Source organism: Stenella coeruleoalba, assembly GCF_951394435.1.
Source record: "Stenella coeruleoalba genome assembly, chromosome: 12".
NCBI classification, from domain to species: domain Eukaryota; kingdom Metazoa; phylum Chordata; class Mammalia; order Artiodactyla; family Delphinidae; genus Stenella; species Stenella coeruleoalba.
The window spans coordinates 62,142,870-62,214,958 of NC_137158.1; the positions used below are offsets into that span (position 1 = coordinate 62,142,870).

Consider the following 72,089-nt stretch of genomic DNA (forward strand, 5'->3'; position numbering starts at 1 on the left):
TCTGTAGTTACTCCCACTCCCTACAACATGGACATTTTTCTAAGTCAATACCTCAAACTTCTTCAGTTTTTAAATACTGAATAACATTGGATTGAATGAATACACCATTGTTTAACCATTTAAAATATTTTGTTTCCAATTTTTCCTATTGCAAACAACGCTGCAATGAGCCAACTCATTTTTTACGATGAATATACTTAGCTTAGGGGTACCCATATTCTTCGACTTTTCCTGTCCTAGATGGCAAATGTGAGTTTTTCAAGATCCCAGAGTTACTGTATTGATGCAAAGTGCTGGAAACCACTCTTTGAACTGCCACTGATGCAGTCAGGTCACAAATCAAACCAGGCTATCATTAGAAATCATACCTTCAGCTACTTCTATCTCCCCTACATGAACACAGGAAGTCTATATTCTGTGTGTTAAGCTTGTCCCTCTCAAAATTGTTATCACTTGTTTCCACTGTATGATAAAATATTTTCTCTTGCAAGGGAAATCAAAACAAAAGCTTTAAATCAAATAAAAGAATTGCTACATTCATTCCCTCATTAGATCTGTATTCAGGGTGTGGTGTAAGATCAGGAAATTAAGAACCCACCCAGCTAAGGTTACTGAATGATGGATTGGTTGGAAATTTCCAACAATGTAATGAATTTAGTCTAACAGTTTGAATGGTCCGCTTACAGACTGTAGTCAGGAAACATATATACAATGTAAACTGCCCAGCTCCTTAGAGAGAAATTAACATTGTTGGTAAAGACAAGTACTGTTAAAATCACAGCACTTCTTCATTCCACCATTTCTGGTTTACAAAGGGAACAGTAGATCCCTAAAAGTTAAGGGGTTGGGAGAAACTTGATAAAAATATTTTTCATTTCTAATTCTATAGTCCATAAGTTTATTCCTAAGCAAGTACCACATAACTTTTACAAGCAGAGAAACCGAGAGTGTGGTCTAATGGAATGAATCATTAGATGGGTCCATCAGCCCATCTCAGGTTCCCAGGTCTGTGCTCAATACCCAGTCATTGCCACTTCTCCTGCCATGAACAACATCACCAGGATAACGCATCCTTTCACAGCCATCACCCAAATCCAGTGCTGTCCCTTGCAGTCCTCAGAATGTGTTATTTTCCATATAGCAGGCTGGCTTTTATCTTGCTAAATGAGAGATATCCTATATACCCTCTAGCATTTTTTTTTCTACATCTTTTCTGCTGCGAAATTGAAAGATTTTCCTGAAATGATATCCCGCTGATACAACCTTGACTGCTCCTTCCCCTGGAGAGGAAACAACAACTCAGAGAATCAAGCCATAGTTTTCTTTTGTTTGTTTTTGTTTTTTGTTTTTGCGGTACGCGGGCCTCTCACCATTGTGGCCTCTCCTGTTGCGGAGCACAGGCTCTGGACACGCAGGCTCAGCAGCCATGGCTCACGGGCCCAGCCGCTCCACGGCATGTGGGATCTTCCCGGACTGGAGCACGAACCCGTGTCCCCGGCATCGGCAGGCGGACTCTCAACCACTGCAGTGAAATTAATCCAGCACTCTATATATCCTGTGTGGATTTTTGCAGGAAATATCTAATCCTAACTGACCCCATATTGTATCTGACCCAATCAATGCTTGCTTTTCAGAGAGGGGATAGCATTCTTTTGTCTGGGTGACTGGGTATTTAGGGGTGTGGCCTATGATAATATCCTGGGATATAACTGGTGGAGGGTAGGGATTGTGCTCTATGTACATTTTTAGTGATTAACTCATGAACGTTAAGACCATTAAACGAGGAGGAAGAACATTTTGCCATTCCTTGCTTATTGCGTTAAGTGTACTTACAGGCACCTTGGCCATCTGGACGATGCGAGGAGTTGATGAGACACTTAGGAAAGGGAAGGGCTCGGTATCTTCTCTCCGACCATCTCCCTCCTCTCTGACCTTCAGTGCCTGCTTTTATTCAGACACTAGCTTTCTCTCGTTCGGACAACTGCAGCTGCTCCCCGAACTTCCCATCACGGTCCCCCCAGTGCCATCCTGCTGCCAGAATGATCTACCGGAATGATTTCTCCAGAACGAAACCCTGACCACGTGACTCCCTTGCTGAATTCCTTTTCTGTGGTCCCTCTGCACACTGGGAAACCTGGTGCTTCTTAAGGGGACACTCAGGCCCTTTCTCACCTGGCCCTGACACCCCTCCAGCCTCGTTATGCTAAGTGCTTGCAGTTCTGTCGCCACACCAAGCTGTTCTTCCTGCCTCCAGACCAACCCCCTGGGCCACCACCATCATCACCTTGTCACACCCTACACCCGATCACCCAAGCCACCTGATGGACTCGAGGATAATGCTTTGCCTTCCTGTCACACAGCTCCCGCCCCAGGTGGAATGACACTCCCAACTTTGCGTCCCCTGCGTACTCCCGTCGTGCACCTGTAACGTCCGTCTGTCCTGCTCAAAGGCACAGACTGAGTCTTGTTCACTCAGTGTGCACAGTCCCCAGCCCTGTGCCGGGAGCGTGGCGTGCACTGCTGGCGTGATTCCATGCTTCAGTGCCTGGCGGAGCTAGGATAGGAGCGCGGTCTCTTCCTTTTCTGGCATTCTCCCAGCCCAGCGTGGCTCCTCTGTCTTTGCCTCTGTTGCTGTTGGGGTGTCTGTGGTGGTGCTACAGATGCCCCAGCACTGCTGTCTGCACTGCCCCACTCGGCTGTACCAACGCGCTTGAGCTTGTGCTGTTCTTCTTAATCCTCTGGCATAGAGCTTCTCAACCTTGGACCCCTTAGCTCTGTTAGAATCACCTGCATTGCTTTTCCAAAATACAGATGTCCAGGCCCCACCCCAGACCAGTTCATCAGAACTCTTGGGGGTAGAACTCAGGCATCAGCGTGCAGGGTTTTAAGCTCCCCACGGGATGCTAGTGCAGCCTGGATTGACTGCACTGTGGGCTTGCCCTGCTTTACTTAATGGCTCCAGGGAGCTATCATTTGGGGGGAGGGGGCGAAGAATCAGGATGACCGTAGCACTACCCATGTGAGGAAGTGAACCACCAAAGCACTCCACAGTGAGTTCTGAGCAGACTCCAGAGAAAGTTTGGCTCAGAAGGTTTCCCGCCTCTGGGCTCCACTCAAAAGGGATGACCGGTGCGATCTCCAGATGGGGTTTGCTTGTGTCACAGCTTACAGCACATACTCTTGATGCCTGGCTACGGTGTGCAGATTTGAAAATATCCCCACACTTCAAATCACTGTTGACCCTCTTCTAAAGAGAGTAGTTGAATTCCCCAGACATTACTTCTTAAAGACCCTTCAGCATATGAGATGTGTTTGTTTGTTTACCATATAGCATTGCATCCAGCCATTTCACAAACTAGAATTTATGGAACAATTCCCAGCAGCCCCGCTCGACACAACAATGAAAGAGTTAGTATTAGGAACACTAACACCTTGGCTGCCCTCCTCCTTACCTGTTTCTACCTCTCCACTCCCACCTCCACCTCCATCCACAGCCTCGGCCTGTGCAATCCATTCTGGGGCCGTGGCCATTGCGGGGTCCACCTGCTGACGGCGGCATCTGGTGTGCCTGTGAGATGAGCGTCACCATGGGTTTAGAAGAGAAATCAAATGCCTCTCTGATGTGTTCTCAGAGAGTGAAAGGACCGCAGCAACAATGTTGTTTCGTTTACATTGTGAACACAAAAATGTCTCAAAACACAAAAAGTTTCCCACCGTGGCTCTGATCTCAGTTTCCTGAGTGCAGCCCTTCATAGAGAAACAAAATGAAATGGTCTTACCGAGCAGCTGGTAGTCCATAGTAGTCCATAGTAGTCCGCAGTAGTCCATACTAGTCCACAGGTGCAGAGGGGGAAACACAAAATCTGGTCCCTGCTTCCCAAGGAATCACTGTTCAGTGAGCTGGAAAGAAAGACACACACACAACACTATTTCAAATCCGACTAAGATAGTAAGTATAACAGAGGTCTAACAAAGTACAATAAACAACAGGGAAGAATGATTCATTCTGACTGGAAGAAAAATAGATTGATGTATTCTACTTATATCCAAATATAGTTTCAGAACAAATAAAGATATTTTAAGATAAGTTGTTTCTCTTGTCTTTATATATTCCTTTCCTTTCCTAACACGCTCACAAATACACACGGCGTCACAATCATGGATTTCTTGTGAAACAGCACCATTAAGAACTTGCTATATATGGGGATGATGGGAGGTTGGGGATTTGAAGCAGTTTAAAAATAATTACAAAAGGAACTTCAGCCTTGGGCATCTACAGATACCAGCACAGCAATCTGTTCTGAGAGGGAACATTTACCTGCATTTTCTGCCACCCCTGAAACATGTCTTCCTAAGGTACAAATCAGGATGTGTACTATCCTGCATGTGAAATAAAGTCAACATAAAGCTCGCTGAGAAATCACCTCTTGCAAAGTCAGCTATCTACACATATATTGTTTATAAAGCATTGGAAGTTGAAAATATTGTTCAGTTTTGTACAATGAGACCACATCCTTAAATGTCCACGTGTAACCAACTCTCTTTTAGACAATACTTTGGAGTAGATGAAATGATTGTCACAGAGATGGGTGCCAAGAGGCAACCTCCTGCTGTCTTGCGTATTCAAATGACCAGCATAGCACAGCATCAAAGTACAGAGGACACAGGGTCCACTGACATATTTGTCTCAATTTGTTGAAACCTTTAAAAATATTGAGTTATTTAATAACCAAGGAAATATAAGGATCCGTTCTTCTATAACAGGACAAGGATGCAAACAAAGAATGCAAGCCAGAGATAAGATATGCTGCCTGGGATGTGGACAGAGTGGGTAACCAAAGTGCTGAATGCTGTTCATCATAATATCTTAATCAGAAAAGCTGAGTAAGCCGGGTGGCTCTTTTGCTCTAGCTAGACTGGATTTTTGAAAAGCCACTTTGCATCCATGCTAACCCTCCAAAGAATATGAGCCTATATATATGACTCTATATATACGGTCAAGGATTTAACAAAAAAACACTCTTGCCAAATGGAAGTGAGTGCTAGGGCTCACTGCTCAGTTTGTAGAGAATCCACTAGTGACCCTTCTTCCTCTGTCTTCCCCCATATGGTTATCATTCTTTTGTATTTCTCTGCTTATTAGTATTTATATTGTCAAGTTTACATCATTGTCTAAAAAGAAATTGAAAGGTAGCTATTGATTTTTCCCATGGGCAGAGATAATTAAAAGCTGCTTTGTTATTTTGCAACCTCAATAAAATTATAAATGGCTCTTAAGGCTTTAGAAGATAATTAATTTTGTTAATCATTATATGTTTTGTGTATTTGACATATTTCATTTTAAAAGACTAAATCATCAAGGCCTAATGGGCAGAAACTGCATCTCTTAGAAAACACTGCTGCTCCTTATAACAAAATCACACCCTAAATACAGGTTAATACATCAGGATTTCTGAAATCTTGTCCTTATAAAGTGTATTCTCCCATTGAATCTTCCAAGGACTAGATGACCAGAGCAGGTCTCCAGCTCTAGCTCCAACTCAGCTATAGTGATGACAAGATGGCAACAAGAAAACGAAGGATTATGCCTTTAGAGGCAGGACATGTTTCTCAGCTGTTCTTTTGACTTTGCTCAAAATAGAGCTACTACGTTTGAATTTTCAGTATTTTTATTCACTCATTCATTGATTCACCCTGAGAGTGGGGACTAAAGGCTATTTGAAAAGTCCAGTTTTAAGGTCAGGGGAATGCTTTGGGATGTTTTTGAGGACCAGAGTGAACATGGATGGAGGGGAAGAAGATATTAATTCACCGGCCTCTGAAAAACTTTTAAAATGTATTTGGAACAACCAAGTCTTTAAAAAAAAAAAAACTTGTGAATTTAATAATTAACCCGCCTTGTTTGAGCCAGCACATTTGCTTTACACTGATTTATGGTGAAGTAAAACCATACCCGTGGTGTGTCTCATGTTCTCTCTCCAGCAGATCAGAGCCTTTTGTACCATCAGAATGAATGGTTTCCTAGCAAACACTTAATAGAGCCTCCAAAGTCATTTCGATATATTAAGTGATGATAGAAGTTTAAAACTGTTACATTTTCAGTTTTAGTAAAGCCTAGTAGAAATAGGCACAATATGATTACAAAGTTTTTTAAAGAAAAGTAATCTCTGATTATAATATGTTCCCAGCGGCAAATATGGCCGACTCTATGACATGGGATCCAGAAATGCCTTGTTATTAGAATTCCTAATTTTCTAATACACTTAGAAAATTCAGGGGTTTTGTCAAGGTATGTGAATCATGACCCCAGACTCTCTATGCACATTGATCAATGAGTCTCATCTTCGTCCATTTCTTGGTGGTGGCCACTACTTATCACTTTGGCTTGCCAATTATTAAAAAGGAGTGCCTTGTATCGCTCTGTACTATCTCATTTAAAACACACCCACAGCAATTTATTTATTGTTTGTCTATGTTTCACATGGAGATTTGAGAGTTACACGTTGAGTTATATACTAATAGGTGAGTCTTTAGACCGAGGCACCCTATCTTTGCTTTGGTCCACACTCAAATATTCGGTCATCTGACCATGTCCTGGGTGTGACTGGGAATAGTGAAGGAATCCATAGTAATCATGATGCCCAATATGGAGGAGACAGAGTGATGCTCTATGAAAACTGTCCCCTCTTCACCTTATCCAATCTCCCTCATCCCTTTGTTTACCCTTCACTCTGTTCGGAGAGTATCCCTCCCTCTGCCTAGGAGAGAGCTAAACGGTGAGGCTGTGACTTTGTCTGAAATGTGGTACCTGATCACTCCCGTAGTTCTCTCCCACTCCAAGTTTCATAGAAAGAGGACTTGGAGTTTCTCCTTTCCCTTCCTCAACCTCAGGGCCTTCTCAACCAAGAATGAATACAAAATGGGCTCATTTAAAGCCTACCACAGTTTATTATGTTGATATACCGAGAAAGACTGAATAAAAGTTGGGGCTGGAAGTTAATGCATTACAGTGCATTTTCTAGTATCTCAAACATTTCCTCCCAGTCCATAACCTTTCCCCAAAACCACCTACCATAGCTCTAGTATTTGTGGTTTCAATGTATATATCTATCCTTATCTCTTGCAGGCATTTTTGGTCAGGAATTTAAATCTCAAGTAAAGTTTTCTATCTTTGGAGGAGCAACTTGTCACGTAATAAAGGGTCTCTCCAAGTTTTCAACCCATAATCCTGGAAGGAATTTCAGTAAACATTTATGTAACTAGAGAAATATACCAAATATGAGGTATATCTCCTTAAGTGGAAGAAATCTGACTTGCCTTTCAGAGCCTTCGGATAAGCACAGTTTACTTAAGTGGAAAGAATTTGTATGTTTGGCCCAATTGATAAAGAAACCCTGGAATGTTCCTAAATCCCTAAGTGACTTGGCTCCATTGAGTTGTCTGATTGGATCTATTCAGTCTATAAACTGAGAACTACCTGGTGCTGATTCTCTCTACTTTCTTTTGTTGTTGCCATCGCTTGTCCTCTCTCTCTCTCTCTCTCTCTCTCTCTCTCTCCCTCTCCTCTCTGTCTCAGATGCTTCCTCAAGTTTTCTTTTTTATTTTTTTAATAAAAAACAGAAATTTATTTCTCACAGTTCTACAGGCTGGAAGTCCAAGATCAAGATGCCAGAAGATTAGGTGTCTGGTGAGAGAGAGCCTGCTTCCTGGTTCATAGATGGCTGTCTTTTTGCAGTTTCCTGAATGATGGAAGGGGCAAGGGAACTTGCTGGGGTCTCTTTTATAAGAGCATTAATCCCATTCATGAGGACTCCACCCTCATGACCTAATCATCTCCCAAAGGCCCCCATCCCCATCTCCAAACACTGTCACATTGGGGGTTAGGTTTCAACATAAAAATTTAGCAGAGATATAAACTTTCAGTTTTATTTTTCCTAAAAATTCAATCAGTGCTGGAACCCAGAGTTTAAGACATGTAATATAGCACCTTTGCCATACAGAGCTCTATGTAACGTCCAAGTTGAGGAGGTAACCATGGTGATGTCTTGGATTAACAAAACAATCACACGCGAAGAGGTTCAAGCAGCAGAGTTATGTAACTGCATCTAGAGGCAGACTTCTATTACTGAAGCTCTACTTAGATCAAGGGATGAGGTTCAAGGTTCCCGTTACTTAACTATATGTCCCTTAGGTACAAAATACTAGTGACTCACTTCACTTCCATGGTGATATTGTATATGCTTGGCAGAAACTGGCATAGAACATGGCTAATTCTAAGAGTGTAACCAATCAACAGTGGAGAATGCTGTGCCTAAAAAAACACCACTACCTTCTCCTGCTTCTCTGATATACGATACACCCTGACTTCGGAGAAACATATCATCTCAAAGTGCCCCCAACTTTGACTTTGCTCCACTGATGCAGCAAGTGCCAAGGACCCGTTTATCCCAGGTCAACCCTGCTGGGCAGGTCTGGTCTCCCTGATCTTTAGCCAACAGCAAGGAGCTCAGCCTGTTTGTTGAGAATGATCGTAACTCATGTAAAATCAGAACAGTATTCCTCGAAGCAAACCCACCATTGCCCTGCCTCCACACGTTAAGAAGGCCACTTCTTAACATGTAGAGAAATGAAATGTAAATGATCAAAAATAACTCTACGTGAAAGCCCCTTTCTTCATCCGTGTGCATCTTCAGACTCTGCCCTCTGTGATTTTTTTCTTCTCCTTCAAGGCTGCTTTTGCTGTATATGTCGTCCCATTTCACTAGGATATGGGTGTTCCACATAAGTTTGCCTCAAAGCCCTTCCCCACACATCCCCAGCATAAGCCCACAATAAGACTAAGAGTCAAGTAGCTAATAGAGGGAGGAGTAAATTTGGGGTATGGTTAACTCTGGGTGTCTTTGTCTGGTTTTTATTCGTATAAATTTATTTATTTTATTTATTTATTTTCGGCTGTGTTGGGTCTTCATTGCTGTGTGTGGGCTCTCTCTAGTTGCAGGGAGTGGGGGCTACTCTTTGTTGAGGTGCACGGGCTTCTCATTGCAGTGGCTTCTCTTGTTGCGGAGCTCAGGCTCTAGGAGCACAGGCTTCAGTAGTTGTGGCACACGGGCTTAGTTGCTCTGCGGCATGTGGGATCTTCCCGGACCAGGGCTCGAACCTGTGTTCCCTGCATTGGCAGGGGGATTCTTAACCACTGCACCACTAGGGAAGCCCTGCCTGTTTTGTTTTGTTTTTATTTTTTAATTGCTATCTCATCAACTATACTCTAGTCTCCCTGAGAATAAATAAAATAAGGACATAACCAAGGAATATCAAATTCTTCTCTAGTAGACAATTCATTACATGTGGATAATTTTGTTCAGGAAGGGCAAATTGTCATCCTTTAGCTTAATACAGTATATAAACCTATATAGGGTCAGGAAATGTGTATATGATATTTTTGCAAAATAAGCCCAAGCCCCAGTCAAAGGGGTAGTAAAGGGTAGTCACCTCTGAATGATAGTCTTATTGTGACAGAGGATAAACACAAGACCTTGCAGCCACACGACATACATATATAGACACATATATTTTCCTGCTTTTCTAGTAGGAAAGTAAATATTAACTTATCTACCTATCCTCTGTTGCCCACTTGCTACTTTGAGCATACTTGGCAAAGACGGTTGCAGTTTTCAGTAAAGTTTAGAGCCATAAATTGACTGTAAGGTGATGTGCTTGCTTTGAAATCAAACCTTTAAAAGCTAACTAGACCTCACCAAGGTCAAACCCAAGACTTTACAGTATGATGTCCCAAACCTCAACTGTTTAACACTCCAGGCCTAAGAAGGGGATTCAGGAAGTGACCCTAGTAAATTGCTCAAAAGGGAGAAAGAAAAATTGAGCATGCCCCAGATTCTTACATTAGTCTTACACTTCTCTCTTTAGTTCTGGAGTTCTCTGTGAAGGAACAGACAATCATACTGGTGATCTCCGTTTTCCTCTTTCTTAAGAGAAAGTGCATTTTCCCAGAATCCTAGAATCTCAGCATGAAAAGAGACCTTAAATGTCATCTAGCCCCACACCTTATCCAATGCACAAATTGTCTCATCATCGCACCCAGGAAGCAAGCGGTGCCTGCTCTCAGCCTTAGCCACCCTAGCAGCAGACAACACTGTCTGTTCCATTTTCGGACACATCAACTTGATGGAAAGTTCTAGATCTTGCATGACCTTGGTTAAGACTTTGGAAACGGGCTTCCCTGGTGGCGCGAGAGTCCGCCTGCCGATGCAGGGGACACGGGTTCGTGCCCCGGTCCGGGAAGATCCCACATGCCGCGGAGCGGCTGGGCCCGTGAGCCATGGCTGCTGAGCCTGCGCGTCCGGAGCCTGTGCTCCGCAACGGGAGAGGCCACAACAGTGAGAGGCCTGCGTACCGAAAAAAAAAAAAAAAAAAAAAAAAGACTTTAGAAACGCTAAGCATTAAAAAGATTATGGTGTTCCCTGCCTTTCAAGCAATATGTAATTCAAAATTTTAAAATACTGAATTATAAAGTAAGGGAATAAAATTTTGTTCTAAATGTCCTTATAATGAAAACTTTGTTGTTTTATTTTTTAAAAATATTTCATCGAAATATAGTTGATTTACAATGTTGTGTTAATTTCTGCTGTAGAGCAAAGTAATTCAGTTATACATATATATTCTTTTTCATATTGTTTTTCATTATGGTTTATCACAGGAAATTGAATATAGTTCCCTGTGCTATACAGTAGGACCTTGTTGTTTATTCATCCTATATACACTGATTTGCATCTGCTAATCCCAAATTCCCAGTCCTTCCCTCCCCCACCCTCCTGATGTGTTGTTTTAAATCTCAAATGTAAAATTCATTAAAAAATTTTTTTTAATATCTTTCAGGCTTTGATGCCCTGCTTTGTGGTGTCCTATGCTCATGTGTAATTTGCTAGGAATCTATCATGGCCCTTCTAAACCTTCCCTTCTTCAGACTAAACATTCTCCTTTTCACTATTGCTCAGAAATCACAGTTTCCAGAGTTTTCACCTTTCTCTTCTAGTTGTGCTCCAATTCACCACTGTCCTTCTTTCCACTATCAATATATCCAACTCAGCTTGGACACTGACCACCCCGGTTCTGGACATGACACGTCAAGGAATAACCTCCCCAGTTCATGGTGATCACACTATAGTAGTCATTCTCTGAGTTCATAGTTAATCAAAACCCCTAACTTGTATTCTTCCAAGCATTCATCCTTCTGCTTTACGGTGCCTTTTTGCAAATAAGGAAGAGGTGCTCTGTCTGGATGGACACAGTCCCTACTCACACACAATCCTCAGCTAGGCACCTGTGTGCAGGATACAATCTGCTTAAACCTTGGACTTGGCCTTGCAATCTGTCCACTCCTCCTGTTTTGTGTTGCTCATTTTCTGGAACTAAGGGCAGCCTTTATATCTCTCCCTTTTACTTCATATCTTGTTAAATTTGGCCCATTGTTCCATCCTGTCAAGCTATTTTGGGTTCCAACATGCTTGCCCTCCCACCCAGCTATAGAGTCACCAAAAGACCATGAGTTGCTTAGTCTGCCAGCTCCATGGCCCAACCAAACAGAAGTGAGGTCTCTAAGAGGAGTCCTTATTCAGCTCACTCTGACTTAAATGAGTGCCTCTCCCCTTTCTAGGAGCTCAGAATGACAATCCTTTCCAAAGTTTTTTCAGTAGCAATATCAAATGTTCCATTTTGTGGTCTGAAGAGTCTAAACTTCTTCCCCTTTCAGAAAACTGGGACATCTTCCCTTTCCCATCCAGCCTCAGGGGACATTTTTTATGCACAATTCCTCAACCAGCACTGACAGTGATTTTCAATTGAAATTGCAGAGAGCCAAGGGCAAAGGTCATCTGAAATTTCTTTTGAAGTAGCTTAACTGGATTTTTACAAATAAATGGAAAATTGCTATGATACAGGGCTTATTTTTTTTTACTACAGTTTATAAGTTCCTTTATTCACCTTTTTCAGGAAGGGCAAACTGTTACCCTTTAGCTTAATGCACAATTTTTTGTGTGTGCAACAAAAAATTTCCAGTAACTACAAAAACAGTGATTTTATATATATATATATATATATATATACAAAATTTTTATTCCTTTTCATATTTGTCACATGTTTCTTTTTCCTCATTTGGGAATCTCAAAGTATTACAAAGGGTAATAATATCCCATTTTGTACATGGGTTAGAATTCAGTACAGAAGTCTTATTTATAATTTTATATAATCATATTGCTATAACTATATAACTCAGTGAATTGTTTTTTAATCTATATTTTAACTATTATCAGAAAAAAAACAGAATATACTGAGCCCTTTAGATCAAAGCTATATCACTAGAGGAAAAATCCAGTCTCTACTTAGCATTGCTTCTGATTGGCATAGAGAAAAATGTGATAGATATATTTTTTTCCATATATGAGCCGTTTCAAAAATTTTTAAAGTATACCTACAGAAGAGAATCATTTCAGCCAGCAAACTTTTATTTTCCACACTTACATTGCCAAAACCATATTATCCTTCACATCTCCTCATTTCTCTGATTGCCCAAGTTGCCTAAATAAGAAGTTGTGGGCATCTGCCAGCACCTTATGTAGTCAAAGATTTCTCAGCTAATTCCATTCATATGCAGCTGACTGAATGGTAGCAAGAAGCCAAAGGAAGAAATCTGCCCTTCAAATAGGGAAGAATCGTTCTTCTCCAAAGTTGATATGGGGTGAGCCCTCAAGCCTAACCTAGGATGGAAAAATGAAAATGGGGTACAGTGATTAGAATAGCTGGGAAAGACTTATGCATTAGAACAGAACTAAATAAAGAAGAAGTTGTATTTTTAGCCTAATCAGTCCAAGTAATATGAAACTACTATAACTAGTATTAATAATATTATCAGCCAATCATTTTTTTTTTTTTTTTTTTTTTTTTTGCGGTATGCAGGTCTCTCACTGCTGTGGCCTCTCCTGTTGCGGAGCACAGGCTCCGGACGCACAGGCTTAGCGGCCATGGCTCACGGGCACAGCCGCTCCGCGGCATGTGGGATATTCCCGGACCAGGGCACGAACCCGTGTCCCCTGCATCGGCAGGCGGACTCTCAACCACTGCACCACCAGGGAAGGCCCAAGCCAATCATTTTTTAAAATTTATTTATTTATTTGTTTTTGGCTGTGTTGTCTTTGTTGCTGCATGCGGGCTCTCTCTAGCTGCGGAGAGTGGGGAGCTACTCTTCGTTGCAGAGCGCAGCCTTCTCATTGCAGTGGCTTTTCCTATTGCGGAGCACGGGCTCTAGGCACGTGGGCTTCAGTAGTTGTGGTACACAGGCTCAGTAGTTCTGGCTCGCAGGCTCTACAGCACAGGTTCAGTGGTTGTGGTGCATGGGCTTAGTTGCTCCGCGGCATGTGGGATCTTCCCAGACCAGGGATTGAACCTGTATCCCCTGCATTAGCAGGCGGATTCTTAACCACTGTGCCACCAGGGAAGTCCCCAGCCAATCATTTTTGAATATTTAACCTGTCTCAGCCACTAAGCGAAATTCATTACATTTTACAAGTGTGATCCTAATATATTTTCATTCATTATGACACTATCAGGAAAGCACAAATATAATCCCCATTTTACAGATGAAAAACCTGAAACATGAAGAGGTTAGGTAACTTGCTCAATATCATACAGCTAGTAAAGGACAGTGTCTGAATTCAAACATGTCATGACCCTGTGCCTTCTATTCTTTACACAATTCTTGTATAATTTACCACAGAAGTAAAAAGGTTTTCATTTTGGACAACAGACCTCAGGTGGACAGAAAGGAATCAACCACAATCACACTTATTAGTAATAATGCATAGCCTGCTTTTATTATTTTTTCAGTTAGTTATTCCTAATAAATGCAATAAATACCCACAAATGTATTTCCCAAAACAAAAAGCCAGAACCTTGACTCCAACCTCCATCTAACTCAGGTGTTCAGCATCCCAATACCCAAACTCAACTGATCTGAGGTGAATCTCATCCTAAATCCTATTATCATAAATCCCTCAATTTCTTTTAAAGCAGTATGATTGCATCTATATGCATTCCTTACAAAGTATGTAGTTTTTCGTTTGGTTGTTTTTAACGTTGATTCATCTATGTTACTTCACACCTCTGTAGTTCACTATCTTTAACTGAGGTACAACATCCGTGACGGGAATACTCATTATTACACAATCTTGGCGATGGGCATTTGGGCTCTGTCCTGTTTTTGGTTTTGTTTTTGACTTTTCTTTTTCAGTATGATGAACAATGCAGTTATACATTTTTACATGTGTCTCCTGTTATTGGTATCAAGTTTCTCTTGGGTATATATCCAGGAGCAGAACTGCTGGGGTAAAGGATACACGATGTTCAAGTCTAGGAGATAATGTCAAACTACTTTCCAGAGAGACGGCACCAGGGTACACTCCCACCAGCCACACTGAGATCCTGGTAATCTTCGTCATTTCCAATACCTGACGATATCAGACTTTAAAATTTTCCCCAATCAACTAAGTGTAAAACTGTACTTGTTGTGGTGTGGTGCTTCTCCCTGAGCACTAACAACGTTGAACATCTCTTCATTTGTGTACTGGCTGAATATTTTCTTCTTCTGCGAAATACCTGACTCATGGGGCAAATCTTTGCTGGAGAAATTGCCTTTATTTTAGCCTTAGTTTTGGTAACTTTAGAGTTAATTCTAGATCTAATAGAAATAGAATAGTAACCCCATTTGATCACAGCACCTAATAACTGCTTAGGGATTGAGTTAACTGCCTTGAAGTTTTTTCTGTTGTCTTTTCGCTAAAAATCGTTTGATTATATTTTATAACCACATTCAGAGGATCTTTTTGCATAATTAGATGATACGCAAAGAATCCGTAGTTTTTAGGACCGAATTTCTCCAAAGCACATGAATTTCTAGTGGCCAGAAACAACGACTGCTAAATATTTCACAGATCAAAGGCATGGTGCCTGATTCAAAGGTTTGCTTGCAAAGGCTGACAAGTGGGGAAAGACATTTGCCTTTATAAGGATGTCATAAGCAGCCTTTCACTTGACAGGAAATTATCAGTGCACACAAATGCTGGCTTAAAGCCTGGGGATATTCAATTGTACCCTACTCATTATTCTTTATAATTCCAGGTGCTAGCGTCCACAGCTATTGTCCAAAGTATTACAGAAACAAATCCAGTAGCAGGAAGCTCAGGCACCTGTTACAACTTGAACCACAAGCAGTACTTGTAAGACAATGCATATGGATGCCGACAAGACAGCAGCAAGTGTAGCCACTGGCCATGCCTCACTAACACAGAAGGGAATTACAACTCCATGGGAAGAGTAGACACTGTGGAGCTGGAATGAAAGACCTATCTGATTAATAATTCACACACACTCAGGACACTAGCCAAGCTCGCTGTGCGGTGCAGCAATTCCTGTTGGATGAGCTCTCCATCAGGAGATTTCTGTCCCTAACTATCATGGAAATGGACCCACCCGTCTACAGGCTCAGAAGGTATGAAAGCCAGAGTATACCTCGCTCACCTCATGACCCTGCACTGTGAAGGGCATAGGAGCCAGACAGAGTAACAGAGGACCAGGTCTACAAAACAAAAGACCCATAGACCCATCGTGGACGAGTCATTCTATGTCACCGACCATGTTTCATTTTTCATGTGGTTCATTTTTAACCAAACCTTTTATTTACCTTATAAACTGCCAAGTTAAATGTATTGTTTAGTAGAGTCACTTGAACAGAAAGAGCCCCACCAACTTTACAGTCACTCTCCTGGTGTCCTGACTGGGCAGGACAGATAAGTCCTGTTCAGCATAGGATAGCAATACGCTGCTCTGGGGAAGCTTATCACCCACAGCACCCAAAAATGTGTTTCCATGTGCTCTTAACAAAAACAAACCAAAAAAATGTAGTATTTTTGTAAGATTCTTTTCCACCTATAAAAATAGCAGTTGAAAATATTCAGAAATGTATAAAGTTAAAATATTAAAAATATCTATTGTCCCCCAAAACAGAAAAAAGAAAAAAACTACAGATAACTGCTGATTTCTTTCCCTCCTGTTGTTATTTCTGTTTTCCATAATTTATATACAGACACTTTCTTTTTCTTGTTTTCCTGCCTCCTTCACCTCCCCCAATATTCAGATCACATGGTTTTGCATTCTGATTTTTCTTTAAGAATATATTATTAGGGTTTCCCTGGTGATGCAGTGGTTGAGAGTCTGCCTGCCAGTGCAGGGGACACAGGTTCGAGCCCTGGTCTGGGAGGATCCCACATGCCGCGAAGCAACTGGGCCTGTGAGCCACAACTACTGAGCCTGCGCGTCTGGAGCTTGTGCTCTGCAACAAGAGAGGCTCTGCGACAGTGAGAGGCCCGCGCACCGTGATGAAGAGTGGCCCCTGCTCGCCGCAACTAGAGAAAGCCCTCGCACAGAAACGAAGACCCAACACAGCCAAAATTAAATAAATAAAAATTAAAAAAACTATATGTATATAGTATTAGTGTTTCATTTTGTCATTATTCTTAGAAACACAACTTCTAAAGATTGCATAATAGGCCATGATACGGATCTCTCACATTTTATTTAATTATTTCCCTGTTGTTGAACATTTGTTGTTTTACCAATATTGTATCATAAGATACGATGCCACATGAACATACTTGCACAAAAATCGCTGTGTACATCTCTTCTTCCCTTCGGGAAAATTCTTAAAAGTAGAATTTTGTATCAAGGGGAAAATTTTTAAGGCTTTTAAAATATATATTCCAAATTGTTCTCCAGAAAGTTGCATCTGTTTATATCTCTATCAGCAGTGAATAGAGTGCCTCTCAACACAGAACATTATCATTTTTAAATTTCGGATAATTTGATGGGAGAAAAATAATATCACATCGATTTTATTTGCATTTCTTTGATTATTAGAGACTGAACTCGTGATATTTATTAGCTATTTGCACATTTTCATTTGTCAATTAACTTCGATATCTTTATTCAATACTTTGGCATCTTCCTATTTTTGTTGTTGATTCATAAGAGCCTTTTATATAATGACGGTAATAGTCTGTTGTATATGCTGCAATATTATTCAATAACGTTTTGCTACTAAGAATAAATTTAAATTTTTTATAGACATACAACATTTCTAAAGTTTCTTTATGTTGTCAGATATAACAATCTTCCTTTTAAGGTTTCTTTGTTTTTTTGCCTTAGAAAGTTTATTTCCATAATAAGATGTTTTTAAAACCTGTGTTTTCTTTCAGTTGCTTCATTTTAGTGTATAACTATTTTATCCACTTTGATCTATTTTGGTGTGTGGTACTAAATGAGAACCTAGTAAGATTTTTATTCAAATAATTAAGCAATTGTCCTGACATCCTTTATTGAATGTTCTCTCTTCAAACTAATTTGTGATGTTATTGTTATATATACTAGGTGATCTTTTATGATTTATTTCTAGACTACCTTGATTCACTGGGCAGTCTATACCTCTATCAGCACCACACGGTTTAAAATATTATAGCTCTAGAATACAATTCAATATGTAGAAAGTCCCCCCTCAGCTCTTACAACTATTTTATTTTTTTCAAAAGGTTTTATTCCATTTTTTCCCATTTATTCTTCTAGATGATATCTGTTCTCTACTTTAAATTGGTCCTCTGGTGGATAGGAGATGCAAATAAGAGACTCAAAAAGCATATTAAGACAGGATAAGTTTATATTCACACCATATTTACAAGCTGAGCTAATGATTTTAAGGCTTTATGCTCCTTTATTGGGATATACACTAAATTAATTATTAATTATTGATATATACTAGAATTAGTTATTTATTACCCACAATAATACAGTTGAATAGTATGCCTTAATAAAAATATTACCAAAATTTCATTTTAGTTAATATCTTTGACTGCTTTCCACTTAAACTCTCTACCAGTGCTGTTAGAAAAAAGCCAAAGGGAAAGCTTCAGATTTTGTTTCATTTTTGTTGTTGTTTTTTGACCTTCTTTGGCAGATGTGACAACAAATCCCAAAACTGGCTGATGATACATCCAGAGACCCCTCAGGCCTGCATAATCCTCCTACTGGAAGGCAATGCCCGAGAAATCAGGAGCAGAAATTTTAAAGCCATCTGTCAAGTATTTATTTTACATTATTTTCTTTAGGATTAAAGAAATACAAAACATGAGAATAAGCTATAGAGCTTCGATTGCAAAATCACTGCTGTAATAAAATAAGAAAATATAAAATGAATAGAATCAGCTACTAGAGTCAACTAATCACACCCTCCACTAGGGAAGGAATCGCTCTATAACACCCCATGGCCAACGGATGATTTTGTTTTGCACGAACTTACTCTCAGCGACAGCTCTCTGACCAACCCCAGGACGTTGAAATAAAAACCTAAAAATAGAAATTAGAAACTACTCAAAGAAATAAATCCAAATTTGTTTAAAGGCAATTAACTTGGGATGCTCTGTGATCCCAAATAACAACTCCCAAAATAATTGCTAACATGTTTAGTGTTGCAATATTTGTTGTTCCACAGTAGAAGCTTGTGGATGAGAAGAAACTCGGCCATCACCATCAATACTAGCAAACAGATGGCAAGTAAGGCTCTGGACAATTCTCGGAATTCAAAGCCCAAGACAGAAGCCTCCTCTTGAGAAGTTGACAATCTAATTGAGTGGTCAGGGCACACACAAGCCTCACACAGCAACACGAGGTCACACGGAATCAACACCAAACAAGTATTCGAAGAAATAAATCATTCACTCTCTATGTTTTGTGAACAAATTCATTTGTGGTTCCAATTTACTTCCTACCCTTAATTCCCTTTTGCCTGAATGTTCTGACCTTTGTGTTTAATTAGCTTTGCTGAATTATATGCCTCTGATTCAGCCACTTTACTTCTTTTAGGGCAAGGTAAAGACACTGCTGAAGGAATCAATCGTAACGATGGAAGAACAGTTACAAACTGGGATACAAATAGCTCATCCACCGGGTTCCTATAAAATCCCCACACTGGCTCAGGGTCAAATCTTAAAGTCCAGCCTACTGCTAGGCTATCTTCCCAAAGTCATCCCTCACCAACATCAGACCCCTTAGCAGCATCATATTCGCTTGGCAAATATTAATCCCAACGCTCAAAATTCAGCTTCAAAAAGCTGCATTAAGACTGAAGCAGAGCTCTTTACACAAAAAATAAACCAGGCATCTCAAAACATTTAAAATCAAACAGATGAAAATGTTGCAATATGATTTTTTTTGGACCTCTACTGGGTCTAATTTGCTTTGGATTCACGATTTTTACGTTTTCTAAAGGATTTATATTTCTATGATGTATATGATATCCACACTGTTCCCAAATCGATATCAAATGAAAGGCTTCCCTTGCTACCTCGTCCCCAGCCTACCAAAATAGTGCTGTCTAATCAGGCATCTCTCTGCAGGAAACAGGCCTTCCTACGCAGGAAGCACAGGAAAGGGGACTGGAGACAGCCATCCCAGTGGCTTTTCTGCCAGAAAGGACAAAATGGCTCTCCTGGCAATTCCTGACTCAGGAAATCGCTGAATTAAGTAGTCAATCCACAAAGTAATTTAGCATGTCATCTGCTTCCTGGCAACAGATATTTGGAAGCATTTGTATTTTAATTCAACTCTGTCATCATCGGGGCTAGAACGCCTTCTCTCCGAGGACCTCAAGGTCAGAGATTTTCCTGCAGTTTCTACAGAGAAACTTCTTTTAGTTTCCTCCTCCTTTTTTCCAGGCCCTGGCAGTCTGGCCTCCCCTTTGATTTCTGTTGAGGTCAAGCGAACCCTTGTCTTCAGAGCTAAATATAAGTTGTGTGGGAGTGGGTGGAGACCCCCGCAGCTGTGGTGTGGAAAATACACTTGTGAGGTTGCAAAAGAGGGAAGGTATGAGGGCATGCCCAGGAGTCAAAGGAGCGTTGTTCCCTCTGGGGGACAGGGAATTGGACAAGAGGTCGGTAACATCCGTTCCGCTTGGTCATGGACTCTCTGTGTAATGCTGTACACATAATTTTGCTCCCTGTTCCTCCACTTCTCTGTTTTGGCAGTGAACTTAACCAAGTGCCAGTCATCTTCTTCCTTTGCAGCTGTTAGAGACAAGTAATGTCATAAAGCCATGGATACCCTGCATGTCACAAACCGATAGCCGAAACATGTGCATAGGGGACCTCAGGAGACATATGCTGTGGGTGACAAGAATCCTGCACATGGATAGAGCAGTTTCTTACAGCTGGTGAACACGTGTACCCACAAAGTAGCTAAAAGTGAAGCATAGAAAATATAAGCAGCAGGACCGTGTAATTCTTACTGTACACACACATCTGTAGATCTTTACCACTTGGGGAGAACGACGGCTAAATCCAGATGTGGATAACAAGGCGTCAGGAAGGTGATGATTTTTATCTGGGGCAGAGGTCGCTTTGCTCCTCTCTCGTCAGGGGCTCCCTATGGCTTCAGCAACCGGGCCCAGGAAAGTGTGTCCCAATGTCATAAATGGCAGAAAAGAGATTTCAACCAAATACCCAAGAAGCACTGGGTTTTGAGTCTCCTAGAGTTATGACCCATATCTTCCAGAAAAAGCTAAGCTGAGTCAGGTGAGACCTTCCACATACCTTATTGCCTTTGGCTCTCGCAGCAATTCAGTGAGGTCAGTAGAATTATCCCATTTTACAGATGATGAAAATAAGACTTAAAGAGCCTAAACTGTATATTCATAGTTCATCAATGCACTAAGGGGTGAAGGTGGGATTCTGAATCTGTCTGATCTCAAAGTCTGTTCTCTTTCCACTGTTTCATGCTGTCTTCCATACACTATTTCTATTATTCTCTATACACTTAAGCTCTTGAATTTGTAAAATGGGGATAATAGTATCTAACTTTGTGAAACTGCTACAAAGATCAAAAGAAATTACATATGTGAGAGCATTACACAGAAATGTAGAGCATTATTCCAATAGCAATTCCATGCAACAATGTTTATATCTCTTCTATACCTCCAGCTTTGTTATTACAAACACATGGGAAAAGTGTATACTGGGCCAGGAACATGGATCTTATTTGGCACATAACTGAAATATCATTTTGCATTTCATTGACTTTAATGAATTTACATATTTTAACCCAGTTCAACTAGATTTTGAAGTGTTGTATCTCAGAAGTTCTAACAGATATCCAATTCTACATGAATAATTCATTTACTTTTAGTTTATTGCTTCAAAGGTCTCATTTAAAAATCCACCTGTACTTAAACACTGTCACATTCTTTAAGGACAAACTTGCATAGAAATCATATTATGGCTAATTAAGTATGACTGCAAATTCATGGGCAACTATCAAAAACAGGAGCCTAATGAAATAGAGGGACTTCTCCTAGCCCTGATTTTCTTTCAATTTGCTGCAGTCATCACCTCCCTGTTAGGCAAGGAGCAGAAATACACATCACCAGACTTGCACCAACCTTCAGGAAACAGGAATAAAACATAAATTAAGATGGCTTATATATTATTATAAACAATTTGTTATTCAAATTCACAAAAGGGGATATCCATCAGGCAAACTATCCTAAAAAGCTTCCTATTAAGAAACAAATTCCAAAGTTTAACATTTGAAAACTACATAATTTGAATACATTTTTGAACCATCTAATGGAATATCAGATTGATTCCACATGTGCAGAGCTTGTAAATAGCTCAGTAATTCCTCCACTGTTTCCAGACACAAACTAATGGCCTCCTTTTCTTTCCCTGATAGAAAATTAGGCTTTTTTTTTTTCAGGGTCGGGGGAGATTGTGGGGAAGCAAGGACTATAATGGAAAAATGTAATTCATTCAGGACTTCAGGGCAGTATTAGAGATTATGTAAATCTTTTCTTCACAGAGTATGTGCCTGTGAAGAGAAAAGCCCCCCACAATTTCAGGGATCAGCACACAGCCATGTAACAAGCTAAATTTTTGTCTTGTTTTTTAAAATCTTTGAATTATATTGTGTGCATTTATAACTGATAGAAAAGAGTTGTTTCAGTGAGGGGCACTAAATAAATAGAAGAACAGGATTAGCCTTACATAAAAATACTTCCATATTCAGGAGTCATTCATTTCTCTCATTTTGAAACTCTTTAGTTGGAGAAATGCCAGATCATGAGACACGGGGGTCAGAACACCTGGATTTTTTTTTTAATAAATTTATTTTATTATTTTTGGCTGCGTTGGGTCTTCATTGCTGCACACGGGCTTTCTCTAGTTGCAGCGAGCGGGGGCTACTCTTTGCTGCGGTGCACGGACTTCTCATTGTGTGCAGAGCACGGGCTCTAGGCACGTGGGCTTCAGTAGTTGTGGCTCACAGGCTCTAGAGCACAGGCTTAGTAGTTGTGGCACACGGGCTTAGTTGCTCTGCAGCATGTGGGATCTTCCTGGAATAGGGCTCAAACCTGTGTCCCCTGCATTGGCAGGTGGATTCTTAACCACTGCGCCACCAGGGATCAAAACACCTGGATTTCAAAAAAAACAAAAAAAACAAACAAAAAAAAAACACCTGGATTTGATCCAGATTTTGTGATCTCGAAATCATCTTATGCCTTGGAGTCAATCCCAGAACACCTGGATTTGATCCAGATTTTGTGATCTCGAAATCATCTTATGCCTTGTAGTCAATCCCAGCATCACTTGCTCTGCCACGTGATTTCTAATGTACAATATCCTCCCATCCACACTCTGGGACCCCGAGATGATAGTGATTTTTACAGGGCTGTTGTGAAGATTAAGCAAGTAATGGCTAATATATTCTGTGTAGAACCATGCCAAGATGTGATACATGCAAAGGAAATACTCATTTTTGTTCTTGCTGTCGTTATTATTTAGATAATGGTTGCTAAATAATGGGACCTTCAGTTTCAACGCCAGTGCCATGTTACTTAAAATTTCATCAAAATAAAGCTAATTCTCCTGCCTACTCAAAAAGAACACACAAATATCTTTGAAATCTTTTCCATTTACTCTCTAGCATCTGAGCTCCTGTGTTATCATAAATCAGCTTAATTTCCTTTATTAAGAAAGGACAGGGATTTCCCTGGCGGGCCAGTGGTTAAGACTCCATGATTCCACTGCAGGGGACATAGGTTCGATCCCTGGTGAGGGAAATAAGATGCAGCATGCCTCAGGGCATGGCAAAAAAAAAGAAAGAAAGAAATGACAGAACACCTCCCCAGTGTGGAAACACCCCACCGTTTTCCGGGGCCTATGGATGGTGTCTTGGTACTGATTTCCTGTTCCATTTAAGAGGGAGCTTAGTAACTGTGAACCAGAGAGCATTCAGCCAGGCAGCAGGCACTCACAGCGTCCCTGAAGAGTTCCTAGTAGGGCCTGCTTTCCAGAGAGATCTGTGAGGGAGCCTTGCCTCAGCACTTTGAGTAGAAAGTTTAAGAAGTCAACCCTATAAAGCCCCTGAAGATGAAAGGAAGTGTTGACAAAGGACTACAGACATCCTCTCTGTCCTTCAGTGTCCTCTGGGCTTATGAAAGCACTTTCTACAACAGATACTTAAATATTATTCACACTATAAACAAAAATCTTTTGAAATTATTTTAACTAGATTTGGGTTTTTTTTTCCATCTTGGGATGGAAACAGAGAGATTCTGTTCAAAGAAATTATTGTTCCCCTTCAGAAGTCATAGGAAGTACAAGGTAACCTGACAGCCCTAGTCCCAGGAGTTTTCTAAGCTGCATTCCTTAGACCAGGTGCTTAGCATTAAGTTTTTCTGACACTGAACCAGGTGTTATTTCAGAAAAATAATTTTCAGTAGACAGAGACTGTTTCAGCAAGTTTCCTTGCTCAATCAAAATCCATTTCACACTACTCAACAATCTGAGAGACCAAAAATCTAAGCACCTGGTGTTTATAATAAAGATCTTACCCTGTGCCAGGCACTGTTCCAGGTGTTTTATTACATTAAATAATTTAATTCTCTGGGATCAGTCCTATGAGTGTTATTATTGTCCCATTTTACAGATGAGGATGAAATTCAGAGACATTAAATTACTTGCCCAGGATCACACATAGTACATAATGGAGCAAGTATTTAAACCCAAGAAGTCTGGCCCCAGAGTCCTCCATCTTAAGCACTCAATTATATTACCTTTTATTTTTCCCCAAATAAAAGCTAATGTCTTTAAATTTTAGGATATCACATAGCATACTTCCACTATAATAAAATTCTCAATACCTCACTTTAGAATGTAATTAAAGGTAATAATGTATCCCAGGAAATCAACTTACCAGTTTAATGAGCTGTGGTTCCAATATATTTCTGTGTATACATCACTTCAGTCAATCCGCAAGTGTTTATTTTCAGCAAATATGTCATCTATACCTATATAGATATATTCATACATATACAGCCTATATGACAGAGGACATTGCTCAGTCTATGCTTTTCTTTGTAATAAATACTTTTCTCTAGAGTAATCATTGGCATCAGTTACACAGGAGCATGTTCAAGGCCCTTTGTGCTGGCCTTCACAGAGGAGACAAAGTTATATGAGTTAACATTTATACCTCAGTCACCTTCGTCTTTAGAGTTTTCAGTGTTGTAAGTCAGTTTGAAACACAGTGCTGTCTATATACCAGGAAGTTATGTGGCTTAGTCTATAATGATTTTGCAGAAACCCAAAGTACCACAGACATCTGAATGAGTGTTGAACCAATGATTAATTTCCAACACATATTGGAAGATATTTATTGATGAACAGTTATAATCAAATGTTGGAAATAACCTGACTAGCTATTTATAGGCACCAAAGTCCCTCAGTCACTTCTGAGGTTAGGGCTTCCCTTTCAGTTGCTATAAACACAACTTCCTCCCAAGACTCTGTTTATACGTCTGCTTGTCAAGCCAGCGCCAGTCACTGGCGCTCCCGTTTTTACTGCCACTGCCCCCTCATCCTGTTTATAGAGCAGAGAGGGTGACCACGGATGCAGAATTATTTTAACTCATCAAAACCCTGGAGAAACTATAGCCAGTTTTGTTTTGTTTTAAGACGATTCATTCGTCAGTTGGAGCTTTAGCTTAATATTGCTTTTCCAAGAGTCAGTCACATAAAGTTCATCGGCCTGAGCAAACAAAGGTGAATAATTTAAGGCAAATCATACCAAAACTAAATACCTATAGTTACAATTTTCCTTGACTTCCTCAAGGGAAAATTTACACTACCAACTCAGGGCAAAGGATCTCTTTATTTTTAAGAATGAGTCTTGTTAGAATTGCCTTGGGAATTTTTTAAAAATAGGTAGATAGATAGATAGATAAGTAGTTAGATAGATATAGATAGATAGATAAGTAGTTAGATAGATATAGGTTGATAGATAAGTAGTTAGATAGATATAGATAGATAACTAGCTAGATACATATAGGTAGATAGATACAGATAGATAGATAAGTAGTTAGATATAGATAGATAGATAGATAACTAGTTAGATACATATAGATAGATATAGGTAGATAGACAGATAAGTAGATAGATATAGGTAGATAGATAACTAGTTAGATAGAGATGATAAGTAGATAGATAAGTAGTTAGACAGATATAGGTAGGTAGGTAGTCAGATAAGTAGTTAGTTAGATAGGTATAGGTAGATAGACAAGTAGATAGATAGATAAGTAGTTAGATAGATATAGGTAGGTAGATAGATAGACAGATAAGTAGTTAGATAGATATAGGTAGATAGATAGACAAGTGGATAGATAGATAAGTAGTTAGATAGATATAGGTAGATAGATAGATAGAGATAGATAAGTAGATAGATAGATATTTGAGCCCCACACCAATCAATTAAACCAGTTTCTTTTTTTAAAAGCTCCCCTTTGATTTTGTTGTGCAGCCAAGATTATGAACCACTGCTCAAAAGTCAGTATCCATGACAAACAAATGACCAAAGAAATGTTTTACATAGGATTGGATCAAAGAGATTCCTGCTAATTTTCACCCAAACCGTCCAAAGAGATTGGCATGAAATGGCCATACTGGTTGGGTACAGAAAGCAGTCCTCCGGAACAGAAGACCACACTGTGTCCTCGGATTCATTGTCCTCCTTTGACAGAGCCTCACTGTAACTTGGTCCCTTTAAGAATGGGACAAGCACACTAAGGGTTAGCGTCCAGAACCTTGTGAGCATAAAGAAGAAATTAGGTTTTGATCCTTACCGTGAGGTTCCAGTGAAAGGAGAGAACTGGGAGACTCCCTTGAAGTTCAGTGCAACTTCCTCCATAGATCAAAAGACAGCCTTGAAGAGAAGTTATATAATGCCTTCACTGTAAGAAAGAAAGGGGAGATCAGAGATTAAAGCTCAGAGGTCCTATCTCTTGGGATGCCTTCACCCACCCAGGGATCTTTGATAAAGATGTGATGCTGCTGAAAATCAATTCAATTTCACGTTGAGAAAGAGCAGAGCAGTCCCCGACAGCAGGAGCTGGCCTGGTGCTGACAGATAGGCTCTGGTGTTCCCCTATTGGATGGAAAGGATTTCAAAGAACATCTACACTAGGCAAGGCCACTCTGTAGCCATGATGGATGAGGACAGACACGAGACCACGATGTTTCAACACAACACCTTGAACGTTGTCCAAACAACAAAAATGAACCAAATCCACATGTCCTGACTAATATGAGTTCCGGCTGTGGATTTACTGATTACAGCTATAGGCGCAGTCTAGTCTCCCTTGCTTCTAGATTAGATCTATGATGATACCAATCACAGACAGTGTCCAATTCAGAGCAAAGCCCCACTTCCTCAAACCTTCACCCAAATCACCTAACACAAGCCCCAATTCTATCATTACTCATTTCTGCCACCATCCACAGTTCCCCATGAGGTGTGTTCTCTTTCACGACAACAAGCCATAAACAGATCTTGTTTACCTACAGGTGGATTCTTGGTGGTCTCTGCCAGGAAAGCATTGGCAATGTTTTCTTTAAGCATGTAGTACATGCCACTTCAAGAATAAAAGAAATGCAAGATAGGTCTTAGTATTCAAAGTGTTCAAGTGGGATAGGAAGACCTCTAGGGAATGGAACAGAACCACATGATCAAGGCTATGTGTGCACACTGGCAGAGAGGTGCCAGACCACTCTTGAAAATTGTCAGGAAGGTGAGAAATAAGCTTTGCTTTGAGAGAAGGACAGAATTAGAAGATGTAGAAGTCAGGCACACGGGCAATGGGATAACATTCCATACTGTTTCATGACTTAGGGACCCAAAAGTTTCATTCTTCTCTTGGTTCAACAATTTCATCTGTTAGCATTTTACCCCATACTTTCTTGAAGGTCAATAATTTGGAAGAAGAAAGGCACCTAATACATTTTAACTTTTCACATTTTCCTTCCGTGTTTTGAAGAAAGAAACAATGTCCAGTCCATTGTTGAGCCAAGTCCTAGAAGCACACGACAGGAGTAAAATAATGCCTGTGTTCTAAGATTGTACTAAATTCATGACACATAGAATTAAAAAAAAACAAAAAACAGCAACATGAAAATGTCTCTGTTGACATCAGCTGGGGAGATGCATACGGTGTGTTTGAAGATTATTCAGCTGAAAAGGAGAGTCTTTCAGTGAATCAGGCCAATATAATAACCCCACAACTAACTGCAGTTGTATGACAGTTTTGTTCCTTTTTCTCCCTCTGTGTTCCATTTCAGAGATTAATTGGTTTAGACGATCAGTCAAACAATACAACCCTGTGTTTCTCAAACAAATCACATCTGCATAGGATTTTATATATTCAGTCACCTCTTTATCCTTTCTGTAGTTCAGTGAGGTTTTTAAAAAAATTTTTAAGCTTTTTTTTTTCTTTCAAATGAAACTTCATGTGAGCTGTGATGCAAAAGAGAATAAAGGAAGAGTGCTATTGTTGAAGTGGGGTGGACCTGGGGAGACCCATAGTCACACTCTCCACCCCACCTCTGTGCCCTTGAAGGTCTCTGAGAAATTTCTAGAACTTCAAAGAACATGATTCTAAACAACTGCTCTGCTAAATCACCTCCACAGCTCTTGGCTGCTGCCTGTCAGTGATTGAAACTTGTGAACTGGCAGAAATTGAGACAGGAGAGAGGTGAACTGAGATCATTGGCATGTGAAGAGAACATACATGGCAGAGGCTCATTACCGGCTAGGGCACAGCTCAGCTGCCTTCAAAACTTCCTCCTACGGTGGAGCCACTAGAGAAAACAGTACGGAGGCTCCTTAAAAAACTAAACATAGAGCTACCATATAACCCAGCAATCCCACTCCTGGGCATACATCTGGAGAAAACTCTAATTCAAAAAGACACTTGCACCTCAATATTCACGGCAGCACTATTTACAAGACATGGAAGCAATGCAAGTGCCCATCAACAAATGAATGGATGAAGAAGATGTGGTATATTTATACAATGGAATATTATTCAGCCATAAAAAAGAATACAATAATGCCATTTGCAGCAACATGGATGGATCTAGATTATCATATTAAGTGAAGTAAGTCAGACAGAGAAAGACAAATGTCATATGATATCACTTTTATGTGGAATCTGAAAAAATGATACAAATGAACTTATTTACAAAACAGAAACAGACATAGAAACAAAAAGTTATGCTTACCAAGGGTTCTGGCAAGGAGAGGGAGTAAAAGGATGTGTGCTCACTCCCTCTTGTGAGAGCACTGGAATCACAACAAATTAATAACTAAGATCGCTGAAGAAATCAAAGAGGAAATCAAAAAATACCTAGAGACAAATGACAATGAAAACATGACAATCCAAAACCTATGGGATGCAGCAAAAGCAGTTCTAAGAGGGAAGTTTATAGCTACACAAGCCTACCTCAAGAAACAAGAAAAATCTCAAATAAACAGTCTAACTTTACACCTAAAGGAACTAGAGAAAGAAGAACAAACAAAACCCAAAGCTAGTAGAAGGAAAGAAATCATAAAGATCAGAGGAGAAATAAATTAAATAGAAAAAAAGAAAACAATAGCAAAGATCAATAAAACTAAAATCTGGTTCTTTGAGAAGATAAACAAAATTGAGAAACCTTTACCCAGACTCATCAAGAAAAAGAGAGAGAGGACTCAAATCAATAAAATTAGAAATGAAAAAGGAGAAGTTACAACAGATACCGCAGAAATACAAAGCATCATAAGAGACTATTACAAGCAACTCTATGCCAATAAAATGGACAACCTGGAAGAAATGGACAAATTCTTAGAAAGGTATAACCTTCCAAGACTGAACCAGGAAAAAACAGAAAATATGAACAGACCAACCACAAGTAATGAAATTGAAACTGTGATTAAAAATCTTCTAACAAGGCTTCCCTGGTGGCGCAGTGGTTGAGAGTCCGCCTGCCGATGCAGGGGACATGGGTTCGTGCCCCAGTCCGGGAAGATCCCACATGCCGCGGAGCAGCTAGGCCCGTGAGCCATGGCCGCTGAGCCTGCGCATCCAGAGCCTGTGCTCCACCACGGGACAGGCCACAACAGTGAGAGGCCCGCGTACTGCAAAAAAAAAAAAAAAAAAAAAAATCTTCTAACAAACAAATGTCCAGGACCAGATATCTTCACAGGTGAATTCTCTCAAATATTGAGAGAAGAGCTAAGATCCATCCTTCTCAAACTCTTCCCAAAAATTGCAGAGGAAGGAACACTACCAAACTCATTCTACAAGGCCACCATCACCCTGATTCCAAAACCAGACAAACACACTACAAAAAAAGAAAATTACAGACCAATATCACTGAGGACTATAGAGGCAAAAATCCTCAACAAAACACTAGCAAACAGAATCCAACAACACATTAAAAGGATCATACACCATGATCAAGTGGGATTTATACCAGGGATGCAAGGATTCTTCAGTATATGCAAATCAATCAATGTGATAAACCATATTAACAAACTGAAGAATTAAAACCATATGATCATCTCAATAGATGCAGAAAAAGCTTTTGACAAAATTCAACACCCAATTATGATACAAACTCTCCAGAAAGTGGGCAGAGAGGGAACCTACCTCAACATAATAAAGGCCATATATGACAAACCCACAGCAAACATCATTCTCAATGGTGAAAAAATGAAAGCATTTCCTCTAAGATCAGGAACAAGACAAGGATCTCCACTATCACCACTATTATTCAACATAGTTTTGGAAGTCCTAGCCATGGCAAACAGAGAAGAAAAAGAGATAAAAGGAATACAAATTGGAAAAGAAGTAAAACTGTCATCGTTTGCAGATGACATGATACTATACATAGAGAATCCTAAAGATGTCGCCAGAAAACTACTAGAGCAAATCAATGAATTTGGTAAAGTTGCAGGATACAAAATTAATGCACAGAAATCTCTTGCATTCCTATACACTAACAATGAAAGATCAGAAAGAGAAATTAAGGAAACAATCCCATTCACCACTGCAACAAAAAGACTAAAATACCAAGGAATAAACCTACCTAAGGAGGTAAAAGACATATGCTCAGAAAACTATAAGACACTGACGAAAGAAATCAAAGATGACACCAAACAGATGGAGAAATATATCATGTTCTTGGATTGGAAGAATCAATATTGTGAAAATGACTATACTACCCAAAGCAATCTACAGATTCAATGTAATCCTTATCAAATTACCAATGGCATTTTTTACAGAACTAGAACAAAAAAATCTTAAAACTTGTATGGAGAAACAAAAGACCCCGAACAGCCAAAGCAATCTTGAGGGAAAAAAACGGAGCTGGAGGAATCAGACTCCCTGACCTCACACTATACTACAAAACTACAGTAATCAAGACAATATGGTACTGGCACAAAAACAGAAATATAGATCAATGGAACAGGATAGAAAGCCCAGAGATAAACCCACACACCTATGGTCAACTAATCTATGACAAACGAGGCAAGGATATACAATGGAGAAAAGACAGTCTCTTCAATAAGTGGTGCTGGGAAAACTGGGCAGCTACATGTAAAAGAAGGAAATTAGAACACTCCCTAACACCATATACAAAAATAAACTCAAAATGGATTAAAGACCTAAATATAAAGCCAGACACTATAAAACTCTTAGAGGAAAACACAGGCAGAACACTCTATGACATAAATAACAGCAAGAACCTTTTTGACCCACCTCCTAGAGAAATGGAAATAAAAACAAAAATAAACAAATGGGACCTAATGAAACTTCAAAACTTTTGCACAGCAAAGGAAACCATAAACAAGACCAAAAGACAACCCTCAGAATGGGAGAAAAGATTTGCAAATGAAGCAACTGACAAACGATTAATCTCCAAAATACAGAAGCAGCTCATGCAGCTCAATAACAAAAAAACAAACAACCCAATCAAAAAATGCGCAGAAGACCTAAATAGACATTTCTCCAAAGAAGACATGCAGATGGCCAAGAGGCACATGAAAAGCTGCTCAACATCACTAATTATTAGAGAAATGCAAATCAAAACTACAATGAGGTATCACCTCACACCAGTTAGAATGGGCATCATCAGAAAATCTACATACAACAAATGCTGGAGAGGGTGTGGAGAAAAGGGAACCCTCTTGCACTGTTGGTGGGAATGTAAATTGATACAGCCACTATGGAGAACAGTATGGAGGTTCCTTAAAAAACTAAAAATAGAATTACCATCTGACCCAGCAATCCCACTACTGGGCATATACAAAGAGAACACCATAATTCAAAAAGACACATGCACCCCAATGTTCATTTCAGCACTATTTACAATAGCCAGGTCATGGAAGCAACCTAAATGCCTATCAACAGACGAATGGATAAAGAAGATGTGGTACATATCTACAATGGAATGTTACTCAGCCATAAAAAAGAATGAAATTGGGTCATTTGTAGAGACATGGATGGACCTAGAGACTGTCATACAGAGTGAAGTAAGTCAGGAAGAGAAAAACAAATATCATATATTAACACATATATGTGGAATCTAGAAAAATGGTACAGATGAACCTGTTCGCAAAGCAGAAATAGAGACACAGATATAGAGAACAAACATATGGACACCAGGGGGAAAAGCGGGGGTGGTGGTGGGGGTGGGATGAATTGGGAGATTGGGATTGACATGTATACACTGATATGTATAAAATGGATGACTAATAAGAACACGCTTTATAAAAAAAAAGTTATGATTACCAAAGGGGATGGGGAGGGGAGATAAATTAGGAGTTTGGGATTAATAGACGCAAACTATTAGATATAGAATGATAAACAACAAGTTCCTACTGTATAGAACAGGGAACTATATTCAATATTCTGTAATAAACCATAATGGAATAATATATGATGAAGAATATATATATATATATATATATAGGTGAATCACTTTGCTGTATACCAGAAACTAACACAACATTTTAAATCAACGATACTTCAATAAAAAATGAAAAAACACTTCCTCTGCATCCCCCACTGCCTCCTCTAAGGTATTGCTACACTTCCTCAGGTGCTTCCTAAGTGCTCTTTTCAGCCAGCTCTCGAAAGTCATCAGCCATTATCTCCTCTCCTGGCCCCTCCCATTACTTAAATCTCTATCCACTCAACCCTCCTTTCACTTCTGCAGCCTCAGCTGGGCACTGCTTTCCCCTCTGGTGGACACCACCCCAGTGGAATCATCCTTGCAGCCCAGCTCTGCAAACATATCAGCTAGGCATCACCTGTACATCCTTTCTTATGTTACTTCTGTTAGGATGGAACCAAGTCATACTGCCTCTGACTGCCATGCCTTATGGAGCCTTGAGTGAAACAAGTCTTGAAGAGCTCACTTCAAGTTAGAGTACCTTGTCATCTCTCTGGATGCAACTTCTAAAAGGAGTCTACTTCGGTTTAGGAAAGCCACCTATGTAGCAGACGTCACGTCATAGAACCTCCCTTTTCTCCTACCTCTCCTCTATTTGGCTCTGCTTGTTTCCTAGGTGACCATACATAGCCTCATGGTTCTAGAAACCATGCATGTCCTAATGATTCCTAAATGTATACCCCTAGCCTCAACCATATCCCTAAATCTAGATTCACACATCCAACTGACAATATGATATCCACCCTTGGATGTCAAATTTGTGCCTCAAACTTACATGCTTACAAATAAATATGTGTCTATATTCTGCTCTCCTCCCCAACCTCAGTGTTCCTCATTTCAGTAAATGATACCACCTTAGCACCTTAATGGAACTTAGAGCCTGTGACCCTGACTTAGAGAAAACTTGGATGACCACAGGTCAAGATGATTTGTTATGGCAATGTACCAAGCCAACTTTCATCTCAAGTTTTCCAGTAAAACCTAAAGTGAAGGAGTGTCCTACAGTGAAGCAGTACTACATGAAATTCCCTCCTAAAATAGTGTTGAGAGATTTACCCTCCTTTTTTTTTTTCTTCTTTTTTTGGGTAGGAGAATCTGAATGGTGTTATGAAGAGAATAATATATTTTAAAAAACAAAGTGTCTCCTTCTTCTCTAAAAATCATTGTTCTGCCAGGTCTGAAAAGCAAATGTGGAATTTACTTCAAATTGGTTGGTCCACCAACACCAAAAAAGTAAATAAATAAATAAAAATCACAATCATGTTCTAACGCACATTTATCTTCATCAGCACAATTTCAAGCCTAGGAGGATTATTTTGGCCCCAACAGCAAGAGCCGCAAATATCGTTTACAGAGAAAGAAACTGAGGCCTAAACAAGTTCAGTGTCCTCTCCAAACCGGAACAGCCAGTAAATGCCAGAGGCCGCCTTTGCACTCAGGCCTGGTGGCCCCAGTGACACGGCTTCCGGCCACTCTACAGCTCTATCACCTACTCGAGTCACATTTTCTTTGGTTCCCCTTTTGGTTTGAGCCACTTTGACTTGCACTTATTTAATCAGCTTTTACTTCTCAATCCCTTTGGGTAAACTATAGAAAATTGCTATTTCTCCTGTACTGTTTTTATTATATTTCTAATCCCCTTACAAGGATTTGGCTGGTTACAAGAAATTGGCAAGTTGCAAATAAATAAACTCCAGATGGAGTCCATATAACATGTATACTTCAAGTTATTTGTTCTACTACTACTAATAAAGGTCTAACAGTATACACTGGTTTAAAGGATTTAATGTCATGCCAAACTGAGACATTGTCTCTGCCAGTCTTATGGAAATTTCTATTTGAAAATAGGAGGAGCGTGGAGCTGATATCTCCTTACTCATGGTGCAGGGGCATTTCTGGGGATGCATCTGTGACTTAGTGGCAGCCTGATTAACATTTCCATGTGAGGACATCTTAGAGCGCAAATAGATAAAAGACAGCACAAACTACTTTGGTTTCAGCCAAATGGGTGGGTGAGGAAATAGTTGAATTATATCAAATTGCTAGTTGGCTGGGGTTTTTTTGTGTTTTTTTTTTCACTGAATTCAACCATCTATGGGTTTTGCTTCTCTAAATCTGTTCCTATGCATAGTCACAGCCTTATTTAGGAATTAAATCCATTTTTCATTTTGAGGCTCTTGATTCCTGATTCATCTCAGTCCACATACCCTGGCAGGCATCCACATACACACACAGGCCATGTTGCAAATGTTGCTTAGTAAATTAGATGTTTGGAGTGCCAAACACATTTTCTCCATACAAATCGTGTTACAGATGGTGGTTAGTTATCCAGTCCAGACAGCAAATGCTTGCATATACACCGTACAGGTGAACGACGATACTGAAGAGCCTTAGAGATGCTAAGCCTGCTGAGAGATGCTAAGGGTGTACTGTTCCAGGAAACTGGTATGGAGGCTCAGCTCCCTCCCTGGGCCAGTGCTCTGGGGCCCCAGGAAGAGCTTTGAAGATGGAGTCAGCCGGCTCCTCTGGGGATTCTGAACTAGATGATGAGAAGTCACAGCTTGTCCAGAGGGTAGCAGCTCCCATAGCAGTGATGCTCACTCCAGAGCGTGGCAGGAAGAGGGTGGTGGAGGCAGAGATGCTTCTGTGTGTGGCCATTCATTCAGGCAGGCTGCCTGCTCATCACGCTAATGACTGCAGGGTACAGTCCACCTCTAATCAAGTCAGGAGCCTGTCAATGACGAGAGGATGCCGGTTATTTGTAGGCAACCAGCAGTCTCTGGCCCCTCACGTGTCATTTCAACTAATTACAAACAGATTAACTCAACTCTAGATGTTATTCAAAGGGCAACTAAAATCCTGAATAAGAAACGTTAACATAAACTTTCCCTCCTGGAAGCACAGAGCTTTAAGAATAAAGAAACATCAACATCTGGTGAATTTCCAAAGCATTATAGATGTTTCCTTTTAATAGCAGTCCGAAGGCAAACCAGGATGTATATATTTTCACCATCTCTTGCATTAGGAAAGGACCTCCACTTCCACTCTTAACAGACTTGTTTAGGATTCAATTTTCCCTCTACTCTGATTTCAAACTATTAAAAACAAATGAAAAGAGCCAGGCTAAGCCAAACTTGCAAGGTTTTCCAATGGAAAACACTTCATGCTCTTTCAGGAAGCCACAAGCAAACCAGGTCTGACAGCTGACCTTGATAGAATTTTTTTCCCCTCTTTTTAGGTGGGAGGGAGAGGGAGACTTGACTTATAGAACAGAAGCATTTAATTTAAAATTTTCCCAGGGTATTCTCTATAGCGGATGCTTCTCCATCAGGCTATTCAACCACTGCTGGGAGAAGGAAGAATCAAGAATAATGGGTTTCTGGCTTGGGTGCTTGGGCAGAGAGAGGAGTATATGAAAATGAGTTCAATATGAGACATATTTAGTTCATTGTGCCTACGGGATATGCATGTAGTTAAGCAAATTGAAATGAATGCCTGGCACTCCAAAGATACATCTAGCTGGAGTCACTTTGAAAGTCATAAGGATATAAAAGTTAAAGTCTGGCACTGATGTGGTTATCCAGGAAAAGAGAAAAAAGAACACAGGACAGACCTCAGGGAACACCATTGTTTAGAGCAGGGCTTCTCAGACTTGAAGTGGCAGCAGGGGGCCTTGTCAGAATGCAGATTCTGACTCAGTAGGTCTGGGGTGAGGCCTGATTTCTGCCTTTCTGATCAGAGCCCAGAAGTTGTTGATGCTGCTTGATTTGGACCACACTTAGAGTAGTAAGGATCTGTGGGCAGCAAATACAAAAAAGGGACCTGAAGGAGAATTAGAGGAGTAGAACGGGAAGAAAAAAAAACCCAGAGGCTCGGTCTGTGGAAGCTGCAGGAGGAGAGGGTTTCGGTAAGGACGTGATCATGTGCTGCAAATAGGTCAAGATTAAAGAGAATGGGGTGTTTGGCAATGGAGAGGCCATGTGATGATCTTTGTAAAGCAAAAGCCCAAAGACAGACTTGAGTGGGCTGAAGAATTAAGGAAGTGAAGACAGTGACCATAATCTTTATATGCCTTGGAGAAGCAAAAATACCAGCAGTGGTCCGAGCGTCACCTTGGAGTTTCCCAAAAGAGAAGTGACTGTCCTGTTGGCAAGGTGCCTGCCATGTGGTGCTTTGCAATTGTCACTATTAAGGGCCTCTGTACTTTGACCAAGCAGATTTAAAAGTAGCAAACCATTTGTCTGTCATGATTCCTCCCCAGGTTTCTGGGCAGAGGCTTAAACCAAAAGAATTACAATAAATCTAGGCGGGTGGCACCTGTGGATCATGCTCATAACATTCTAACTAACCCCTGTGCACACATGTGGAAGATGGAGGAAACACGTGAAAATGACAATAGTTGCATTACTATTGTGGGACTGCAAGTAACTTTCAAATTTTTCTTAATTAAAAGAAAGAAATAATTTATCATGTACACCATTTTTTAAATAGTTCACAAATATTTTGGATATATAATAAAAATCTCAGAAAGAACCTAAGACGCTTACTTGCTTCTCAGCTGCTTGATACAACACACTGGACAATTTTTCCTTTCGTTTCTTGAATTAACATGGGAACAATATGATACTAAGCATATTCTGTGATGATATATATGAGCTCATTTATTTCAGATAGTATTATTTCCTTCCTATGTCTAGTCATTGCCAAGAAAATAAAGTTAAAGGTTCTATTTGTAAAAGAATGAATGTTCTTACTTGATAAATTTAGATAACTCACATTACAATTTATTCTTGGAGTCCTTCCCTTCTTCATCCATCCATTAATACATAATGCATTTCTGATTTTTCTTTCTCACTCAAAAGCTGTATTTGGAAATCTGTTAATGAACTAAACAAATCTGCAAAATTGTTTTTAAAGGCATAAGAGAAACCCTTTGATACCATTATATTAACACCAGAACTTTTTCTATTCCAACACAATGGCACATGTTTCTCTCTGTATTATATCTGAAGGTAAATTATTTAAGCAATTTTCTTAGTAACTGGCAAATGGTACTTGTGAATTCATTTATTTAATCACGGACAACTTAATGTAGGCCACTGCATATCTCTGTCTATTCTGTTAAAGTCAAAAGCTTAAAGAGAAATGTGTTCCTGGGAGTCTAAATGCCTTCAAGAAATTGAGTCTAGCAGGCTTACAGTGCCTTCTACAGAGAAGTGGGAGAAGCACACAGCAGGGCCATCCATGGCCTGTGAAAAGCAGTTAATGTCTCCCAGCCACAGATGTGTCATCATTCATAAAGCACTACTAAATATGTGGAAAGGTCAAAACAAAAGTCTCTGCTTTTGTACAATTCTGACCTAAATTTATGACTGGAAAACCTTATAGAGGATATTGTACTTCTCATTTTCTATGCTGTATAGAAAATCATTATCAGTGAAAATTGAAAGAAAACAAAAAAGGATTTCAAAGCAGAGCAATAAATTAGCTGTGAAAGAGAGAATTTATCTTACCATACCCTTTCCCAAACTGAGTATTATTACTTCTGAAATCCTTGTCAATTGATGAGTGGAAAATGCTGTATCATCAATGCTTTTGTAAGTGCAAGGCCCAGGAATCGTTAACTTCAATGCATCCTCCCTCCCATTCCCTTCCTTTCACTCTGCTTCAACTGGTTCCTCTCAAACACTCCCTCTCTCCCATCCAGATGGCCCTACAGTAATGCTTTAAGATTAGTATTCCAATAATCTCCTGATCTTTCACAAAACAATATTGTAAAACCTTTCTTTCTCTGCCACGTGCTTTACCACACTTTACAGTTCCCAGCATCTTTTTTATTTCCATGTTTATCCTTGTATAGGAGAGGGCTTCAAACTGCATGTGAGTTGTATGCTCCAATGAGTTTCAGACATATGGTTGCATGTCTGTGAACTGGTGAGAAGGTCTGCCTGACATCTATGTGCATGAGGACCCAAGACTTCCATTCTAAGAGAAGAGTGAGGTATGACAACGATTTAGTTGTCAGAGGGAAGAGACAGTTTGACTCTAACATGGTGGTTACTCCCAGCCTAACTCCCTCTAGACTTGTCTTAAGTCTTATGGTGAATGGTAACACTCAAGATGAGAAACTAAAAATCTGTTTTCCCAAGAGTTCTGTTGGGGCACAAACAGCAATGATTTTGTGCCTATTCAACAGAGAGTAACAGCAAAAGGGAAGAAAAGTACTCCTGACACGTCACATCACAACAGAACACCAACCCCTGCAGGACTTACGCTCTCCAGTAGCCCTGCAATATCTTGCTTAGTGGCCTTTGGTGGATATAGAGATACACAGGAAGAAGATGTTGGAATGGAAAGAGAGGATAAAAATCAAAGAAGCCTCATGGAAACCAAATACGACATATCCAATTCTTCTTGGGGACTCCTAGAAATAGCTGGAAAGATAGAGTCAACTTCACAGAGGTCTAAAGTCAAGGGAAGAAAAGCCAGTAAAAAAATGTGTTTCAGTTCTCATAGGATTGATTTTCATCCTGTGCAATTAATATATTTTGGAACCAAAATTCTCTTGGTTCCTGAAAAGGTATATAGAGTAAATTTCATTATACTTAGATTTTAAGTAAGGCAGATTTGCAATTCTGGAAAGATTTTTGTGTGCTGGTTTCTATACACAGCAAACTAAAGGGGGGGGGGGGCAAAAGTATCAGAAGAGAATATTATTTCAAGAGATAAGTAAAGATCAAATGTTTCTTAAAAATGGATGTTTGTTTCACTTTAGGTAAGTACTCGCAAATTTACATTTGTGGCTCAATAGTTATAAATCTATATGTTATTTATCTTATCAATATCTATTGGATCCCTCTTTCTGACTTAAATTCTCATCAACCCCCAAAATTCCATAATGTTTTTTAACATGGAACTTTCCATTAAGATTTAGAGCCATTTGCCTTTGAATATTCATGGTCTCAGTCCCATCAGAAATGAGAAAGTATGGCATCATAAATATTATATACACAATTCCAATCTCTAAGGAAATGGTGATCTGTTTTATTTTGTCTTGAAAATATTAATATTGTACTAAAATATGCCAATTTATTTGTCAGAAGAAAAATATAGATTCATCACTGAGAAAAGAAATCTGAAAAATCTGTAACACTATTTAGCTACATGATTATGCTGAAGAACAAAGGTAACAGAAATCTTAAAGACCATTTTCATTGGACCTCCTTTTGTCTTACAAACAAGAAACGGGCTTATGGTTACCCAGTGATACAGTACTAGAATGTTAGATCTAGTACTAGATCCAGTACTAGAATGTTAGCTTCCCAACCATCAGCCCAGCGCTTTTCCCATGCTGCTAGAAAACTGAGTCCTTGGGTTTCTCCAACATCAGTTTCTAGAAGGATGCCTTAAATGTTTCTCCCTGGGCTCACAGAAGAAACCAGGTTCCTATCTCTGTTTCACTATTCTGCCCAATCTTAAACTTTGCCTTAAGGCATATTCTCTTCTTAGCTATGGAGTTGATAATAGGGACAATTCTCTTCAAAAATGCAGGAAAGTGAAGCAAGTACTACAACCCATGGTGAGAATCAGGCGCTCACTCATTCCCATCGTTCCTGTCCACTTCTGAGGTTTCATTGCAAATACTTCTTAAGAAGAAGTATACTCATGCAACCTGGAAGACTTCTTAACAGCATTTGGACTTTGTGACCTCCTGCCATACTCCATTCTCTTCATAGGAATTGAGTAAAGCAGACATGTCATTGACTAAAGAATTTTCTCTAGGCTTCAGACCTCTTCCTCCACTCAGATAAGTGGACCTATTTCATCTGCACTCTAACAGACTATTGCATGGGTAAGCAAATGTCCAGAAAGCTCTAAAGATGTGTGTTAATTAGGAAAGTGTTTCAATACCATAACATCAAAGAGTGAAGAGTGATCATTGTACTCACTGCCAAATTTCTAGGAAATTGACCAAGTACCTGATTTCATGACCATTAGCTATGAAGAAGGAAACTGGAGCAGCAAAACATAAAGCAGCTAATAACCTGATAGCAGTGAAAGAAGAGCCAAAGAGAAGACGAGGGATGAATTACAGCAAGGCTGTCTCACTGTATCTGGTTGAGTAAGTGCTAGAATGGGAAATCCCAGATCAAGTTCCATGTTCCATTGGGTTGTGTTACACAGAGTGCCAGGAATGCTTGCAGACTTAAGAAAGCTTCTTTCCATTGGCTTTCTTTTCATTTCACAACAGAGGGGAAAGAAGATACTGTCAGAAAGTGCCTGGGCATCTCTGAATTTGTATAAGGATAAAAGAGGGTCATCAGGCTTTTTATTACTGTAGTTGAACTTCCCACCAAGACCAGTTTTGCAGGTGGTATTTCTAAAACAGGAAGCACTGAGGCTGGCTGACATTCCAAGCTCAATTTCAAGTAGATACTACAACCTTCAGCATTGTCTACAGACCACAGCTAAATTTTGTAATACCCAGAGATTACCAAATTATTTGCACAATTTCTAATTTTCGACATTTTCCACTTCCCTCCCAAATTTTAAATATGTCAATGCTATTTTTATTCCTCCTCTAGTTTATTTTGTTCTTAAAACTGACGCTTAAAATAATTTTCTTACTAATGGGAGAAAAAATTTAAAAAGAAGACACTCTCAGATGAATACTTCCTAGCTAGATTCCGTCCAAGGGAGTTATGAGAGGTCCGTGATACAGGACACCTTTAAGTATCACTTGAAGGATACACAGACTCATGATTTATAAGGTCTGTGATCTGTGAATCATAGCTATGTGCTGGCAGAGACATCAAGATGACACTTATAGTGGGGTGTTCCAGGAAAGCACTGGACAACAGGAGAGGGGGTATCTGTCCGAAGTTTACTCTTGAGAGAGTGATGGAAGAGACTTTCAGAGGTCAGACAAGGGAGGCGACCAGGGAAACTCAGTGGATTACACAGGTCCTCACTCTTAGAGCCTCCCTGTCCAACACCCCTTTATCCTTGGTTTCTGGCCACTTCCCTAATACAGCCTGGCCTGCCAACATCTAGCTGAGGCCACTCAGGGATACACGGAGACAGTGATGCGTGGAAGTCATGGTGGCAGTAAGACCAGGTTAGGTTTCAGTGAAGCCATTTAAGTCTCAATGGAAAGTCTTTTTTTTTTTTTTTCTGCTCAATAACACATTCATACCAACTGAACAGGAAGCAGACAAGTTCAGTACAAGTTCAACTTCTACTCCACCTCTTCCCTGTGCCATGGTTTAAGACAGGCTGCAAGACCTAAACTTAGTTTCACATTACACCCACACATACTTTGGCTCCATTGTAAAGCGAGGTCAGCAGACAGCATATAAAACATGAAATACAAATCAGAGTTCTTGTGGATGTATTGCCAAGAGATCTAATCACTGGCAAATTCTACCTCTCGGGATTGTAATCTTTGGCTCACCTCCACTGCCTGCCCCAGATGGCCCATAGGTAGACAGTGCAGGACCAGGCCCTTCTATATCCCAGGCATCATGCTCATCACATTCTTAGTGACAAACAGTCTGAGGTGACAGTGTGACAGCAAAAGCAGATGGGAGCCATAGTTTTAGTCATATCCCATATTTCTCCATTTTTTTTACAAGCCAAGAAGACTGCTGCTGATATTTGAAATGAGATGTCAGTGACCAGCAGGAATGTCATTCTAGCAGTAGTGATGGAGCGGGCGTGAGAGAGGCCAGCTGGACATGACAAATGTCAGATTAGATCAATAGTCAAGTCATACACATGATAAATAGAAATGGCAGTGAAGTATAAGGAAGGCTGTAGGTATGTGTATTTAATGAGACCACACCAGCATTTCAAAGGTTCCTGACACAGAAAAGGATTTCTATGGCCAAATAAAGTTGAGAAAAACTGGGTTAAACAAAGACTGATTTCTTTGTGCAGGATTTTTCAGAGCCTTTAGTGTGCTATTGTGTGTTACAGATCTCCAAGAAGCAATTTCACCATCAAGCTCTTGTATTATGGACATTATTAACATCTCATGGGACATGTCTCCATTTGATAAATGCTAGACAGTTACCATATTGCATGATTTCTATTCAATGTGAGGCTTTAAGAAAATAATTATTGACATTTCTTTCCATTCCATTATTTTAGGTTCTACCATTTATTTGGGTAACAATAGCACTAAAGGATCAAACAGACAATGTTAGAAAAACTGATCTAAACAAATGGGAAATGATATAAAGCAACTAAACTTTGATCTAATAATTGACCAATAAACCATCATCCCTATAAAGTCAATGCTTCCAAAAACAGAAAGTAATTTCTGGAAAATACTGAACATGATTCAGTAAACATTTGCAATGTAAAAGAACATGGGGGAAAACTGCCAAGCAGATTAACTTATATGTAGCTTCAGAAAAATTATGTAGTTGATAAAATGTTATAAATGGGAATGTGATCATTATACTATCCCCAATAATAGCTACTTCTTCATTAGCTCATGTATCAAGATTCTCACTTCCTTTAAATAGTCACTGATGTCTCGAATATCAATCTTTTTGGCTTATTTTTTTAAATATAACAATATGGGAAAAATACTACCCCTGAGATTAAAAAAACAAGAGGTCCATGAACATGTTATGTAATGTACTTTCGAAAACTTGAAAATCTACAAAAGGAAATATGAATAAAAAAACAAACTTTAAATGATAATAAATTGTTCTCTTGCAAAGAAATGGAAAATGTTTTAATCCTCTTAGCAAAGAACTATTTTCAGAAATGCAGACCTGAATATTTTTCAGAACTTTTCTGTTATTTAACATATTTTGCAAACTGAGATAGATAAGCCCTTATGTAAGCATTATTACCTTAAATAGGTATGTATTGTTAAATTTTAATTAGGCAAATTTGCTTCATCTCTGAAATATAAATATGCTTGTATATTTAGTTACCACAACAATAGTATGAGATTGGGGTGTGGACAGTGAAAAAGAATGCCTGGCTGTGAGTTTTTGCTGTTGTTATCAAAAGCAAATTCCGAGGAATTTCTAAACTTGCTCCATGGTATCTTAGAACATGAGAGTCTGACTGACTAGTTCTCTTAAACACACACACACACACACAGACATATGTGTGTGTTTATATGTATGTGTGTTTTTATATGTATGTGTGTGTATACATGTATATATCAATACATATGTGTATATGTGCTCCTTGGTTTTTTCAGTTAAACTTTATTGGAGGTCAAGCTATATCAATGCATGTAAAGCTGCTTCATAATTTTTTTAGATTGCTGCTTAAAGTCCATTCTATGGCTATTTCATAGTTTACTTAACTGATTGTTTTTGAAAATTTAGATTTTATTGGCTTTTATTTTTGCTTTTGCTATCACAGAAATGGTAAAAAATATGTCTGTACATATTTGAATGTTTCTTAGTATGTCTGTATGATTAATTGCTAAAAATAGAACTGCAAAAGCAGAGACTGTGCATTTTTAAGTTAGCTAGATATTGTTAAAAAAAATGTCCTTCAAACAGGTTTTTACACCAGGACCAACTACCCTTAAGAGGGCCTGATTCCCCTTTTCTGTATCTGGCTCTATTTCTGGAATCTAGCCTATTCCATTGGCAAGTACCACACTATTAAATTACTATAACTTTGTGGTTGGCTTTATTTTCTCTAGGGCAAGTTTTCTTTCCTTATTCCTTTTCATTCTGAATTGTCCTGGCAATTCTTGCATGTTTATTATCTCATATGAAATTTAGAATCAACTTGAATAGATCTAAAAACTTAGCAAGAATTAATAGCTTTATGATATGGAATTTTCTATTCAAGAGTAAGCTATGCCTTTCTACTTATTCATTTGTTTTATGTTTTCAGTAGAATTTTAAAATTTTATTTTTGTAGACTTTGCATACTTTCCTTTTATAGTATTCCTAGGTATTTTATCTTTTTCTTTCTATTGCAAATGGGACATTTCCTTCCAATATATTTTTTAGCCAGTTGTGTAACAAACTTCTTGATTTTGGTTTATTAAGTGTAAATGTTTTTCTTAGTTCTCTTATTAATATAAGTTTTTCAGTTAATTGTCTTGAATATTCAAGTATAAGATTATATCATTTGCAAGTAACCATCATTTTACCTCCTTCTTTCTAATTTTATACACCTAATTTTTAAAATTTATTTAGTTACATTGGCTAGTATCTCTAGAACAAGAACAAAGAGCTTAATACATGCTAGACAGTGTGTTAGACATTTTCATTTATTTTGTTTGATCCTCATAACAACCCCTGTGGTTGTATTACTTGTCTACATTTCACAGAATCTAAGTGTAGAAACTGAGATCTTAGATTAAGTTGCTCAAAGTCACATTGCTGATAAATAGCACAGACAGATCTTAGAGAAGATGATGAAAAGTACCCAAAATAATTAATCATTAATGTTTGTGAAAATATCAAAGTGAAGAAAGCATTAAGAATTACATAGACTATTTTCACTTACCTGTTATGAACCTTAAGAAAAATTTAATAACTTTGTACCCAATATGGAGTTAATCATATGAGACTCGTTTTTCCTCCCAGTGAGACACAAGCACTATTTTTTTAAACAGAATTAGCACCAAGTCATGGACCTTTTAATACTCTAATAAATCCATCATCTGGAGAGGTCAAGCACACATCACAACCAGACTCAGGAATTGTAGTTTTAGAATCTGATCACGTTATATTTTCTCTATTTGCTGCAGATAAAAAAATGGCATTAACAAGTGAAACAGTCACATCTTTTCAGCATGCTTCCTTATTTTTCAGTATTTATTGTACAAGTATCTTGTGTCATATTATGGACTTTATTGCAGACATTCATCATCACTGGATATGATGCTGAAAATGGGCCTGTGTTTTCTTCCATATTGGCTCAGAAAGGGCAGTCACAGATGTGAATGGATCTGAGCACAATAATGAATCATGGAACAAAGGACTATCATTAATAATTAGCACAGCTGGAGTAGGTTTCATCTGCATAATTACCTACCATCCTTTTTTGTCTCACAGCTTTGACATGACACAGAGCAGTCACTGGAATGTTTTTGTTATTTTAGAAAAATATCTTCAACTGTGGTAAGGATGCCTTGGAATGTGGCTTAAAGAGATGCCCTTCAGGATAAAGCACTTGACCTTTCAGAAACAGCAAGAAAAGTTTTTCATTTTTTAATGTATGTCTGAAAAGAGAGAGTGCATTATTTGTCAGCATCAACTCTATTGGACTTCTCATCCAGCCATAGAAGGTTTTGAACAAACACAGGCAAATGTACATGAATGCATTAAACTCAATATTGTTCTGTCCCAAATCCATAATAAGAGTAGTTCATATTCACCTGAAACAATTTATACCAAATTGTCCAAACATACACAAAAAGCCAATTCCTACCTGATCTCAGCGTCCTGATGTATTTGTAATAAAGCAAGGAATCTGTTTTTTCCTTTTCTCTTTTTCTGGTGAGTATTTATCATTCATGGTATGAAAACAAAGAATGTGAAAAACATGATAGCTAGTGGGAAGCAGCCGCATAGTACAGGGAGATCAGTTCCGTGCTTTGTGACCACCTAGAGGGGTGGGACAGGGAGGGTGGGAGGGAGACGCAAAGGGAGGGGATATGGGGATATATCTGATATAGCTGATTCACTTTGTTATAAAGCAGAAACTAACACACCATCGTAAAGCAATTATACTCCAATAAAGATGTTAAAAAAAAAAAGAATGTGAAAAACAAAGAAGTCTTTTAAAGACAGAATAAAAACCTCATTTTGATATTGCCCCTATTGAAGAGCCAGGTTGATTTTTCTATAGTATAAATCTGATCATATCACTCTCCTAAGTGAAGCCATTTGATGACTTCTCACTTCTCTTATCTACCAAACTCCCAGCATACTTATGGACATATGACCCCTTGAGTTAATAGTCCAGCCATACTGCCCACCTGACATCCCACAGTGTATCGTGCTCTTTCTTACTTTTTGTCCTCAGCGTATGATATTGTCCATGCCTGTGATGCCTTCTTATCCTGTCACTTGTTGAATGCCTCCCTCTCCTGCCTGCATAGAGCATACAGCACTTACTTGCCTTTTTATGTCTCAGTCTCCCCCATAGGCTGTAAGTCTCTTGAAGGCAAGAACTGGAACTTGTACCATGTTATATCCCCAAGGCATGGTTTGAAGCCTGAAATATAGTAACCTCCCATTTATTGAGTGAAAGAATGGAAATCTTATCATCCTCAAACTACTTATAAGTGATTAATGTGTGACAGGGCAATTGTTAAGGTTTTTATTAATCTGTGACAGACTAATCATATGGTATTTTCAATCTCCACTCTGGCAGATGTTGTAGGTTGATTTGCTTGCCATGTTATGGTGAGGATGAGCAGCTCTGGGTTCCATTTCCCAGACTCTCCTTGAGCAAAACATGACTAGGTATATGACCTTGAGAAGTTATTTTGCCTTTCCATGCCAGAGTTTCCTCACCTGTAAAATGAAGATGCTTATAAACCTTTCCTTGTGGTGTTGTTGGGAGGATAAAATATCGATAAAGCATGCATGTTGCTTGGCACTGGGCGGGGCATATAGTAAAAACACCATAAGTGTTTGCCATTGTAATTAGAGCTTGTCACACACAAATGACTGCCAATAAGCCTTGTTTCATTTGGGGTTTTCACCTGGGCAATTATCTTACTCATTTTTCTCCACATTTCCTTTGCATTGGAATAATAGAATTGAAATAGATCATCTCTAAGGTCCTTTCAGCTCTAAAATAGATTGTAAAATGTGTCCAGAGAACTATGCATTTGTAATAACCCAGAATGAAAGGCAGCAGGGTGGGAGAGGGTGTCAAGGATGGCAATGATGGATATAAAGAACAGGGAAGGAGTACATTCCAAAACATTTTCCAAAATAGCAATTAAGGGGGATTGAGGGCAGGAAAGGTGATCAAACAAAAAGCATTTCATTTTCATTTCTCCCTGTCAACTGTTTCAGCTATCAGAGAGGAGATACCCTTTTTGATAACTTTAGCCTTTGTGTATTGGTAATGCCAATTCTATGCATAGATAAAGGGAGACAATAGAACAGTTGGCCTCTAGTCTCCCCATGGAAGTAGCAGAAAGGATCCTATTGTAGAACTTACAAAAACACTCTCAAATTAAGCTGAGTCATTTAGGATTGCATTTGGCTGCATGAAAGAGAAACCAACCAGAGCTTAAACAAACAGGAGGCTATAGATCTCATTTTACAAGGACACTAAAGATGGACAGTCCAGGGCTAAGAAATTGTTCAGGGAAACAAGCTCCTTCTATACCATACTTTGTCACCCTTAACATGTGACCTTTGTCTTTATGATCACAGAATGCCTACTGCACCTTCAGGTATAAAGTTCTCATTCCAGGCAGGAGGAAGGGGAATGGGCAAAAGACAATAGACGCATGACAGCTGAGATTTTTCCCCTTTTATTAGAAAAAGTAAGGTTTTATTTCCTGGAAGCTCCACTGGTAGACTTCTCTAACATTCCACTGGCCAAAAGTGGGTCATATGACCACCCCTAGTTGCAAGGAATTCTGGGCACATTACCACTCCTAGCAAAAGCATGGAATTCTTTTACTGCAGAAGATAGATAAAATAGACTTGGTGTAGGGAACCAGCATGTCTACCACTTGCCTCCTAGTCAATAAAGTAAATTAGGCTTGACTAACACACAATGAAACATATAATATATATGTTGTTTGGTGACAGCTGAAATTAGATTAAGAGAAACAGGCTGACAACAAGACAACAATCTTCATATTGCTTGGAAATTAATCAGGTCTAACCTTCCTTCCCCTTGCACTCATTGGCCTCCCTTCCATCTCCTGCCCTCTGCCTAAAAAGAAAATTGTGTTTAGCATACCAAAAATCTATTACCACTGAGCCAAAAACCTTCCAAATAGATTTATATGCCTTGTTATTTAACATATTTCAAGTTAACAACTCTCAATTTTTTCTACTCATTTTTATCAGATCTTCATAACACATTTCTATGTTAAATTTGTCACATTGTTTCTCAGTTTCTGTCCTTTCTACCATCACTATTCTGAGGGTGAGAGCAGTAAATGTTCCCAATTGTTAGGTCCCTGGAGATTCCAGATTGTAGGATCCACAATTATTCCTTTGTCTTTTCAATAGCTTGTGATACGTAGTCTAAAATACAGGAAAGCTCAGTATAGAGAATACACAGACTATATAAAGGAAATCTTTAGAAGTAGATACTGTGTTGACTTTAAAAAGAAAAGTGAGGAAATGTGAAAGCCAGCAAATTTCTTACATGTAGACATGCATCTAACTCAAAATACTTGTACAAGGTCATCTAGGAGATATTCAAAACATAACCCAAAGAGATAGCACTAAATATCCAAGGGTCTAAATTTTCTAAAACAAGAAAATATCCAGGAAATTCAAAGGCAGAATTCTTATATCAAAAATTGCCCTTGGGCTTGGAATGCCAAAATAGTATCATGAAAATGGGAGAAAGCTTGACGCCATCTGCTGAGAGGTAAGAAGAGAATCTGGCAGTTCACCCTTATATTTGGGGCCATTGATTATTTCCAGATAACTTATGGAAAGTTTCCTGTGCAAATCAGATTCTCTAGATCTGAGGGATTATCCAACAGGCTCCAAATGCTTCTTTACACAATCTCTGAGACTATACATATGGTGAAAGGGTGATAATCACATAGGGATTTGATCAGAATTTTAGCCTAGGATGAGGAAATATATTTAATCACTGTTGCAAATCAGCTCCATTAATACATAAAAATGTTTTCTGGTTGATAAAAAGACAAAGCAACCTATAAAACCATAGTTCAAGACTTGGACAGATACAAGTTACAAAACAACTCAAACAATTCTCTGAAATTTATAACAAGAAAAACAGATAGTTGAGCACCAGGAAAGGTGTGCTCTGATCTCATGCCTTCAAGGACAATAATTGTTTGCTCTTGTTGCTTGTTCTTGCTGTCCTTTTTGGTTTATTAACTTTTGAATATTCTCTTGAATTGCTGAGTAAAACGTTTTTAGTTTCTCATTCCATATTCTGGAGGTAAAAATACATCTACTATAAAAATATAATTAGCCAAGTTCCAGGATCAGTTAAAGAAAATTAATGACACATTTGTCCAGACCACATGCCAGTATGGCTGGTTGAAACCAGGATCAAGGAAATCAAAGCACTTACTCTGTTAATAAAAGTAGAGGAGGGGCTTCCCTGGTGGCGCAGTGGTTGAGAGTCCGCCTGCCGATGCAGGGGACACAGGTTCGTGCCCCGGTCCGGGAAGATCCCACATGCCGCGGAGCAACTGGACCCATGAGCCATGGCCGCTGAGCCTGCGCGTCCGGAGCCTGTGCTCTGCAACGGGAGAGGCCACAACAGTGAGAGGCCCGCGTACCGCAAAAAAAAAAAAAAATTGGTACATGAGTTCATTCAGCAAATATCTATTAAACCCTGCTAAATGTCAGGTACTGTTCTAGGCATTTGGCATAAATAGAGAACAAAACAAATAAAGAGTCCTGCCTTGAAGGAATATACATTTCTGTCAATCGCCAAATTATCTTAAATCAATTCCTCTTTTTAAAAAATTGTTTTCTTGGGACTTCCCTAGCGGTCCAGCAGTTAAGACTCCGCACTCCCAATACAGGGGGCCCAGGTTTGATCCCTGGTCAGGGAGCTAGATCCCACATGCTGTAACTAAAAGCTCCCGAGTGCCACACCTAAGACCTGGCACAGCCAAATAAATAAATTAAATAAATAAACATTGAAAAAATGATTTTCTTGATCAAATAATTTTTAAAAAAGGATTTCTTCAACAGTTCAAATTTTTATACTCAGTATGATCTTTATCAAACGGCATCACCCTCACCATCTCCATCTCCAAAAAGAAAACTTGCTAAATGTATGTACCCCTTGATTTTCTATGAAATCAGAGCTTTGGCTCTGAGTGGTTATAACGATTTATATTTGCTGACCAGAAAGTCTTTAGAAGGGAGTACTATCATTGGTTCCCATGGGTGTTCTTTTCCATGAAGATGGGACGGCAGCAAAATGTTGTCAAAGAAATTAAAACAAGTAAGGAGTTTGAGACACTGGTTATGTGCCTTCCTTATGGGCATTTAAAGAAGGAAAAGGAAGATGTTTCTCACTGTAACACACTACTTTGCATATTACTATCAAACCTGTCAGGTCACATTTTAATGTTCTTAATAACTTTCTCATGTTTTCAATCATAAGAGGTAGCATCCTGTTACCAAGCTTGAGTATCTGTTATCTCTCAGTATGGAAGGATTTAAATTATCTGGTGGGTGAATTCACTCATCTGTAATTTTTTTTTTTTTTTTTTTGGCCATGCTCTGCAGCATGTGGGATCTTAGTTCCTGCACCAGGGATCGAACCCTTGCCCCCTGCAGTGGAAGCATGGAGTCTTAACCACTGGACCGCCAGGGAAGTTCCTCAGAGAATTCCTCTTAACCTCAAATGTTAAGTCTTCAGAGACACATTGCCATATATTTACTCTACTTAAAATATCAAGAAAATGAAACAGATCAGTAGAACCATTAACATAACAGATAATCCTAAATTGTGTACACAGGCGAGCAAAACTTGCCACCCCAAAATATCTCTTTGGCATGCAGACTATTTTGAGCTGAAAAAAATTAAGGCCCAAAGGACTCAAGAAGGAAATTTGACCTTCTCCCTAACTGCCTAAAAAAAATTTAGATAGAGAGCCTGTTCCTGAATAGAGCCATCACCAGAGATGTCTGCAAAGAATATGGGCCAGGTGTGGTGGGGAAACTCTGGCAGGACCCAGAGATCAGAGTCCACTCTGTGTCCCATTGTCTCTGTGTGGTGAAGCAAACATTTGTTTCCCAAACATTTCCTTTTCTATCTTCATGTGAACAGCCTTCCTCCCCCTTAAAGTCCCAAACCACTACCCCCAACATCCTCTTTTGTCCTTAGCTGAAGACAAAAGGTGAGGATTTCAGCCATTTGGGTAAATTACTCAGTTTTCCTGGGTCTCTCCTATGTATACATGTTATAAAATTTGTTTTGATGTTCTCCTGTTAATCTGTCTCATGTCAATTTAAGTCTTACACCAGACAAAAGAATCTAGAAGAGTAGAGGAAAATTTCTTCCTCCCTGACATATACGTATTATTTTGAGGCACATTACTACTTGACTTTATTTTTTATAGGTTGCTGTTAAGAATAGTAAGCAATTGAATTCAGGCAATGCATGTGTGTATACATGTTTTCCTATGGATTATGGCAGGAAGTGGATGTTGGACGTCATGCTCTCCCAGAACTTGAAGAACAGCACAAGGCAAGGTTGAGTAAAAATGTTACAATATTAATAGTAGTAGCCACCATTTACTGGGTGTCTACTCTAGGCCAGGTACTTTATTATGCTATCTCATTTAACTGTAAATATTTTTCTCACTTCTTAGATGAATAAATTAGAGCTCAGAGAGGTTAAACCAGCCCTAGACTCTAAAGCATCCAGCTAATAATAGAGGGATGATATTTGAATCTTGGGTCTGTCACTGTAGCCATCGTACTTTCAAATATGCCACAAATCCAGTTCCCATAAAAGAGAACACAGAACTGGATGAGTTTTCAGTGTAGCCTGAGGGTCTAGACTTCATGTCAGACAAGCGTTAAAGGCAATGTCACCATGTGAGGCTGAGTGACAGGCAAACTTTCAAGCTGGTGGAGGAGTAATTGGGTACTACAAGGTGTCCAAATGGGAGACTCAGTGGAATAGAATTAAACAATACTTGAGCCATTGTTGTTACAGTTTAGCTCTTGGAGTCTCTAACCTCCTTAAAAAGGCATCCTGTTCTCTTAGGAAGAAGCCTGACACCTGTGCTGCTCTGAGCCCTAGGGCTTTCCCAGGGAGTCCATAGGTAAAACAGGCTTCCCCTTTCATCTGAATTCCAGCATTCTAAGGGGACCTAAACCTGCTCAACAGGTTCTGAAGATGTAAGAAGCCCAGCAACAGCAGGACAGATGACCTCATTTTTAAAACCTTATTCAAAACAACCCTCATCCTTGTCTTCCCCTTGACATTTAGGGGAAAGGGAGCTGAAGATCCCATGCGAAAGATAACTACCCTCTGATATCCTAGAAGCCATGAGGAGCTCCTGTATCAGGAGGCCAGGGTTTCTATAGCATTTGCTGGAATTTAAAGGACCAATTAATTACCCTCCCTTCCCTACTAAGTTTAGAACAAACTGAGAAACATACAGAGGATTCAAATGAAAGATCAGAATGTCAATTTTATTGCTGATGGAGCTGGATTTAGAATAATATTTGGACCAATGTCAAAGGGGCTTCCTAAAATGCAGCCTTACCAGGCCCACTGACTTTCCAGAACCATGTGCAACAGGCCCAGGTGTACATTTCCGGCCCCCACAGGCAGGGATCGCCCAGGAGCTTTGCCAGATGAAGCGAACTTCCATTCCTTGGCAGGGCAGTTGCAAAGGGAGAAGACAAAAGAGGCTGCCTGCCGTATTCAGCAAGGGGCCTCTGTCCCTTCATGGGAGGATCGCTGGTGAATAGATGGCAGGTTCTTGCTATCTCACCAGTTAGATAAATCAGGCTTCCTCCCGTGGGTGGAGTAAGTGACATAGAAAAGGCCAAAGTTTAGTGCCTTGCTACTCAAAGTCTATCCTTGGGCCAACATGGTCATCTGGAAGCTTCTTGGAAATGTAAGAGCTCAGGCCCCATCCTTCCTTATCTTACTTACTCGCAATCTATGTTTTAACAAAGTCCTCAGGTGATTTGTATGCACATGAAAGTCTGAGAAGCATTGCTAAACGGAAGTGCTGTCACAGAAATTTCAAGACAGAGCAAAGGAATTTCCCCAACAGAACCTTAAGCGAGGTGACCAGAGAGGCCAAAGGCCATCTCCATTATTTCATAGTGAAGCTTCCTTTGATGTAGGTAACATAGGATTTTAACAAATACTTGGGATTTTAAACTAAAGCTATAGTTTCAATTGTCTCAAATTAAGTGAATTAGCTAAATTCCTGGACTACTTTTAGTGAGCCCTTGCCGAGATAAAGACTGAGCAAAGACAAGGAAGAAAGTAACAGAATATGATTGCATTTCTTCACTTAGGAGTCCTTGGAGTCAAGCATTTCAAGAACTGAGAATCACCGTCAAATGGAATCTAAATGACAAATCCTGGGCAGGGTCCATCACATGGAGAGTTCTTTGGCCTACTTCTGGCTTCATTGAATCTATACTATGTCATCTTTATTTTATAGTCAGTTTAGAGTTGGAAATACAGGCTGAGAACTCTCTTGATGGCAAGTTTAGAGCTTATTGACAGATTTTGCCAAATACAAGTGAGTCCCAGTTATTTACTCAGTTCTTTGGTAACCTAAATATTATATCTAATTTTCTCTCCCACAGAGTGGTCAGAGGTACCATCAGTTCTATGACTTTCACATTTGTATAATCATAACCAAAGAGTGTTTTTTAAAATTTTTATTGGAGTATAGTTGATTCATAATGCTGTGCTAGTTTCAGGTGCACAGCAAAGTGAATCAGCCATACACACACACATATCCATGGTTTTTTTTGTCTATTTTGTCTAACCACGTTTATTTGTCTCTCCCTCAAATGCCAATGGTAGATTATTGCCGGCAAAAGGCTGTTACCTCGTGGCCACAACCTGCCCTGAGTTTGAAAATTTCAACCTCGGGTTGCCAGGGTTGTTTTCATAACTCCTCTTAGGGCTCAGTGAAAGAATCCCTGCTTTGCCAACAGCACGGCTCTACTCTCTTTCTTGAAGTCTGTACTACTTGTGAGCTGTTAGCTGGTCTTTCTTCATGACCACTGATGGCACAAGGTGATGGATGGATGAAGTCTTCACACCTAGCACTGCCTATTAAAGAGAGAGAGATTGGAAAGAGTGCTTAGTTGATAAGAAGGAAAATAATTCACTCTTGCTCCAGAACTGAACTGGTATAAACTGGCACATTCCAAATGAGCCATTCCTTTTACTTCACATTCCACTTGGTTCCCTGTTAAGTGTTCAGAACATTCTGATATTGCTTATGGCTCTCTCCTACAAAGTCCAATGAAACCTATTCAATGGCAGTGTGCCCAACAGCATATGATGCAGAGCTTTTTTTGCTAATGGTATCTATTTACACAGAACATATCAGCCTATCACCTAAAGACACTTTGGCAGTAAACTATTTTAGAGGCACACAGGGGAGAGAGATGATGAATATGTAATTTTGATTTACTAAATGGTTTTTCTTCTTAAAATGAAAATGTCAAAGGCCCAGATTATGTGGGGAAAAAATCATTTTCCTTACGTGCTGTTCCTTCTGTGTGAATCTTTCTTTGTTCTGAAACTAATCTCACCTGAGAAGCCATATCAGCATAGCACAAAGAAAATTAGATATTTACTTACGAATTATCTGATTTACTGGATAATCCAAGGCCCTGAAGAGCCTTTCGAATGGTGATTTGAGTCAGTTACTCAGGAAATTAAAGAGATGTCATAAACTTCAATAGGTAGAGTATGGTGCTAACTTATTTGTATTAGTTGTCTGGATTTTTCTGGGGAATTTATTCTCTTTCATTTCATCTTAGGTTGTATCAAACAGAGTAAACTACACCAAGTTGCTCTAAAGTTTGAAAATGATTGCTTATAATACTGAGATAATTTTATTTACAGAAAAAAAACCCTATTTTTAGCAATAATAACCAAGCAGCTAATGGTCCATCTTCTAATATTTTGCCATAATGCATTCCACTTCCATTTGAATAACTAGTTCTCTAAAGCTAAGCTGTTATTTATTTTAGTGCCATTTCTTGCTGGCCTTGCATGCAAACATAGATATAATAGTTTCATTTAACTGTACATTTGGAAAACATACTCCCAAAATGAAAAGCCATTCTTATTATAGTCAAGTCCATTTATATTATAGCAAACTATTATTAGTAACGTCAGAGGAATAATGTAGAAGGCTGTGTTTGAGCAGAATTTTATTAGAACTTACTAAGTGGTCTACAACCATTTTCTCATTTGCTTTCCACAATAATTCTGTGAGCTAAGCAAGTCAGGTAGCACTATTCCTATTGTTTTATTGTTTGGGAAACAAGCTCAGAGAGGTGATAGGTCCTGCCAAAGTCATCCAGTTAGTAATGGATTGGTCACAGACCCAGGTCCTCTGGCTCCTTGTCCAGTTCTATTGGGTTGTGAAAAAAGGCCCAGGGAGACATTTCTCACACGATGATTGTAAAACCCGAGAGAAATAAAAACATTCTCATTCTACGTTGAAAATTTTCTAACCAGATAACCAAGGAATCTTTTTAAGGTAAAGTAGATGTGTCAAAAAGAGGAAATTTGGGGGCTTCCCTGGTGGCGCAGTGGTTGGGAGTCCGCCTGCCGATGCAGGGGACGCGGGTTCGTGCCCGGGTCCGGGAGGATCCCATGTGCCACGGAGCGGCTGGGCCCGTGAGCCACGGCCACTGGGCCTGAGCGTCCGGAGCCTGTGCTCTGCAACGGAAGAGGCCACAGCGGTGAGAGGCCCGTGTATCGCAAAAAAAAAAAAAAAGAGGAAATTTAGGATGTTTTAATTTAGTAAAAAATTCTTATGTAGCCTTTTAAGACTCACTATAACTTGGAAAAATAATACCTTATACTTACACAACTTTTTACATTTCACAAGGCAACTGTATATAGGCTATCTCATTTAATGTTCCTAATAGTCCTATGGTTGGTAGAACAGGTGGAGAAACTGAGTCTCAGAGTGTCTAAGTGACTTGCAAAGATTTCCAGGTGGCAGAGGTAGGGTCAGAACCCTGATATTCTTCAAGGATGGTGTTCTTTCCACTACTCCATAGCTCATTGTCACATATCTTATATGAGGCTTAACAGCTTAACAGAATTAATTGGGCTTCTTGTCACCACTACTCACATTTTTCCTGTGCCACTGGGAGACAATCAACAAACACTGTGTAGCAAATCTGATGGTATGAAAAAGTTCAGCAGAGGAAGTTAAGCTGTAGGTACTTCTCCCAAGAGTATGGACTACCAGCCATATCTTTAATCCTATGCTCTGAGAGGGCATAGTCACAGCTTTCTACTCAACTCTTCATTGAAGCGTACCATCATAGACATTTTCGCTGTCCTGTTTTTGGAGACAGGCCAAATCTGATACCCATTTGATAGGGGGGATTTGGAAATATAGAAATGTCTTAAGAATTAATTTTCAATGACAAACCCATTACAAATGCCTGACTTGAAAGAATGATACTTGTGAGAGATTATCTACATCCTACATTTGTTTCATTTCTTCATTCTTTTTTCTTTTGTCCCAAAATGTGATCTGCAATGATTTAGAGCTAATAGTTTACAGCTGAAGAAGATAAACTTATTCAAAATAAGTTATACAGTACTCCAAAATGATACTGACTAAGCCCATGAGGAGAAAATGCTTGCATCTCAAGATATAGAAGGGGAAGTTACCAGACATTTCTCATCCACATATAAGGATTTGAGACAAACACGATTTAATCAAGGAATGTTAACGAGAACACATTTTGAATGTCCTTTCCATCTTATTTTCCAGTAGCCTCAGCGTTCAACAAGAACACCTACTATACAGACGATAAACTTGTTAATCAGTTTTCTGCAATAAAGCTTATCTCTGTGAGTACATTACTCATTCAAGAAGTTCTAATGTAATAAGCCTACATGCGACTTTTATTCTCCCAGTAATCTTAATTACCCATTTTACTGCTATGTGCTCAACTGTCAGGATACAATTGGCCAAGAAAAGCTTTTTTGAAAATTACAAACATCTTGAGTTTCGAGTCAATAAAGTTGATGGCAATCTTGAATTTTATTATTAAATTTCCTCAAAGTTTTCTACCCCCTCCCTTCTTAATGGTACCCGTTGGCTTACAGCACTGTTGGTATTTGGTCTTATAGTGTTTACCACTTCAGACCACTTTCACAAGCAATTTGGTTACAAGACAGCCCAGTCCTGGCACGCGGTGGGCTGCTACCAGCCTTACCTAAGCCAACCATAGACCAATTACCTATTGAGGGAAAACGAAAACAGAAAGCATGCTGTTTTTTTTTCATTTCAAGAACAAGGTATTTTTGGGACTTCCCTGGCAGTCCAGGGGTTAAGACTCTGAGCTTCCACTGCAGTGTGTGTGGGTTCCATCCCTGGTCTGGGAATTAAGATCCCATGTGCCGCGCAGCATAGCCCAAAAAAAAAAAAAGGTATTTTCAAGTCACTCAAAGTATCTCTCATTCAATCATCTATTCAATTATTTATTCAAGCATTCATTGAGTACCCACTATGTACCAAACCAGACTCAGCCCAGGCAACACAATACTGAATTAACTACAATTTTGCCACCCAGGCCCTCCACCTCATCCCACACTGATGCACCATTCTGCAAAGAATTTGCAATCCAGTAGAAGAGAAAACAGTTAATTATGATGCTATTAAGTAAGTACTAATGGATATATGAGCAGCAGTATGACTAGAACAAAATTCAGTTGAACTTGCAATACAATCTTAGTGTGTGTGTATACATATACATACATACATATATATATATATATATATATATATAAAATATATATATATATATATATATCACTCCCACCCCATCCTCATCCGGAAGGATTCCCAAATGAAAGCTATAGGTTTGTTCTATACTCTCTCTGATCCTCAATTTCTCTACCCACCTCCATGAAGCTAGTACCTTCATCTGAGGACGTCTCAGAAAAAGCTACTACTAGAAATTATCTCGAGTGATATACATGGCTAAACATTTTTGTAATCTTAAGCAAAAATATTTATTGATTTTATTTTTTGATGTAGAAAATACTCAAAAGTCAAGATCGTCTGCTAATTTTGTCACACATGTTTTCCTATTCTTTTAGAATGTTTGAAATTTCCTACATATGGCAAATTCTCTCTCCTTAAAAAAATATAAATAAAGGAAATCTAATTTAAAATTAAAATTGTTTCATCCAAATGTGTTGTATCATAATTCAGTTTTGTTTGAAGACTGCCATTCTTTGTTTTTATGAATTTTAATATGAGATTAGAAATGACAGCAAGTGTGTTTGTGTGTGTGTGTGTGTGTGTGTGTGTGTGTGTGTGTGTGTGTGTGTGTGTGTGTGTGTGTGAGAAATCTTACAAAAACAGGAGGGTGCATTGTAATGCCTGGTCAAATTCAGTGCCATGAAGAAAATATTTAATCTGGGTAGTGAGCGGGGTTCATCCAAAGTTTAGGTAAAAGCCAGCATTAGCCAATGCTTGGTTCTTTGACTCATCTTCCTCGTCTTTACCTTCCTCCTCCTTCTCCTCTCCCTCACCACCACCACCATCATCATCATCACTACCATTTATCAAAACTTTGCTAACTCCAGGCGTAATGCTGGATACTTTATGCATCATCCTCACAACTCTTCTAGGAAACTGAGACTCAGATTAAGTAAACTGTGTATGCAGCTAGCTAGAGAGACAGAACTAAGATTAGAATAAAGTACATCTAAGCGTTAGGCCATTCCCAGTAGTTTCTTAGCTAAGGCAGAGCCACCCTTCATCGCAGCCCAGTTGCAGGACAGCCCACGTGTAGGGCTTCAGTGCGGCTTCCATAGGAGCGCTGAGCCAGCAGCCCTACATCCCAGCACTCACATGACCTCGGTCTTGTGACTTGCTTCTGCATCAGCTGGGGTAGTGTGAGAGAAGTCGAGGAGGAGAGGAGCGCGTCCTCAAAGAAGGTCATCTTTAATCCTTCTACGGCTTCTCTGTGCCGCTCCGATTCTAAGGCTGATTTCACATGAGCCCTCGTTTTCCCTCTAACTGGTTTCTTCTTCCTCTCACTCACTTAAAAAAAAAAACAAAAAAACAAAAACAATTTTGTAGGTCAGATGCTGTAATTTAATAGGAATCTAAGAGTAACTGCAGATGGTCCTAAGGTGCCAGGGGTGGTTTCTACTGGCTCCTTTCCTTCCAATCCTGTAACAAAGGTTGCCACCTGTTATCAGGGAGCAGCTCAATAACAAATTCCAGGATTGGAATTAAATTGCTTTAACTTCACTACAATTACTTCTTTTGTTGGGCAAAGTGTATTCAAATTATGCAGTTTATTGGATTTTTACCAATCTCTTCAACCCTTAGGTACCTTGTAGAATGTGTGCTAGAATGAGGTAGGAATTAGAGAGAAAACGTACTGGTTTTTTTTCAATCCAGACTTTAACACTGAAATTATTAGCAATTTTTCTGTATGAAAAAAGTCTGTAAAATCTCATTAAGTGTCATCGAGAAAGAAGAAAAAAGAAACTTTTAAGCTTCTTGTTCAATCACATATCCATTTTCAGATTTTATTTTTTTAATTAAAGTACAATTTATTTGCAATATTATATTGGTTTCTCGTGTACAGCATAGTGATCCAGTATTTTTCACAGGTTATACTTGATTAAAAGTTATTACAAGCTAATGGCTGTAAGTCCCTATCCTATACAATATATCTTTGTTGCTTATATATTTTTTACATACTAGTTTGTACCTCTTAATCCTATACCCTTAATTTGCCCCTCCCCCTTACATCTCCCCACTGGTGACCACTAGTTTGTTTATATACCTGTGAGTCTGTTTCTGTTTTGCATATCCATTCATTTATATTATTTTTAGATTCCACATAAAAATGCTGTCACACAGTATTTGTCTTTCTCTGACTTACTTCGTTATGCATAATACTCTCTAGGTCCATCCATGTTGCTTCAAATAGCAGAATTTCATTCTTTTTAAGTCTGTGTAATATTCCACTGTACACATGTAACATATCTTCTTTACCCACTTGTCTGTTCAGGGGTATTTACATTGCTTTCATATATGGGCCATTGTCAACAGTGCTGCTATGAGCATTGGGTTTTATGTATCTTTTTGAATTAGTGTTTTCATTTTTTGTTTTTTCTGGTTATGTACCCAGGAGAGTGATTGATAGATCATATGGTAGTTCTATTTTTAGCTTTTTGAGGAACCTCCATACTGTTTTCCATAATGGCTGCAATAAATTACAATCCTATCAACAGTGTAAAGGGCACTTTTCTCCACATCATTTCCAAAATTTCTTATTTGTAGACATTTTGATGACAGCTATTTTGACAGGTGTGAGGTTGATACCTCATTACTGTTTTGAATTGAGCTTCTTTAATAATTAGTGATGTTGAGCATCTTTTCATATGCCTATTAGCCATCTGTATCTCTTCCTTGGAAAGATTTCTATTCACAAGTACTACCCACTACCAACTGCATTTTTTTGTTTGTTTTTTTATACTGAGTTGTATGAACCGTTTATATATTTTGGATATTAACCCTTTGCCAGTCATAACATTTGCAAATATTTTCTCCCATTTTGCAGTTTGACTTCTTTTTTATTGGAGTATAGTTGTTTTACAATGTTATGTTAGTTTCTACTGTACAGTGAAATGAAGTAGAGTTCCCTGTGCTATATAGCAGGTTCTCATTAGTTATCTATTTTATACATATTGGTGTATATATGTCATTTTCAGATATATTGACTAACCTTAGAAATCATATTTTAAATATTTACCATGGGCAAGATGATCCCGTATTAATGAATATTCCTATAACCCCAGAAGATACTGACTAGATCCAACTGCTATGGAAGCCACTTCTACAATTAGCGTCCTGGCACTCCTTCCAAAAGGAAAGTATTTAAACTCTATAAATGAGTGGAATACCTACTTCAACTCCTGTTTCTTTCCATTTTGCCTTCTCTCATTGATACAATATAGCTGTACATAGACTACTACTATACTTCTAAAAATACTAGTTCTCAGGGAGGTGATGGGGGTATTCAGTCTGATAGCTCTCAGACATTTTCATGAGAGCGTTTTTGCAATACTATTCTATGAAAATTTGAGGACAATGAACGGTGAACTTCAATGCCCTTGATGATATGAGCCAAAATGGCACATCAGTGATTTCCAGTATTTACATATGATTTCATCAATATGTAGCATCACTGGGTCATCCATATTTCAAAGTATTCTGGCAATAAATTTCATCAGTTTAATCTCTAAACTAAAGAAAAATTATTATTATTATTGTTTTTTATATACAGCAGGTTCTTATTTGTCATCAATTTTATACACATCAGTGTATACATGTCAATCCCAATCGCCCAATTCATCACACCACCATCCCCACCTCCCCGCCACTTTCCCCCCTTGGTGTTCATACGTTTGTTCTCTACATCTGTGTCTCAATTTCTGCCCTGCAAACTGGTTCATCTGTACCATTTTTCTAGGTTCCACATATATGCATTAATATATGATATTCGTTTTTCTCTTTCTGACTTACTTCACTCTGTATGACAGTCTCTAGATCCATTCACATCTCAGCAGATGACCCAATTTCGTTCCTTTTTATGGCTAACGTTCCATTGTATATATGTACCACATCTTCTTTATCCATTCATCTGTCGATGGGCATTTAGGTTGCTTCCATGACCTGGTTATTGTAAATAGTGCTGCAATGAATATTGGGGCACATGTATCTTTTTGAATTATGGTGTTCTCTGAGTATATGCCCAGTAGTGGGATTGCTGGGTCATATGCTAATTCTATTTTTAGTTTTTTAAGGAACCTCCATACTGTTCTCCATAGTGGCTGTATCAATTTACATTCCCACCAACAGTGCAAGAAGGTTCCCTTTTCTCCACACCCTCTCCAGCATTTATTGTTTCTAGATTTTTTGATGATGGCCATTCTGACTGGTGTGAGATGATATCTCACTGTAGTTTTGATTTGCATTTCTCTAATAATTAGTGATGTTGAGCAGCTTTTCATGTGCCTCTTGGCCATTTGTATGTCTTCTTTGGAGAAATGTCTATTTAGGTCTTCTGAGCATTTTTTCATTGGGTTGTTTGTTTTTTTGATATTGAACTGCATGAGCTGTTTATATATTTTGGAGATTAATCCTTTGTCTGTTGATTCATTTGCAAATATTTTCTCCCATTCTGAGGTTGTCTTTTCATCTTGTTTATGGTTTCCTTTGCTGTGCAAAAGCTTTGAAGTTTCATTAGGTCCCATTTGTTAATTTTTGTTTTTATTTCCATTACTCTAGGAGGTGGATCAAAAAAGACCTTGCTGCGATTTATGTCAAAGTGTGTTCTTCCTATGTTTTTCTCTAAGAGTTTTATAGTGTCTGGTCTTACATTTAGGTCTTTAATCCATTTTTTGTTAGACTTACCAGGCAGATCAAAAAGGTAAAGTACTAGGAAATCTAACAAATAAAAAGTATTAGTTGTAGAAACAAGCAAAGAGTGATAATAAACGTGATAATACTGCTAATAAATACACAAAACTTAAATAAAATGGTCAATGTTTCCTATTACTAGAAATTTCTTCAAAGAATGAAACAGACTAGGTCTTTTAATTAATAATTACCATATTTTCTTTCTCTTGAAATCGATTCATACAAACATTTGTCAAGTACTTACAATGTGTCAGATTAGGAGCTGGGAATAAGTAGGAAGGAAACACAGCACATATGTCAGTAATATTCTACAATTATTTTGGTTGTACCATACTGTCAATTTGAGGGGAGGGGTGATATATATTTTTTAAAAGCAGAACAACCAAAAATATTCTTAACATGTAACATCTATGGGATAATCTTAATGAGTTTTCAAGTAGGTTTCTAGATTACTTCCATTGTTCCACATTCTTGAAAATATCTAAAATATAGGGCAGCCCGATGCAAATGAATTCTAGTCACCATCTCATCTTTGCCACAATCACTCAGGAGTCCATGCCTAGATGTGAGCTTCTGATTGGTTGAGCCAGGTTATAGTCTTGCACACCAGCCTTCATGAGACAGGTCCCTCAGTCTCTTTAATAAGAAGCAGGTCACTGCTCTCACCAAGATTAATCCTGTGTAAAACGTCTCCCAAATGGAGAGGGTACTCCACGGCTAGGCAACCAAAAACACAAGAAATGATCACATCACTCTCTCACCTTTGGCTCCCCAACATCTTTATACGCTTTCATTACTAAACCATTCCTTCAAAAATAATAAGTAAATAACAAATGTTTCACTTAATATATCCACTGTTCTGCATCGGTAAAGTGGCAGGATACAAAATTAATACAAAAATCAGTTGCATTTCTATACACTAACAATGAACTATCTGAAAAGGAAAAAAGAAAGCAGTGCCATTCATAATAGCATCAAAAATAATAAAATACTTAGGAATAAATTTAACCAAGGAAGTGAAAGATCTGAACACCAAAAACTATAAGACATTGATGAAAGCAATGGAAAAAGACATAAATAAATGGAAATATATCCCATGATCTTGGATTGGAAGAATTAGTATTGTTAAAATGTCCCTACTATCCAAAGCTATCTATAGATTCAATGCAATCTGTACCAAAATTCCAAAGACATTTTTTTATAGAAAAAGAAAAAAAATCCTAAAATTCATATGGAACGACAGAAGATCCCAAATACCCAAAGCAATCTTGAGAAAGAAGAACAACAAGCTGGGATCATCACACTTCCTGATTTCAAACTATATTACAAAGCTATAATAATCAAGACAGTATGATACTAGCATAAAAACAGACACATAGACCAATGGAAGAGGATCAAGAGCCCAGAAATAAACCCATGCATATATGGTCAACTAATATTTGAAAAGGGAGCCAAGAATACTCAATGGCAGAAAAGATGGTCTTTTAAATAAATGGTGTTGGGAAAAATGGATATCCACATGCAAAAGAATGAAACTGGACCCTTACCTTATGTGAGAAAAAGTTAACTTGAAATGGATTAAAGACTAAAATATTTTAAGACCTGAATCCATAAAACTCCTAGAAGTAACCAGGAAAAGTGCTCCTCAACATTGGTCTTAGCAAGCACTTTTTGGATATGACACCAAAAGCACAAGCAGCAAAGCAAAAATAAATAAGTAGGACTGCATCAAACTAAAAAGCTTCTACACAGCAAGAAAACAATCAACAAAATGAAAAGGCAACCTACAAATGGGAAAAAGTATTTACAAATGATATATCTGATAAGGGATTTATACCCCAAATATATAAGAAACTCATATAACTCAATAGCAAAATATAATAATAATAATCTGATTTAAAAATGAGCAAAGGACATGAATAGATATTTTTCCAAAGATATGCAAATGGCCAACAGGTACATGCAAAAATTATCAGCATCACTAATCATCAGGAAAATGCAAATCAAAACCACAATGAGATATCACTTCACACCTATTAGAATGGCTATTATCAAAAAGACAAGAGATAACAAGTGCTGACGAGGATGTGGAGAAAAAGGAACCCTTTGGTTCTTTTGGTCCCTGTTGGTGGAAATGTAAATTGGTACAGCCACTATGGAAAACAGTATGGAGTATTTAATTCAAAAAATTAAAAATAGAGCTATCATATTATCTAGCAATCCCACTTCTGGATATAAATCTGAAGGAAAAAGTTGACTATTTTGAAAAGATATCTGCACCCCATGTTTACTGCAACATTATTTACAATAGTCGAAACACAGAAACTACACAAGTCTCCATCAACAAACAAATGGGTAAAGAAAATGTGGCATATATATAGAATGGAACATTATTAGGCCATAAAAAAGAAGGAAATCCTGCCATTTGGAGAACATGGATGAACTCTGAGGGCATTGTGCTAAGTGAAATAAGTCAGACAAAGAAAGAAAAATACTGTATGATCTCACTTATATGTGAACTATTAAAAAAAAAACTGAACTCATAGAAACAGAGTGTAGACTGGTGGCTGCCAGGGATGAGGTTGTGAGGGAAATAAGTAAAGGTGATCAAAGAGTAACAACTTTCAGATTTAAGATGAGTAAGTTCCAGGGATCTAATGTACAGCATGGTGACTAGAGTTGACAATACTGTATTGTATACTTGAAAGTGGCTAAAAAAGTAAATTTTAAAAGTTCTCACCACACAAAAAATAAATAAAATAACAATGGTAGCTATGTGAGGTGATGACTGTGTTAACTAACCTTATTGTGGTATGCATTTTGTAATATATATGCGTATCAAATCATCACAATGTACAGCTTCAACTTACACAATGTTATATGTCAATTTTCTCTCAATGAAATGGGAAACAAATTTTTAAAAGAACCCAGATAGGCATGTGAGAAGCTCAGCTTTCATTTCAGTGGTCACATATCTCCCTTGGAATTTGATATCTCTAAATAGCTGAGACCAGAGTTGCAGAGATTAAAGACTTTTGTAAATGGTGTATCATTAAGAGTTTCATGTAAAGAACCACTTCAATTTACATCCCTTATACACACACCCATGTCTTCTGGTTCTAGAACAGCACCATGTACCACTGGCTGATTCATAGTATATGTTGCATCAGGCAGGACAAACACTGATTTGGCAAGATAGTATCTTCCAGCTGGTGTTTACAAAGTTTTCAGTAGGCTTTTCCATTGTTCTCTAACGCCACGTACTTTTTTTTTTTAAATATTTATTTATTTGGTCGCATCAGATCTTAGTTGCAGCATGTGGGCTTCTCTTTAGTTGTGGTGTGCGGGTTTTTCTCTCTCTAGTTGTGGTGCACAGTTTCCAGGGCATGTCAGCTCTGCAGTTTGTGGCACGCATGCTCTCTTGTTGAGGCGCACAAGCTTAGTTGCCCCGCATCATGTGGGATCCCTGACCAGGGATCAAACCCACATCCCCTGCTTTAGAAGGCGATTCTTTACCACTGGACCACGAGGGAAGTCCCTAAGGCCAGGTATTTCTGAGAGATGGGTACATAAAACCTATGAACCTTAAGGATCAACCTTGTATCTTTTTCTATAAAGTGAGTTCCTAGATCAAAAGCAATGTTGTACAGGACACCAAGAATATGTAGAAGTAATTTCATAAATCTATAGCAGAAATCTAAAAGGCCATAAAGGCAAACTAAATCCCAAATAATTATCTACTGTAGTGAGGATAAATTGAAGGAGTTCTCAACAAGGCTGATTAAGAAATGCGAAGAAAATTAGAACTTCGTGGGTCTAGAGCTAAAGGGCAAACTAAGCTGCCAGGCTGACCCCACTGCAAGAAAGTAAGCCTACCATCGACAGCAGTGTCCAAGGAAGTTTGGCAACCCAAGCAGGAAATGCCAGCACCACGGCCCACGTGGCCCTAGGCCAGGCAGATGGGCTACAGGAGGAGTACCTTTTGGCAGACACATGTTCACAAATTGATTAGGAGAAAGCATGGGAGCCTCAGGGGGCTGTCTCATTTGTTACAGAGCCCACACAGTAGCTGAGTATTTGGGGAGCATGGTCATGCCCTCAGAGAAGAGGCTGTACCGTAACAAGGGCTCAGGAGTTCAGAGTGGAGCTCAGATCCAGGATTAACTATATGGTCTGAAGAGACTGACCTCAACTTACTCAGTACGTGATTTCAGGTGAAAGACTTTTCCAGATCATACATGTTGGTGAGGCCAGGGCTACTAAGGCCACATAGAGCTGGGAAAGCAAGGATTACACCATCGCTTTATTTATAACTCACCTATGCTTATTAAATTCTCCCTTACTCGTGTCTTATTCTTCCATTTCCTCTCACTTGACCCACATTATTTTCTTTTTTTTTTTGACCCACATTATTTTCTATAAGAGAACCCTACTCCCCTGTGCTCTGGAATAGATAAGGCCCTAAGTATTAGTTTTTTAGCCTTGGTCATCTTTGTATTATCCTCAGAAGAGTCTATCGCTGTAGCTTGTCCATAAAGTTACTCAACTATGTACTGAACTGCATTGTTTTTTTTTACCATATTAAGACCAAGTTACAAGGATTTACTTTCTAGAGCCATGTATAATCACTCTGATATAAAGTACCACTGTAAAGGCTGCCCATTTTGACATCAATATAACAGCTTGGACTCACTTGAAGAGCATTTTATACGCGGAGTGGTGTTGCAATTGCTAAGGCAGCTGCATTCTTTCTAGAGAATAGCAAAGATTCTTTGAAGCAATCAAAAACATATAGTCATTGTGTATGTTAGCGCTGCCCTTGAAATAACAAAAGGCCTTTTGATAAGAGTTCTAAACTACAAGTGTTTCCATGAGTGCTTGAGGATAATGGGCACAGATTCACACGCCTGCATTTACGGTTGACTCATCTCTTTTGTGACTCTTCCCAGTGAACAAAGAAGAATGAAATAGACATGAAGTGAACATATACTGAGTCGTGGTGTGGGGGATATTTTTGCCTAGTTTTCAAAGAAATGGTTTAGTGCACTGAGTTCAAGTACAGGGAATTGTGGGAGTTAAATGAGTTCAGAAAGTACCCATGGGTATTATTCAGCCCAAATCTGAGTCAAAGAATCCAATAAAACTCGTATTATAAACGTGTCAAAGAGAATCAAATTAGAGCTTTGTGAATTTCTGAGGGCTTTTCAAGTTAAATCACCTATTTTTTAAAAGTTGAATAAATGCCAAAGTCAAGTCTTTTCTTAACAAACACGTTTCAACAGGAGGCAAACAAAGCAACGATTTCTAAGTCTCTGCTGATCCCTTGATAATCCAAACCCCTTACCACGGCCTTCAAAACTGTAGGATCTGGGTTTTGATCCACATGCCAGCTTCACCTCAGTCCCTTTCCTTCTGCCACACAGGTCACCTTGCAGCTAAATTTTTATATACTATGGGCTTTTGCACATTACATTCCCTTTGCCCTAGAAAATTCTGCCCCCCTCCACATCCACCTTATGTAACTGGCTCCTTCTAATCCTTTATGTCTCAGCCTAAATGTGACTTTCTAAGAGAGATCTTCCTAAAATTCTGATTCAAAGCAATGCCAACACTAGCAGTCTTGTCATGGAAATTGACAAGCTGATTGTAAAATGTACATGGGGATGCAAAGGGCCAAGAATACCCAAGAGAATCTTGAAGAAGATGTAAAAAGCACTAAGGGTAAAAGTAAAGAGTGATAGACTGAAATACAATAAAATAAGAATTCTTTATCTAATGATACAGTTAAGACAGAAAAACCAAGCCACAAATGTGTGCGTGTGCGAGGGGGGATAGGGTTGTGTAGTTTTGTGTCCGGAATATGTAAAGAATTCTTCTAAATCCATAAGACAAAGAAAGACAACCCAGTAGAAAAATGGGCAAAAGACTGGCACAAGCACTCCACAGAATAAAATAAACAAATGACCTGTTACCACATGAAAAGATACTCAAACACATTAGTCAGGGGGAAATGCAAATTAAAACCACAATAAGAAAACATATGCACACCCTCTAACATAGCTAAAATTTAAAACTCTGACAATATTAACTGTTAGTAAGGATGTGAAAACAACTAGAATTCACATTAATTGTTGGTAAGACTATAAACTGGTACAACCACTTCGAAAAATAAAATTGGCACATCTACTAAACACATACATACTTATATTTATACATCTACATCTACATATATATTTATTCTTTTTCAAATTCTTTTCCCATTTAGGTTGTTACATAATATTGAGCAGAGTTCCCCATGCTATACAGTAGGTCCTTGTTGGTTATCCATTAAATATATGTACATGTCAATCCCATATACTTTAAGTCACCTATAGATTATTCATAATACCTAATACAATGTAAACACTACGTAAATAGTTACTGGCATATGTCAAATCCATGTTTTTTTTTTTTGGAACTTTCTAGAACTTTCTACCCCAAATAATTTTGGTCTGCAGTTGACTGAATCTGCCCACATGGAGGGGCAACTGTACTATGATACAGTGATTTCTCTCCTAAGTATATAAACAAGAAAAATGTATACATATGCTTCTCAAACAGCATAGTACATAACTAAAAATGAACATAACAACACTTCATAATAGCTTGAAATTGGAAACAATGCAAATATCTACCAACCACAGAATGGGAATGGTTAAGTAAAATGTGGCATATTCATACAATGGAATACCAAAGAGTAATACAAGGACAAACATTTAACAACACAGAGGAATTTCACAAATAGAATGTTGAGTGAAGTAAGCTAGACACCAAAGAGTATACACTATATGATTTCATTTACATATGCTGAGAAAATAGGCAAACTAATCTATGGTGCTCTTGCAGTAGTGGAGAAAAACAGTTTGCCCACATTTAAAATTTTTTAAAGTAGTATTGTAGAACTAATGAAGAATTTATTTCTCCTTTCCACACTATATTTCCACATCTGTCTTCTCCATGTGGTTATTAACCAGATCATTTCTAGGTCAGAACTTCCAAAGCAATGCTGAGGACAAACTCTGGGGACATGATGAGTTCAGAACATGGGTGAATATACTTTCCCATTAAAAACTGAATGTTTCTTTAAAAAATATAACCATATATTTGAAACAAAACAAAAATGTGTGCACACATACACACTCGCACTCTTGAAAACCTATGTAGAAATCACTAGACACGACAAATTTGCCACTAAATTTATAGCTTATAAAAACCAAAACAACAATGAAAGAGTCAAATAGTAGCCGTCTGTTGTATTTTGTCCATCCAGTCCCCCTTTCTCTTTTCTTTTGGTAACACTACATATCTTTCCTTTAAAAAAAAATACAGTTTATGTAGTGTTAATGAGGCTGACTCTACCCATTCCCAGTCTCCTATGGGAAAAGCAGGAGTAAGCCTTCCCCTGGCCATTATGACTTGCTCAGGAATGGACCTATGACCCAACCAGGATCAGCCCGTGTCTTTGCTGAGATTTCGTATGTAGAAGTAATACAAGCAAGGTTTTCCCCTCTCTAGAGTGGCAAGTTGAAAGAAAAATGAAATCTGGGGTTGCCTACGGTCATTTTTTCTAACCATGAAAAATAAGTCATCTTTTTTAGATAATAGATAAGAATGAGGACAATATGGAAGTGCAGTCAAGAGAAGCAGGATGGAGAGAGACAGAGCTCTGAAAACAAACTTGGGCCCCTCAATTCATAACATTTCTTTTTCTGCTTTAAAGAGTTTGTATTGTGTTTCTATTATTTGGAGCTAAAAGTCTCTGTGTACTCTAGACCAGAGACAAATATACCAAAAAAATATTAGGGGAAAATTAAAGATATCTGCCTGTGTTTATACCTATATAGGTTTTCATCAAACAGATTTTAAAGATTTTCCAGATTGTTTTAGCAAACTTCCTGTATTTACTAATTATTTACGTTGAGTTGGTTTAATGATGTCTGTCAAGTCTTTCACAGTCAATTCTTTCAGATAAACTCTAAATTATTCATTTAAAAAAATACATAGGCTCTCTGCACACATACGAGAGTCATTTTAAACATTTTACTGATCATAGCATCTTCATCAACAGAAGTTTGGGGAAGGAAAAGGGGATAAAAATCAACCATTTCCACAGTTTTTATTAACTTTGTGAAACAGTGTGTCAACGGAAAATAGTATGAGTTAAAATGGGTTTTCTGTATTATTTAGAGACTTTATTTACTCATTCTATCAGAGATGGCAAAATTGTAAACTTCATCTGGGGTGCTTATTTCAGTATCCCAAATCAATATAGCTTCCTTCGCATTACTAGTATTTGGAAAGGTCAGGTATTTTAAAACATCTTTTATGTCATAGGTTGTCCCAAGAAAAGAATACCTATTTCTGGTCATTTTAAGAGATGTTGTTAAAATTATCAGCATATGACTTTGGAGGCTTTGATTTAAAAGATTGATTTCTGCCATGCAATACCCTACCATTTGGTTTGTGAAGAGATATTTTCTCCATAAGTTATGAATAATCATCAAGGTAAAAGACAGTAACTCTTCCAAAGAGCAAAGCCATGGGCAGACCCACATCTGTAACAAGTGTCTCACCTCTTCTAGAAAGAATGGAAGGCAATGGAGTAGTGTGATATGAAATCTAGAACCCAGAAAACATGAAATGGATTTGTATATATCTAAGAAAGAAAAGGAAATAGAAAACAGGTCCTTAGGTACTGAGAATTTGTATAACCCCTGTAATCTAAGCCAAAACTCAAGAAATAAACCTAAGGAATTTGAACTAAAAAATGCTTACATTCGTAATGGTCACAATCACTTCGTGAATCTTTACCACTGGTTACTGGGACCAAAATAGCAGAGACAAATAAACTATCATTTGAACTCATCCAAACTACCGAGAAGCAACTCAAAATACATATCGTGGGGATGGTTGTTCATGCACATTGATCATACTGTCAAGAAACAAAATATATTTATTATTGATCTGGTCAAACAAATAACCGACTTTACCTTATAGTCATAACCTAAGAAGTAGTCTCTCTCCCTGATAAAGTCTTAGTGTATATATACATGTGTATCTATAGTAATATTTATGTGTTAACCATTTGTATTTTCTTTTTATTTTTTATACACTGCAAACAATGGTTTTCAAAAATTAAGAAGAAAACACAACATCTCCAGGGGTCATAGCAAGCCGTCTTCAAACAATATAAATCCAACAACACACGAGTCATACACCAAGTGAGTCAGTCCCATCAGAGGCTATGCTAAACCGGTGATTCA

The 72,089-nt window shown here is 38.6% G+C and overlaps 1 long non-coding RNA gene across 2 annotated transcripts; it reads right to left on the minus strand.

Annotated features, from left to right (window-relative positions):
* Nucleotides 1–3,452: 3,452 nt before the first annotated feature.
* LOC307195601 lies at nucleotides 3,453–59,507 on the minus strand. Of its 2 annotated transcripts, XR_013830890.1 has the most exons (5): nucleotides 59,197–59,507; nucleotides 49,689–49,859; nucleotides 26,282–26,389; nucleotides 3,780–3,900; nucleotides 3,453–3,568 (listed from the first exon to the last, which is right to left on the minus strand). It is a non-coding gene; the product is annotated as an uncharacterized lncRNA (long non-coding RNA). The 2 variants fall into 2 exon arrangements; XR_013830891.1 differs by having other exon boundaries at nucleotides 3,467–3,900.
* Nucleotides 59,508–72,089: the final 12,582 nt, after the last annotated feature.